The sequence below is a fragment of the Halichoeres trimaculatus genome, unplaced genomic scaffold (genome assembly GCF_033239565.1).
Source record: "Halichoeres trimaculatus isolate MK-OKI-2021-1 unplaced genomic scaffold, fHalTri1.1 fHalTri1_scaffold_5, whole genome shotgun sequence".
In the NCBI taxonomy this organism is placed as follows: domain Eukaryota; kingdom Metazoa; phylum Chordata; class Actinopteri; order Labriformes; family Labridae; genus Halichoeres; species Halichoeres trimaculatus.
Window position 1 is genome coordinate 38,779,560 of NW_027437183.1, and position 72,089 is coordinate 38,851,648.

Consider the following 72,089-nt stretch of genomic DNA (forward strand, 5'->3'; position numbering starts at 1 on the left):
AACTTCTGATCGTTAACCATTATTTCCTCATCAACTACTACAATTTTGTTTGCCTTTGTTCCTCAGTAACTACACATTAGTTCATCATTAGTTCCTCAGTATCTACTATATCTTGTGACTATTAACTAATAGATAGTTTATCATTATTTCCTCACTAACTACTTCTCTGAGCTTCATCTGAGGTTACTGAAGAACTGATCATTAGTTTTTCAATAAGTAATCTTTTTCGTGTACCTTAATTCCTCAGTAACTACGCTAATTTTGTGTCCCTCAGTTCCTCAGTTACTACTCATTAGTTCCTCATTAGTTCTTCATGAGTTCCTCAGTAACTTATCTTTTTTGTGTACCTTTTTGTAAAGTGTTACCCAAGTTATTTCATTGTTCACTCAACATATTTACAATTAGTTGGTTTAACAAATTTAGATCTTGCTAGTTGAAAGTAATTTAGCGAGGTATAAATTCTTTGCATGATTGATTGTTTATTCCCAAGTTATTTTTTGAGCGTACGTTATATAAGCCATGTTACATTTATCTGACAAGTCCAGAAAAATGTCTCATTCAAAATAAAAGACAAAAATGATGGCAGAATCTCTTAAGAGTAAGATAAAAATCTAACAATGTGGTTTGATTGAAAATGTGCTAATTTTGTAATCTTGTACGACAACATAATTTTTTATTTTGGGGAACTTGAGAAATACATTTTTGGGGAATCTTTTAAGCAATAAGCAGGCCTCCCTTTGTCTTTTAATAATATGAAATAAGACATTTGTTGGACTTGTCTGGAATATGGCTCATATCAAGTGTAGTAAGACAATTTTTTACTAAAAGACATCAACGCTTGCTTCTTTTCAGTTTTTGCAGTGTGTAAAAGGATGTGAAAGGATAATAATATGTCATTGTGCCTCTTGGGTAATATGTTCCTCTAGGTTTATTTCAAAGCCAGAACAAAACTCAAGCTCAAAAGCGGAAGTGGTAACATTTATAGCTCCACCACAGACCAGCCATCTGCACGTCAGAGACAGGAAACCATACAGCATGTCAAAATGGAGGACACTGTTCAGCCTGAACATCATCCACACCCAGAAAGTTTATTAAAGTTCATTAATTCATAACACTTCAGAGGAAGATAAGAGCATTATCTTTGTGACCCTTAAACTTAAAAAAGATGTAAAAGAAATGAAATAAAACAAACAAAAAGCCATAAACCAAACTATGCTCTCCTCGCCAACATCTTTGTTCTACTCTCAAAGTGATGTCTGTAGATGAGCGAGAGCAGATCACATCATGCTAAAAATGTATCATTTCAATCTTCAGAAATGATCAGGATCACATCCAAAACGTCAGGGTAGTTTGGTGTGAAACAGCTCCCCTGTGTGTGGTACAGTCTTCGAACGAGGAGGTGACTCTGACTCAGGGGACCTGAGTCTGCCTTGACAACTCAGTGTGGTTTGGTAACTCGAGTGCATCACTCTCCAGATAATTATCATAACTAAAACAAGCTTTTCTACCTCAGGACATCCACATATACACACATCCATCAGGGGTTCCAGCTGTTCACCCTGAGACCCTAAAACAGTAATGCAGGACACCAGTGACTCCCTATTGATCCAATCCTTTTAAAGTCAATCAAAAAACAGACCCAAAAAAAGGACGGAAACCTTTCCATTTTGACTACTGATGTGCACACATTGCTGCTGTGTAAATCAATGTGCCTCCAGTGATGCTGTTAATGTCCTGGTTTGGTCACCTCCAGGGTCCTGTGGCAACAACAAAATGCTGAAACATTTTCTGTCTGCATTGTTTTATACAAAATTAAGCCTCATTTTGTTTATATTTTAAAATAATGAAAAAGAAAGTTATTCACTACAATAAAAAACAGCTCAGGATATTGAGTAAAATAGGTTTAAAGCATAAAAATAAAACTTGATTACACAGGAAACTGAGTAAATAAAAACCGGACGCGTCTTCGCTCAGGGCTTCAGTTCATCACTCACAGCTTTCACTTAAGTTGCATTATCACTTTTTTGCTCACAGCTGAAGAAGGCTTAAGATTACAGTCTTCAACAGTATGATTTCATTTCTGAGAATAATAATAAAAAAAAGCTCCTCTAAGTCATCATTTTCTCATTTTCTGCTGTTTCCCACAATGCCCTGTACAACACAAACACACAAAGAAGAGAAACAGATGAGAGAACATGCTCTATAGTTTGTAGCCCAGTCCAGATCTACTAATATGGCAGAAGAGCGTCATGGCAAAGCACATCCCCAGGACCTGTCAGAGGACAAGAAGAAATGTTCTTTAAGATGAGACAAAGGAGCTGCTTTGAGCTGGTTAGAGAAAGAGAAACCTCTTTACTTATGATACTTCCTGTAAATACATCAAATCATATGTAAAGTGACACTTGGAAATGATACATAAGACCTAAAGCTGCTGGTAATTAGGTTAACACTTGGCCTATGGTCTGAAAACAATGTTTTCTGAAAACTCCAGCTGAAGTGAAGATTTTTGGAAAACTCTGGTTTCATGGTTTCATGTAGACGCCAGAAAATTGAGTTTTTGGTTCTCCCACTGACGGGGACTCATATGGTTGGCTGGCACAGGTTTATGTCTGAAAAGTACTACAAAATATGGGTTTGAAAAGCCTTGAGCTGCACTTATTGGGGGACTTTCCCACTGTGTGTGGGCAAAAGTATTTTTAAAAAAGAACGGGGGGGGGGGGGGGGGGGGGGGGGGTATTCATTTTTGAAAAAAATTGAAGAAAAACCTGCTATGTGTGGAAGAAGGCCTAGGAAACAGTCTGCGGCAGCAGTAACATCAGCAATTTAGAAGTAAAAATGAGTTGGAATAAAGAGCAAAGTCAAATTTAGCTTTCCAGACATTCTTAAAAACAAAAAAAAAATCCTCCATCAGTTTCTGGTGAGACTAAGTTTCTCTGTAAACAGAGAGCTGCACAGAGTCTTAAAAACCACCATGATGTGATATTTCATCATGCCTTTAACATGTTCACAGCCTGGTATAAAAACAGATACTGGTTTGAGTAGTCCATTATTTTCTATTCATACACATTAAACTAAAAGCAAATACAATCTATAACTGAAGATGTTGAGGCTGACTTGGCTGGGGAGGTTAACTGCAGCTGTTAGCAAGGTGGCTAAAAGTCTGTCTCTTTCACTCCTGCAAAATTTCTACCTTAAAATCTGCATCCAGGATTTCCAATATGGTGGTTCCATTTGATAGGCTTCAAAAGTCCACATCAGAAACAATTGGCTTATGTATTTATTTGCAGTTAGAGCTATAGTTTGAAAGGTGACAACAATCAAACTTTATAAACTTAGTTTGTAGTTTGGTGTTCAGAAGGTGAACAGACTACTTGTCTAGTGTTCCTCACCGCCCAGTGAAGACATGTCTGTAATGTGTAACATTAGTGAATCCTGGTTATGTCCTGTCAGTCATCTACCAATCAGAGCTAACGTAACCTCACTCTTCATTTTATTGATAGACTCTCAAGTTTGAACAGACCACTGCAGAATAACTGCTGACTGTAATCAACATTAGTACAAACAGCTTCACCCGTGCTTTAGCCGTTAGCTCGTGTTCTAGCCTTTAGCTTGTGTTCTTGCCTCTGGCTCGTGTTTCAGTCTTTGGCTTGTGTTTTAGTATTTAGCACCTGTTCTAGCCTTTAGCTAATGTTTTAGCCTTTAGCTGGTGCTCTCTCATCAAGCTAGCACTATTTTTTATATAGTTTTGGTAAACTAGGGTTTAAACCATGTTTAACGTATTAAGCAGGAGTTTCCTGTGAGAGAGTAATGTACATTTCTTTGTATGTTCAGTTCTTCAGTTTAAACTTTAAGCTGAAAATCCTGAATCCGAGTTTTCTTGGGAAACGATATCTTACTGCTATGCTAAGATAGCTGCAGCGAACTGGTCAATGTACTTGCAGCTCCAGCATAGTGTAAAGAATTGATTAGGTAAACAATATCAATGGATCATAACATTTCTTATCGATTCTCAACAGGAACCAGTTTTCGAAACCCATTCCTAGTTTGACCACTCCAAGCCAAATAGTCTTTCAAGTAACGTCAGTATCACTTTAAAGAGTCTATGTCAAGCAGATGAAGGATTTAAAATAGCTTGTGTGTGTGTGTGTGTGTGTGTGTGTGTGTTAAAAGCAGCCTGGCCCTCAGTCTTTGGAGTCAAAGAATGTCTGACACTTGACCTCCAAGTAAAGAATGAAGACCACAGAAGGAATACAAAAATAAACAATCTTTAGTGTTAAAATGAAGCTGAAGGCAGTTATTCTAAGCTGAACAGAAACAACAGTGCCACACAAATCTTCAACCCCATCCTGTTTCATTTAGAGACATGACTCTTCAAGGCTCTTTGTACCGGTGCTTGGAGAGATGTCTACAGTAAAAACTGTTAAACACAGGCATAGACAGTGACATCATTCATCTGATGAGGTGTGGAGTTGTCTAAAGATGGCAGTCAACACGCTGGGAACACTGACCCCAGCTCGTGTTGGCTTATCACTCAGGAACTGCAGTTTCAGCCTTTCCCCATAGGCTTCGTTTCAGAGGGTCCTTCTTGGATTGGGGCGCAGATGGCCTAGCAGTTTAGGTATCGCCCCTTCAAGGGGGTGGCCAGGGTTTGAGTCCAGCCTGCGGCCTGTTTCCCACATGTCATTCCTCTCTTTCACCCTGTTTCTGGCTGTATCCACTGTCCAATCCTCTCCGATTAAAGGTATGCAAGCCCAAAAATAACTTAAATAGGTAAAATAAATAGAGGACAGCCACAGTAATAGCTTTTATTAGCTTACCTCAATGACACAAAGCACAATGACAGAAATCCCAGTGGTCAGGAAATTGTCCTCGAATAAGGTCTTCAGTTTGGGCAAGCAGCCCTACAAAAAGAGAGTAACATGTTGACACAACATGCAGCTAGCTTTTTTCTGCAGCAGCTACCTGACCTTTGATTGATTGGTGTGCTGCATGAAGATAAGCTTTGAAACAGAGTGGGTTACAAAGGCTTTACCTTTTCCTTGTATTTAGGCTGAGAGGTGTTACATTGTGCCGCGCAGCAGGAACTTGGCACATCTTGTCCCCAGTCAGACTGATTTTTGACTCCACAGCAATCCAACTGAAATATTTTAAAAGAAAAAGACTTGATCAAATCCATGGTTGTGTGGGTGTGGAGCTCTCAGTTTGTCAACTGTTTTGACAACTTACTTGTTCCTGAAGCAGATCCCAGTCATTCATTGCAGATGTTGAATTTCTGTTGTCTTTTGCTGCTTTCAAGCCATCCTCGAGATCCTTTTCCACCCATTCAGCAATCTAAAAAGAGAAGTTACACTGAGTGATTACAGATTGTGTGTGTACATATGAGCTTGATATTTGAGGTGTTGTGGATATGACCTTACTTTATTGTCATACATGAGGAGCAGGCAGGCTGCAGTAAGCTCCATCAGCATCACCAGGAACAGCAACAGGAAAAACTGCACAAAGAAAATGTGAGGACACAACTTAGACCTGATTGTGTGGTTCTTTTTCATCCATTCAAACATACTAATTACACGCATAAAAGTCGGGGGGTCCCTGTGGTATTATTCTTTGACCCTAAATCCTAAAGGGACCGTGGGGAGGATCTGTGCGAAGTGGACTGCATCAACACCAAGCAGCAACCTCCGGTCTGAGAATATGAGACATTGTGGAAGTGCTAAAATCTGCTGTTTCTGGAGTGTTCGCTTGAGGCTGGCTCTGGAAGTAGCGGAAGTCACATACACACCAAGCCATAAAAGGCTGTTTTCAAAGCAGAAATTAACCTATTTACAGCCTGGTTCAAAAATAGTCTCCTGTCTGAGTCTCTAATTTTACTACCGGCTCCCACTGTACGGGGGTGAATTTTTTTCTAACGCGGCCGTTCAGAGGATATTAAGATAACGCACTCCCCCAATGAGAGGCACAGCTGAGGGTCACGTGATGGCCGGCGCCCTATGGCAGTAGGCGAAGCCCTTGCCACTACTTATATGGCCGCTATAGCTGATATGCTTCATTTTCCATTTCAGAAACAGACGGTTGACGTCGGCGAGACTACGTCCATGTTTTATACAGTCTATGATCAACACCTTTGGCCCAGAGTCGTGTGCACAGTGTTGTGAGGATGTGACTCTGAATAAGGCGTGTGCCCAGGGCTGGCCAATCAGAGTGAAGTGGGTTTGTGGAGCAGGTAGCCTTAAAAGGACAGTTGCCAAAACAACGTGGCTGTTTTCCAAACCACCTAATACACTAGCAGTGCCTACTATTGTGGCTGAAATTCAGTATGTAGTAGGTAGTATGCATACTTGCAAAATCTGCTGTACACGAAAAATCTCCAGATGTCCTACTGATCCAGGAAAATTTCCCAGTTTGCAACGGACCAGTCTACCTGGCATACTTTTTCCCACAATGCACAGCGCTATCGCTGTTTGCCTATGCAGTGGCAGGTTTTGGTGAATTATTGCCATCTACTGTAATTAAACAGCATACTTACATTAGACTGTCCATGAGATAGAAGTGAAGTGATGCGAAGAAACACCTGTCAATCTTGTCACTTCCAGTCGTAAAAGGGGTTTTTACTTCTACAAATTCATTAGCCCATATAAATCACTGATTCACTTTTTAAACCATGTGTAGATTATATAGAAGTGTTTTTTACATCAGCTGTAAAAAATAAAATTCCCTTTCAGATTTATTTTCAGGTAACGATATAACTTTTGGTGTAAGATTAGAAATCAAGAATGATGATTCTGTTTGAAATGATTAACAAAATAACCAAATGTCAAGATCTGCCAATTGCTTGTTTCAAGGCACAAAACTCAACATCATCTGTAGCTCCACCTTCCGAGACTGGAAGCCAGAGTAGCATACTACAAAACAGACCCAAGAGAACAGTCATACTGCATACTGCAAGCAAAAGCAGTAGGTAGTATGCAGTGCCTACTACATACTACATTCACATGTAGTATGTAGTAGGCGGTTTGGAAAACAGCCAGTGTGTCAGACGGAGGCTGAAATAAGGTGGGGGGAGTTGAGCTGCAAATGATGTAATGCTATTTAGTTACACCAGAGGGACAGAAAAAAACTGACTGAAGCACAGTATCCCTTAGTGCAGTACGATATATCCCAGTGCCATAAAACGTTAACCCTACAATATCTCCCTCTGTTGTTTATATTGTTATTTTAACATGTGGGGTTAGCACCCCTAGCTCTATTGCTCAAATACACCATTTTGATGGTGTGTGCAGGTGCAGTGGTGCCTAGGGGTTCAGTGGTGTCTCTTCCATCCATCCTTTCACTATCTTTCCCACTTGTCTGTTTCCTTTCCCACCAGTCAACCTGATGAGTCTGTTTTTTGGGAAGAAGCCGCTCATGTCTTGAGTAATTAAAAATTTGTTGGCAGCAGCCATTAACAGCATTTATTTCGGCAGCTTCCTGAGTGTTTGGGGTTGGTGAATATGTGTGTGTTTTCCTGTGCGTCATACCGTCAACAGCAGACAACGGTTCTCCTTCAGAGCCCCCAGGAATCCCAGGAAGGACACGCAGGTGATGATGATGCCGCAGATCAGTAGAAGGTTTGCTATGCTGAATTTAGCTAAGGTTGGGGTGAGCGGCATCTTGAATTCCATCATCATGTACGCACCAAAGCACAGCACAGCCACACCACACATCTGAGAGGACAGAGAGCAGTCAGGGAGAGGCCACCTGCACCTGGACTTACTCGTGCGTTTTAACTTAAACAAAAATAGCAGAGAAGTTTGCAGGAAAAAGTAGTTTTTGTCACACATACAAAACCTCATGAGTTTATAAACATGTTCTTGAAACCAAAGTGATGTATCCTGCATCAATATGTCCTAATCCTCAGAGGTGTCCACTTCATTCTGATCACTAGCTGAGCTGAGCTATTCCATACCTGCTCTAATCCAGTTGACAGCTGTTGGGTGACCCTGGTTGATCATCTGAGAAGAAAGCATCTTATCTGTGATTTATAAGAGCAAGTTTTGCTGTTTGGATGCTGATTTTGCAGGGGTAGTATGAAGTGTGTGCGCACACCATCTTGTATAACACATGGATGTAGTATCTGTGACATCATCACTTTGTTACTGATACAGACTTTAAAACCTGTTGTTGAATTCCACCTAGATTGATTTAAGTTAGTATGAGGTAAAGAAGTGGGCCTTGAGCCTCTTGGCAGACAGCTACAGGGCACCTGCCTAACAATCAAGTCAGTCTCATCAAAAAAAATGTAATAATAAATAAAAATTCATCCTCTGTACAACCTCTGTTCAGCATCTCTTTTTAACCAGGCTGTACATGTTTACTTTTACAGTGAAAAATAAGTGTTTATGGTCAAGTGAGTAAAGAGTTCCCCCCTTTTTTTTTTCGCAGCTCAAGTGGAAAATTAAAAGAACTGCAGTTTTCGGCATTGACTTCATATTTCTCAACAGGGCACACTTGGTGCACACACAAACTGAACACTGAAAAAAATAAAATCTAATAAAGTGTTTTTGTCTTATTTTCAGTTAAAAAAAAAAAAAAAGAAAAAAAAAAGAAGGTATTTTTAGACTAATCATGAGCCAAACATTGTCTTGACCAGTCCAGAAAAATGTAAAGATATTTCTGTTTTTGTTTAGTTTCTGACATTCTTCTGGACTTGTCAGGTACTCATGGCTCATATTAAGTTCAATATGAGTCTATTATCTAAGAGTGAAACCAAAATACTTGCATGGAGAGAAAATAACACTTACAAAACAAAGGAGGTTGGCGACACACATGGTGTATTTCAGGCATTTGAGGCAGTGTTGAGCCATCGTGTTACTCTTCTGCCAAGGCCTGTAATGAGAAAGATTTATCAAATGTCATTAATAAACACTCTGGATTAAAATTTTAAGACCCGTTGAAAATTTTTAAGAATCAAAATTTTGCACTGTTGGATCTTACAGTTTTTCTCAGTGGCTTTGGTTCATTTCTCAGATCAGAATTAAAATTCTTTAAGCTATTTGTTCAGTCTTCATCATTGTGTCACCTGTGCTCATCAAAAAGCAGTTTCTCATTCTCTTTGAACAAGTTACAGATGCTTTGGGATATCCATGCACAATATTTTGTACAGTTCTCTGCTGTTTCCTACTTTATCAGCTGCTTATGTCATGTTGATCAAAATCGATTATCATGGGTCTCTGTTGTTAAATCTCACAACACATTTCCTGCAAAGACCTATCACACTTGTGGACCATGTTCTCAATCAGAAGCTTACAATAGCCCTGGTTGGTTGAAGGATGCAGCCAAAAGCTGGGAGAACAACTGTGTCCTCAATCATTCAGACTTTTTGTGGAAAGAGAAGATCTTAGTTGTGATGTGGATGAGAATTTGTGGCCCAGCATACAGGAACATAAGGAGGTGTGAGAAGATTTGCACTGCTCTGTAATTCCCACAGCACAGCATGAACAGTTTTCCCTAAAGAGACTGTTCTGTGTTCACATTTCTACTTTTTTTTCTTTGTGCTCTGCAGCACCTTCTTCTCCTTTCTATTTCAATGAGGGGGTCAGTCAACAAATTACAGCACAAACAGCAAAAGAGAAACATGTGAATTTTGTCGAATCTCTTGTAATCAATATCCCCTACACACTAAGATGTCACTTACAATTTAAAGTAACTGTCATCAAAACTTGAGGTATATTTTACATCAGAACATCTTTCCAGAGTTCACTGTTATACTGACAACATGACTCAGCACTTTGACTGTCCCATCCATACAGAAAGACACAAGGACTCGTCATTCTGATGCACTGACATGTTCACTGACACAGAAATTTACTTTGAGAGATGAACTTTTGAGAAAGAGACTGATTTCTGCAGGTGATCCACAGTGTTTTGCTATTTGTGCAAACTGTTTTGAGAAATGCACTTACTGTTTAAAGAGAAAGGATGATTGGAGAAATGTACCAAAGGGACTGAGAAAAACTGTATAAGGTTCCAAGCAGTGTTTCAAAATGCAAAAAGGAGAAATATGAGTGAGCTTTGAAAATGTCTGACTAAAAATGTTTTGAAAACAAAAATTACAGTGAAACATTTTGGTCATAAGCTGAACAGAAGTTTAAGACCACAGCTCAAAAAAACGTAAAACTCCCCAAAATAGCACCCAATGTTAATCAGTGATAAGTCGTGATGATTTCATCCATGAGCGTAGGATGTGTCCTGTTGCTCACCATGAGCACATGATGAGGTCATCATGGCTTCATTCAATGAGCTCACTACACTTGCCTGAACTGAAAGCTGAAACACATTAAGATTTGAAGACCAGGTGGATGGATTTTGTTTTTAATGGATATGTTCCTATCCACAGCAGAAGCTAAATGCTGGATGTGAGTTTTAAAGAGCAGAGCTGAAAGGAGATGATTTTTAGGCATGCCAAAATCTAATTTCTGATTTTTTTATATATATTTTTCTTTATTACTGGACTTAATTTTGTCTCTCAGTATTTCTCACTTATGACTACCCTCTTTTTTTCTTTTGGTCTTTTAGTGTTTTGCCCATTTCTGTCTTTTTCTGTCCCTCTGTTCTTCTGTGAAGCACTTTGGGTTGTGTGCCTCGCCGTGTAAAAGTTGAGTTTGAGTGTGTTATTTTAAAAGCTCATGGGATTAAATCTAAAAGGGCTAACCAAACTCTCCTGTCCTTCAGGGACTAATCACAATGTGCTAAAAAACAAATGACTTAATCACAAAAACTTGTGTGTAAATCAAACCAGATGATAATGAGTTAGGCTGAGGTCAGTGTGAATGATTTTTCAGAGCTGATGAAACAGGTCTGAGTGTGTGGGTCTTTGCATGGAAATAACCGTCATGGTCACATTGCAGGGGGTGAGGCTGCCATGTCTCACTTCCTGTTTCCTCTCAGTTTACGGACACACATTTTGAACATAACAGACAGGCTCAGAATATTTTTAGGTTAGATACTCCAAATAATGACATGCCTGATCCCTCTAATGTGAGACACACAGAAGTGTCAAAAGTATTCACATTCATTATTTAAGTAGAAGTATAGATACTAGGGTTTAAAAAGACTTTAGCAGAAGTTGAAGTACAGATATTTGCCTGAAAATATAAGGTATAAAAGTAAAAAGTCAGCTAAAAAATAATTACTTAATTAAAGTATAGATACCACTTTTTTTTACTTAAGTAAGGCAACAAAGTATCTTTATTTTGTTACTTGACACCTCTGGAGACACACACAAAAAGTTTCCAAGACCAAAGATGTCTCAGTGATATTTTCTCATAACTATCAACAGAACTCCATTTTTCAAACATTATTTTAGCTGAAACCTCAAAATCTGGGTTTAATAACAGGTCTGTTAAGATGAAACATGAAGTAATATCTCCAGACTTCATAATTCTTCATTTTTACTTTGTTTTCAGGTTTTAAACTGAAAAATACCCCTGACATATCCCTTATTTGATGTTCTAACTTTTAGACAGAAGTTACAGACAACTGTATTGATAGCTGAGCATAACGAGTAATTTCAACAAAATTATTTTATATTATTAAAAAATTAGATTATATTATTAAATAATATTATAAAACATCAACACACTTGGAAGTTGGTAGGAAGTTTTGATTTCTTTCATCCTTCCACAACACACTGATGGTGGAGACTTATATTTTAGCAACCATCAGTTTTTATCGAACACATTTACACCCATCCATGCACCACCAATCAACAGTGGCAGCTATTTGGGGTTCAGAGTCTGGCTCAAGGTCACCTCAGGAGCTGAGATCGAACTTTCAATCCTCTGAGTGAAAGACGACTTTACCTCTGAGCCACACTTCTATGTGCTAACAAAAGACAACTACAGACATCAGTAAAAGCTGAGGTGAAAAATAAAATATAGCTCTTACCTCTATCAGGACGACAAACCAAGTCTTGCTTAGTGAACTCTGCTGTTGCCTTCACTTCCTCTTCTCACAGAGCAGCAGAGCAGGCATCACTTTGTGACGCTTTCAGCACTTCACTTCCTCTTTCTTGAGTTTAGCAACATGGAAAATCTATGTGTGAGAAAGTGCAGCAGGCAAGGAGTTTACTGAAACTACAGCAGCAGAGAGACTAATAGTGCATGTCAGTCACACCTTTATTTAAAGGAAGCCCCCTTCAAACTGTCACAACACAGTCACACTGTAAACAGCATATCAGCGGAGAGACACTGACAGAGAAATAAACCCTGTAGAGCAGGGGTGGGCAATTATTTTTTCTAGGGGGCCACATGAGAAACAGAAAATACTGTGGAGGGCCGGACCAAAACACTGAACTCCATTCTGCATAATATTAATTGTGCTTCTCTATAAAAAGCAGCATTGTTTTGACAAGTTGATACGACCGGTAAGAGTATACTGTATGTTTAATTAAGTAATGACAAAGGGAAGTGGCCTTACAGAAAATGCCATTTATTCAGTCACATTTCCCAAAACAATGGTAAACAAAATGTGAAGGCTTTTACCATTTTTAACTTATATTAGTGATCTTATTCAGTTACATTGTTGTACCCTGAATTGTTAAAGACGAGGATTGCCTAAAGCTTGGCTGATTAACCAATAAACATAAATAAAACCATTTAAGATCACCATATTTATTTAAGGGTTTTTCCTTTTATGTTAATAAAGGAGTAAAGGAGGTGATTGATCAACAGAAGATTGATTGAAAAGTTGATCGGACACGACACACATTAACTCCAAAATACATTTTGAGCTTGATGTAGTTGGAAAGAAGTTCTTAGTTTTCTAAAGACACCACAATAATGTCTTTGTACTCCAAATATAAGGCAAGACACATCTTATTATAATAATGATTGTCACTGAACTGTGATTTTGAGAAGAAGTCCTTCAAAGAAAGTGCCCTAGTTTACTGCTGGTTGTGGTCTAACACCTTATTTTGTGTTTTTCAGTGTTTTTCTTGTTTGGGAAGCTCTGCTCCTTGAGAGAAGAGTAAAAATCAAGCAGTAAACCTGACTTAAAGTGCTCTGCCAGTACTACATCAGACTGCAGGTCAATAAGTTCCAGCTGAACATCACTGGGTGCATAATCCACACTGCAGGCAAAGGAAGAGGAAATCAGGTGCATTTCACCCTCGATTTTTCTGAGATCTTCAAACTGCCTTGAAAACTCACCATGAAGTGCTCGTAACATGGATGAGTACCTGCAGAGGCGATCAGCTGATGGTGTGACTTCTTTCAGGGTTTGCATGTGAATGAGACTGTTGCTCTCTAGTTGGCTTGAAAGAAACTGCAACTTTGTCATGAAAGCCTTCACCAGGCTATGCATTTCATGAACAAAAAGGCCCTTGCCTTGCAGTTTGGTGTTCAGTTCATTCATCAGTGCAGTCACATCAACAGCAAATGCAAGATCTGCCACCCAGTGTTCATCTGAGAGCTCTGGGATGTCTTTGCCTTTCCTCTCACAAAACTCTCGAATCTCTGCCTTCAGGCCCAAACTCTATTTAACACTTTGCCCAGGCTGAGCCATCTGACAGCTGTGTGGTACCTGATGTCACTGTGTTCACTCTCGTGCTCCTCCAAAAGTGTAACAAACTGTCTGTGATTCAGTGCTCATGCCCTGATGAAGTTAACTATTTTAGTTACAACATCAATAACATGGTTGATTTTTAGCACTGACTTGCACAACACATGCTGATGGATAATACAATGCAAAAATGCTAATTTCTGATCTGCACTGATTTCAGTCACTTTATCTTGCATATGTTTCAACAGTCAGATTTGGACAACCATCAGTTGTGACACCTGTCAGTTTGTCCCATTTCAGTCCGAGCGTGTCCATGCATGCATTTACTTCAGTGAACAGATCTCTCCCTGTCCCGTGCACTGACTGCGTTGCTGCCAGCTCCTCCGTAATCTTGAAGTCCGTTATCCCTCGGACAAATACGAGTAACTGGGCTGTGTCTCTGACATCGCAGCTCTCGTCCAAAGCCAAGGAGAAAAAGTCAAAACTTGCCACTTCATGTTGCAGCTGAAGCTCCAGGTTCCCCGCAATGTCCTCAATCCTTCTTGTCACGGTTCGCCTGGACAGCCGGACTTGCTCAAATGCTTCTTTTTTTCAGGGCATATTAGTGCTTTAGAGTCCACCAAGCACTCTTTCACAAATTCCCCCTCAGAGAATGGCTTACTGTTTTTAGCGATTTTGTGAGCTATCACAAAGCTTGTCTTGGTTGCTACACCCCTGGATCCGTGACGCTTGGTAAAAATCCTTGCCGTTTTTGAAGCTGAGCTAGCAAAGCATCCGATGTCCGCGCCCTTTTAGCATCACTTAAGGTTTTGTATTTCTCCGCATGTTTACTCAGGTAATGCCGATTCAAATTGTAATCACAGCGATCTGCTCTCCGCAATCTTAACACACGGCTTTACCACTGACTTCAGTAAATAAATACTTGGAGGTCCATATTAAAAACCCTGCATTCAGCATCTATCTTTCTTTTTTTAGCATCACCCGGCATTTTAGAGGGCTTAAGTTTCTGTATTGCGTCATTATGCACGTGAAGATAACAATGACTTCAAACAAAAGCAATGCCAGTTTAGTTCATGCGTGAGGTAATATTACAAATTAGGTTTATTTTGTAATTTCCAATCAACCTTAGGCGGCCGGTCTCAACCAACCATAGGGCCATATGCAGCCCGGGGGCCGTACAATGACCAGGGGGGTATTCCACGAAGCTGGCTAAAGAAGGCTGGGCTATCGCCGGTAAGCGTGGCTGCCACATTAATCTTAGCTGCAAGTCGTTCCACTAACGAGGCTCAGCTGATTTTCAGAGACGCTTATTCAAGCCAGGCTGATCCAAGCTGCGGCTAAGCGCGCGTCCGCGGTAGATAAAAAGCCCTGACGTGTCGATTGTCGAAATGACCAAATCATGTCAAAACCGAGAGCGGAGACGTTTCCCTCAGCGGAGAAAACACCCCTCATGGAGTCGTATGATGACTTCAAGGTGAAAAATCACATAAAAGGGTGACATGGTGGCAATTAATAAAGCCAGAGACGCTGCTGGGTCAAGAATATCATGCTTTTGTGTCAAATCAACACTGACTGTTTCTGCTGAGTTTGATGACCTTTTTTTCTTCCCACTCTGAAGCTCCTCACACTGCTGTGGCCCAGAGGAGATTGATCTTGATTAGATTAAAGCTGTTCATATATATAGGCCTATATACTTCATGGGGTGATGTTTCATCAAACACTGACTAAAACAGCAGAAAAAGACATGTAGATGAGATGTTTGTTTTTTTTTTATTAGAGATGATTCAGCTGTCAGATGAGATGTGTCAGTGGTACAGTGCCCTTTATCTATTTAAGGGGGAGACATTAAGTTATCTCACCATGTGGAATCACCTTTACATTATCATCATGATCAGAACGGACCTCCGGTAAAGGAGTGTATTTCTATGGAAAATTGTGGCTGTTGTCACCTTTTATATCATAAGACAATTTGAGCCTTTATTCTGTTATATGTTCACTGTACTTTGAGGGTGACAGAAGAAAGAAAATCAGATAATCTCATATAGTTACGACTAGTGGGATCGAACCCACGCTGCGAGTAAAGCATAGAGCACTGAGCATCTGTGCCCTACTCTCTAACCTCTCAGCCACCAACTTTATTGTGTTGTTGTCAGACAGTCTAGTACCTCACATGTCTTAATTCATGGTTATTCCAGTCTAGTATAACTGGGGCGGTTCACCTGTCAAAGGATCACGCAGGTGTCCTAATGCGAGCTCAGGGAGAAAAGAAACCTCTTGTGGAGCTGAAGGACAAAAGCTCGCTTGATCTTGATTTTCAGTATGAATACGGGCCTTGAAAGCGGAGCCTCACGATCCTTCTGACTTTTTGGCTTTTAAGCAGGTGTCAGAAAAGTTACCAAAAGGTCTCAGCTTATGTTTCTGAACAAGAACATCAAATATTACAGATATAGATTAATTTAATGTGACACCTGCAGTTCACAAGGCGTCTTTCAGAAGCTTGTCAGACCTTCTCTGAGACGCAGCTAAGGTAAGCCTGACGTTTAGCCTGCCCGGGACCAGGCTTGTCACACTGGCTAATTTACCATGGTTACCAAGCCACGCTAGCCCTAAGCCTCATTTGTGGAACCCAACTCTCGCTAAAGTTAGCCAGGCTAACCGAAATAAGCCAGGCTTTGAGCTAAGCCAGCTTCGTGGAATACCCCCCAGGTCTGCTGTAGAGTCTTCCAGTTAAGACAGTGCATTTGGCTTGGGGTGTGTATGGGAAGAACATGCCCTGACGTATGCTCTGGTGAAGCCGTTAAAAAACAAGTAACCTGACTCACCTGTTCAAACTGGCATATTCCCTTTAACTGGACCCTGTGCATGTCACTTATTTGTATGTCACTGACCTGTTTTAATGATGTTTTATGATTTATCTTTTTTTGTAAGGTGACCTTGGGTGACTTGAAAAGTGCCTCCAAGTAAAATGTTTTATTATTATTATTATAATTATTATCATTGTGGTTGTTGTTATTATTGATGACACACACACACACAAACACACACACACACACACACACACACACACACACACACACACACACACACACACACACACATACACACACACACACACACACACACACACACACACACACACACACACACACACACACACAAACACAATTTAGAGATTCACTGAACTGCCTCTGACCCCAGTACATGAACACACTCACCAGCCTATTAACCCCTGCAGCAAGAGCAATTTAAGGGGCTGTTTACACGACAACGGTTTTAGGGTGAAACGCAAAAGTTTTGTTGCGTTTCAGCCTCACGTTTACATGGAAACAGCATTTCAGCCAACCTAAAACCCAAACTTTTGAAAACGGCCTCCAGAGTGGGATTTTTCTGAAACGCTCCCGACACCGTTGCCGTGTAAACAGTAAGCCAGCGTTTACAGTGGAAACGCTGATGTCACACTCTGCATGCATGCGCACATACAACAGGACAACAGTACCGTTGTTACTATCCTTGTGAACCACCGTGTTGAGCTTGTGCTGCTCAATCTGCTATATCTGCTGACTGTCTTTAACAAAATGTGCATCTTTTGCTTCACTTTTTAACTTAGTATTCCTCAATACACCAGATGATCGGCTCAACTCTACTTCGGTGGAGATCTCCCAAAAGCAGCTTCTGGACAAGACAGTTAAAGCACCACCTACAGGCCTGGCATGCTTACTACAGCGTTTTCAGTCTATCAGCGTTTCAGTGTAAACACAGATTTGTTTCACTGCCTTTTTACAGCGTTATAGCGTTTTCAGATGAAACGTTGTCATGTAAACGGGGCCTAAGAGTGACTTCCTAACCTTGCAGAGCAGACGCACCTGCCTGATTCAGCTCTGAACTCCTGCAGGTCCACCTTGTCAGGCTCCAATGACCAACAACTTCACTCGGCTAAATTCTAACCAGCCCAATCAGGGAAGAGAGGAGGGAGCTGTGGGAGCAGATGTGACATCAGCAGACTTTTGTACTTGTCAGCATTCCTTTGATTCTTAAGATAAATTTTAAAAAACGGAAGCTGTCGTCTAACACCATTTTCCCAACTGTTTCTCGTGATTCAGTAGTTGTTCATCTATTGTTTCTTAGAAGCATCGGCTCACATAAGCTACGTCATACGGTGGCTTGTTGTGGATTGGTCCGTGGTGAGTGTGTTAATCAGAATGGTCGTCCAATCACCAGCTGCAGATTTTTATTAAGTCCCACCTCTGAAAACAAATCGAAAGAGCTGCTACCCAGATGGACTCGTGAAATAATTCCATGGCGGATATATGAAACTGTTCGTCTGGTGTGTCAGGTTATTGACTTCCTGCAGGTGAGTGAAAAGGTACCCAACAAAGCAAATCTTGAATCAGATATGACGTCAAGTGCAAAGCTGGATGATTACCTAAAATGAGCTGTTTGAGGAAGTTATGGATTTTTGAAAATTGTATGATTGGTTCATACATGATCATATGGGGCGCCGTTTGTAAAGCAGCGCATGCTAAAAAAAAACAAAAAAAAACAGCAACATATTGTCACATTTAGCTTCAAACTATGTGCAAAAAAACGGGTAGGATTTTTTCTAGTGACCTTTTATGACATTTAGAGCAATATTTGTCATCTTAGAAATATCTTAAATAGTTAAATGTAAATAATAAATGTCACACGTAAACGCATGTATTGGGCTGTGCGTGCTTGAAACAGAAAAAAACTAGTGGCGAGACAAGGGCACCGATCACAAACATTGTCACCACCCAGCCATTCGAACTTGTGGCAATAGATTGCCTTCACCTTGATAAGTGCAAAGGCGGCTACAAGTATATTCTGGTGATTGTAGACCATTTTACACGTTTTGCACAGGCATACCCTACAACATCAAAGTGAGGAAGTTTGGATTTCCCACACATATTCACCAAGATCAAGGAGGTGAGTTTGAAAAGCAACTCTTCACACAACTGAGGAAACACTGCAGTGTGGCCAGCTCAAGGACAGCTCCTTATCATTCCCAAGGAAACGGTGAGACAGCCAGGAGAAGCCGAACACCTCCACGCACACCAGACAGGAGCAAAAGGCCTGGCCTCAGCTCCAGGGGGCTTTTACAAGCAGCTAATTGTGAAGCAGTGGGGAGGGTGGAACAGAGCATCAGGCTGCATTCAACAGAAGCAGCCTGTCTCCTCAATGCTGCCTTCCACAATAACAAAGTAAGGAGTTCTGTATTGTACCCAGGCGATCATGTGTTGATCCGAAACATGACCCCTCGTGGTGAAACTGCAAAATTGAGGAATCATTAGGAAGACACCATCCATACTGTAGTCTGGCAAGTTGGGGAGAATATCCCTGTGTATGAGCTGAGACCTGAACACGGTAAAGGAAAGTCAAGGATCATGCATCAAAACCTCCTTTTACCATGCGATCACCTGCCACTGGAAGCTGGATGGAGACATGGACTGAACGACCTCAGAGACAGCACAGGCCGTCCAAGATTTTCAGATATGACAAAATTGAAACTTCATCCTGCTACAGACTTGCAACACAGTCCCTTTTTGTCAGCCCTCAAACATGGATACAACCTTTGCAGCCTTCTTATGACCAGCACCTTTATGTGTATGGAATGTGAACTGACAGACTGTTTAAAAAGTGCGATGTGTGGATTTGAGAACTCTTGTGCGCGTTAGTGTTTGATGTTTGCAACACCACACAGGATGAACCTAAAAAATACTGATCTGCAGTTGTTTGGTTTGATAGACTGTGGCCAGCCAGAGCCATGAAATAAGTAAGGACTTACAGACAAGACATACACAGTAATACGGGACTGAGACCAAACTAAATGTATTAAAAGAGTTCCAGTCTGTGAAAAGTATTTTATGGTGATGTTTAAGCACTCAGTAATCAGGGACTATGACCGCAATGAATGTATCAAAAGAGTTCCAGTCTGTAAATGAAAAAAAGTGTTTTATGAATGTTGCCTTGCATTTATGCACTTAAGTTTCAGGTTAAAGGTCATAACGTTAAGGACAACATCTACCTTGGGAGGGGGGTATGTAATAGTTGAAAAACAGAAAGACATTAGTTTTTTATTGCTATGTTCGGTATCTTGTTTTGTGTTTGTTGTCTGATGATTGTGGTGGTGTGAGAGTGGCTTTCAGAGGACACCAGCAGGGGGCGCATTTGCAAAAGAATGATGGGGACTGACACCTTGCATCCTCTGTCACTAAAATACATACAAGCAGAAGAACACATCGAGTGTCTTGTATTCATTCAAATACCCTTTTCCCAGGGCTTTTACACTTCTTCTTCTTCTTTGGTGTGTATCACGGAAGTATACTCTCTCTCTCTCTCTCTCTCTCTCTCTCTCTTACACACACACACACACACACACACACACACACACACACACACACATACTCACAAACACACACATACTCTCTCTCTCTCTCTCACACACACACACACACACACACACACACACACACACACACGGATCGCAATACACATTTGTAAATTGTTTTAGTTACAAATTTGTGGGTCTGGTAACACACACAGATCGAAATACACATTTGTAAATAGTTTTGCTACAATACTGGCCCAATACATTCAATACCTCTGGAGATGGCGTCACAGTCTGATCCTCACAAGTGTGAGATGAGACTGTATGAGAAAGCTCCGCTTCAAGCACATCAATATGAATCATTTAAAAACTTTTGCGTTCGCTACCGCGCTACATGGCCCAAAAATCAGCGAAGCTATTGAGAGGTTCTTTGTTTTCGTAAACAATGACGCTACCACATTGTTACCCAAAAATGTAGTTAAACTACTAACCATGCTATTTGACGTTACTGCCCAACACTGTAAATTACCATACCATCAATTGTCTGAATCCGTTTTATCAAGTCACAATGAATGTTGTCTCTGTCCTGTTTTGCCGGAGCTGCAGGTGACACAGAGATGCAGAGCTGCTCATCTCGTGGCTCTACTGATCCCAGACCTGCATGGTCACTGGAAAAACCTCCGCTGATCAGAAATCAGCTCTCTGCAGCCTCAGTCCAACCATATTGTGGTAGTTAAAAGTGTAAAACTGACTCTAGATCAGTCGGTCAGCCATCACCATTGATTGACAGCGTGTCTCTTGTTTCTTGGGTTGACGAACTTGGCCAACTACCCATCAGATCTGGGGTGGCCAAAGGGGTGGCCAATAAGTTTTCAAGAGTGGCACTGGCCACCCCAGGCCATTCCATAAAATAGCCACTGCATACAACCTACAACCAAACATACCAGAGAGGACTTTCAGGCCATACAGTAGTCTTAGCAAACTCCTTTTCAAACACACCTATATCTTTAGAGATTTCATTTCCTTTCCACTCAAAACTATCTTTTGTCATTCTTTCCTTCTCCCAACATACCTGCAGTACCTCTTTTGCAGGATACTCATAACCCGCCCTTTAATGTTAATCCAGTTGTGTGCCATCAGTTGTTTCCTTCTCAAGCACAGTGGCATTTCCTCTGCTTCTACCTGAAGTGCACATACAGGGGAAGACACAACTGCTCCTAAACACAAGCTTAACGCTTGTGCTTGCATTGCATCTAACCCTGCCAGCACTGTTCTTGTCGCTGAATCATATACATGCTATGACCTATGCTCCCATGGTCCATCCTGGATCTGATTAGGGCTGCATAAATCTGCTTAAGTGATGCAAAATCTGCACCCCACCGCAGTCACATCAGGGACCTCATTACATTTAAGACTTGTTTACACTTCCTGATCATTTGAATCACATGTTCACTCCAGGTTAATCTTTGATCAAAATGTACTCATAGGAAGCAAAAAACTTTAGCTTTCTCTATTTCTTCACCATACATTTTAAACTGCAATTTGTTAGCTTCTTTCTTGTAAAAGTCAAAACATTTGTCTTTTCCACTGAAAATGTAAATACCCATTTTGTTCCCCATCTCTCAACTTAATAATAATAATAATAATAATAATAATAATAATAATAATAATAATAACTTAATATTATATAGTGCCTTTCAAGGAACCCAAGGTCGCTTTCCACAATAGAGGGGACAAACTAAAAGATTTAACAAGAAGGTGGGGGCAGCCACACTAAAGGCTCTGTCGTCCAATGTTTTAAGTTTGGTCCATGGGATGGAGAGGGGACCAGCATCAGATGACAGCAGGTGCCTGGATGTGGTGTGTGGGTGGAGGAGATCAGCCAGGTACTGGGGGGCAAGTGCATGAAGGGACTGAATGGAAGAAGCAAATTTGGAGGATTTGAGGCATGCAGTCATGACATATTAGAGTTTCAGGAGGAAGCCGTATTTGATGACAATATCACAGTTGGGGAACTGTATACAGCAGTGGCGAACCGTGGCCCCAGCCACTGGGCCTTAAGTAGGACCATGGGACCACACGTGGCAATAAACAATCAAACAAAGAAATAAAAACAACAGCAAAAATCATGTGACATGGAAGCTTAGTATATTGATAGTTTTGTAGGATTACAAATGTATCATGTGCCTGAACACTGCAACACCTAACACAACTTCAAACAATTAAAAAATTAAGATATAAAATTGAAAAACAAAAAACGGAGTTTCAAGTAATCCAGCAGCCACACAGTCCTCTCCATTACTTTCCGCCATTTCTCTTCACGTTCTGCCAACTAGATCTTCTCTTTTCTCCTCTCTCACTCACAGCTACAGTTAGGCGCCTATCCATTAAAGTGATACTCCGGGATGGAACAAGTTGGGTCCTCTCACAAGGTTTAGGGCAGAAATTACCCCTACAGCAGTGTTTTTGTGCAGCAGAAGCCCAGGGCGCATGCACCAAACACCCCCTCCCTGCTCCTCTGTTGGTTTCCTCTGCACTCAGATGGGCCATATTTTACTTGACCAAAAACACAAATAGAAGGACTCCCACCGAAAAAATCTGATATCGGTCTGCATTCACGCTTTATTTAGAGAACAGCAATACGCTTCCATACAAATGAAGACATGATCACGTTACACCAGTCTCCCTCCTGAAGTGTCGGCTGACATGTAAGTCCAGGGCCAGCTATGACCAAAATAACATGGAAACATCTGAGTCTGCTCCCATTCATGATGCAACAGGAGTTGCTATTATGAACCCCAAACTGAAAACCGATGCACATCTTCCAAATGTGGACACAAGAGGACAGCTTCTGTTTTGCGGAAAAGAACAGCCAATCAACACGTTGTATTGAGGAAAGGATGGCCTTGCCGATTATCTGGAACTCCCTACACCAGTATATAACACAAGCTGCATCACCCTTGCAGGAGGTTTTTTCTAGGGGTTGTTGGAGAGGGATAGTGGGAGAGAGAGAGAGAGAGAGAGAGAGGTTGATTTCCTGCAGACCTGCCAACTCACTTTGTTCAAGATGGCATGTTTGAATAAATTTTTGGATTCAGGTTGACTGAACTCCTTGGTTAAATAGACTCTGCGTCTTCTCCCTCGATAGTCTAAGATCATGGAAATAGAAAATTCAGTTATAAAGTATTTAAGCAGAGGAATTAGGGGCCCATCCTGACGGGGCCAGCAGGAGCCCCAAAGCACCAGGAAAAGTTACAACAATAGTAATTATGAATTATGAAAATATTCTTGTGTTATAGGCAATATATTGTTGGGCAGAGAAATGCCAGACAGAGCAGAAGGAAGCTACAGAATGAAATTACTAAGGGCTCTGTTGAAGAGGGAAAAGAGAAAAAAAGAAAGATACAAGAAAAGGTGCCAGTGCTTGGTAGGGGAAAAGAAATCACCACGCTCCACGGTGAATGCATTGCTCAGCAGTCAAACAGTTAACAACACCACCAGGAGAAAGCTGTTGTTGCAAGAAACGATAATTGAAGATGACAATCAGAAACAAATACAAAAACACTAAGGGTTCTAATTACGTGGCGAAGCCCAGGGGGCGCAAGCCTGGCGCACCCCGGGCAGTGTTAATTTCATGCTGCGCACCGCCGTGAGCTGCCAATTTGACAATTTGGTAGACCGTCTGTGCAGAGATGGGTGTGACTGCGCGCCAGGGGGAGTTGACGGCGCACCAGGGGGAGGTGTTAGCAGATTCATGTTGGCGCAGTGACAATTTTGTGCCAAAAACAGTGCAGAAAATGCGCTGAAAGCTCGCCAACTCCAACCTGGTCTATTCTCGGCGCAAAGCGGAGCGCACCCTCCGCAGCTGTAATTTGGTGACAGGCGCACATGTGCGCACATGTCATCAAAGCCTCAGAGGCAGGTTTCCAGAGTGTCAGGCACATTTTAATGTAATAAACAATCACAGCAATCACTATTTAATGTAACTGTCTGAACCAGCATATACATTTGTATCTATATTAACTGTCCCGTCACATCTGATGTCAGATTAAAGCCGTTTGTCATAATGGAAAGTTAACCTGACGGCAGCTGGAAGTTTGATGCACATCTTACAATTAAACAATAAACAGCCTTAACATCTGATACTGAGTAAATATCTGGCTTCTGTCATTTCATTTAATTCAAAGAAAAGAGGGAGAGAAAAGACGAAGTAAAAAGAGACAAAATAAATGTATGTCACTCAGGATTTACCCGTGATTTCCCATATTTCTCTGTTTTAGTCTTTATTTTTAACCTGATCTAAAAAGATGGAGTACATTATTGTAAGGAGGATGAGGTGGAGACACCAGGAGAGTATACAGTGTATCACCAAAGGTTCTGCTATTTGGTGATGACAAACCAGGAGTGCAGGTGGATCAAAAGTATTCTGAATGGATAAGCCAGCTGTCTCTTCATTTTGTACTCCTATTAATGACAAAGGAACAGATTAAATCTGTTCTGAGAGCTGGCCCACGCGGTGACGCGCTTCGTGTCCTCCGATGTGCCCCGCTGTCTATTCTCCTGCTGCAGGGACAGCGACTCTGACCGTCTCCACTACCAGGTCTTTCCGGCACACTTTCCGTGATGGCGGGGATCAGTCAGACCAATCAGACGCTGCGCCTGGGCCACAGTGCATTTAAAGGTTAGGAGAGGCGCTCATTTGATTGGTGAAAACAGCGCTCGGCTGTGTTAAACCCACTCACGGCTTTTCTCCTCCCTCTCTGCCATTTGTGACATCCTCGGCGCTCCTCGGCGCTCCTCTGCGCTCCTCTGCGCTCCTCTGCGCCTTGAGTGCCCCTCTCTTGGCACTGCAGGAAACTTGCAAAGTGCGCCAGTCACACCATGTCCACGCAGCGAAGGCCGGCGCAGGGCAGGTGCACCTGCGCTTGCGCCTGGTCTATTAAATAAGAGCCCTATATGTCAATGGCAGCTCCAAAACCGGCCTACAGGTATGTGCTTACTGGTTGTCGTGCCAATCCAACTGTTGGTGGGGACAGGACCTGGACCTTGTTAACACAGATAACATCTGACCCTGTGAGAAACCTTAGGGTCATTACTACAATTTGGTGCCATTTCAGCAATGTGACTTTCTTTTAACAAATGTAAAACTTTGCAAGGATTTTTGATATACTTTGAAAGAGGGCTTATTAAACTTTAAGAAAATGATATCTGTTAAGCTCAGGAACTCTAATCATTTCAACCAAATTCTTGACATGCAACACGGTCCAAATGTCCACCCCGTTATGGGACATTTTCATCTTTATTGATAAGTGTTCTGAATGTATTATCATTGTGCTTTTTACATTTTCAGAAGACCTCAATGTCTCCTATTTTATAAACAAAAGTTGTTGTTTTTTTAAATATCCATAACTATCCATTATCTTGAAAAAAAAAAACATGTTGTATTATTATACATTCAACACATTTCATTTGCAATAAAAAAGAAGTTTATGGGACATGTGCCCTGTTTTGAACTATTTTCAGTTTCTCAATTCATTTACCATGTTAATAACTGCAAAGACAATCAAGATATTATTGAACATTCTTGAATTAATGTAAAAAATAAAAAGATAACAGGGTGGACACAGCAGTAACAGGGTGGACAACATGTAACAGGGTGGACATATAACACTGTATAACTATACATTTCATTTGTAGAAAGAAAGAAAGAAAGAAAGAAAGAAAGAAAATGTCAAGTCATTTTCATTGTCACACCCTCAAAATAATGCACACCCCACATCCACAACAGTTCCCAGTTTTATATTTGAACGGTTAACCCATTTGTTTTTCTACTAACTTCCACACATTTTGTCTAACTGGACAGATCTTTTGTTTACAGGTTGTGGTGCTCTCATGAGGCACACAACCTGGTCATCCTTGTACCAGCCAATGTCCTCTCTTGGACTTGGCCAGTAGAACTTATTGACTCCATTCTTATGCATACATTTCACTTTGACATCAACGTCAACATCTAAGATGATTCCAGGGTAAGCTTCATCATCATAGTTGCACCATTGCACCATTGCCCAATATTTTCTCACTTAATAACCTCAGGCCGTGAGGGTTCATCTTCACAGTGTGGGTTCGTCTCTTCTCCTCGACTCACCTCCTTCAGCTCGAAACACCTACAGTCAAGGACACCTTTGTCTGCCTGGCAAAGACAGGTTATGTCTCTATATTTAATTGTCCCTGGAGGGAGACAGATGACCTGGTGGATTTTCATTGTTCCTTTGACTGGCACAAGTGGGGGGACATTTCTCATTTCTTGGACTTTCCTCTCCACATCTTCTTCCTTCACAAAAAAAAGTTCCACTGAAGTCCCTGATTTTTTCAGCTGTTTGTACATGGCCTCTACGTTAGGGATATCCTCTCCATGGCGAACAGTGTTGACAGCTGATCTTTTAAATGTACCCCCAACACCATCTGGGGCCCCCTTCCCATGACTGGCCTCAAAGAAGTTCCAGCTGATATCTTTGAAGCCTTTCTTAAATGGTTCTTTTGACAGAAGGTAAAAGTTGCCTTTCTGTCTGTACTGTGTTGCTGGGCCATAGCTGAATACATGGAGAGGATCGATCACTGGATATATCTCTCTCACCATATTCAACACAGGATCCAGATAAGCCCAAATAGCTGGAGGTTCGTGCCGCCTTGTGGGTGAAATGGGGCAGAAAGTCACTGGTAACTCTTCAGCTGCAGTGTACAGCACTCCAGTATGTACAGTTGCTTATTTGTGTCACCCTACAAAATTGACTGATTAAATTTCTTGGGAATATTTACAGGAGTAGTTCTCACTGAAATCTACATGTAGCAGACATTCATATGTCTTTACGTTTTCCCTCAGCTGTCAGTAGGCCCCATACTGCCATTCAATATTGAAGATGTGCTGCCTGAATCTAAACAGCCTATCATGGAATTCACTTGCAAGTACATCTTCTGTCATATTCACAGTTTTCTTCACAATGATTGATGACCTTTTCCCAGACTCATCTCCATCTTTAACTTTGCCACTGTCTTCCACAGACCACTACGTTAAGGATATCTCTCTGTTTATAGGAGGCCTCAGCATTGTATGTGTTGTGGTGGCACACTCTTTGCAGTCACCATATGCACGGAGTTTTGAATTTGGATTGCACATAGTTGCATTGGCCATGTCCTCAATGTTTTTTGTTCCTGTCATGCCTTGGCTGTATAGGGTGCTGGCCATGAACTAATTCAAATACAGCCAGCAGTTTCCTTGTGACATCACACATCTGTCTTTGTTCCAGGGGTTTCCATGGTGATGACAAATCTCCATTCATTTAAATGGGAGTGAAATAAAGGTATCTATTCATTTCGATTGGTCTGACACTGCAAAAGAATTTAATAAAGCCAAAATTATTGTGACATAGACCTGAAAAGTCATTACTGTATAATAATAATAATAATAATAATAATAATAATAATAATGAATTTCATTTATATTGCACTTTACATTTACACAATCTCAAAGTGCTACAGAGTAAGACACAAATTAAAAACAATTAAGACACCTTAAAAGTCCTTTCTAAAAATAGATTCTAGGAGTCAAAATGGAGAACCCAGTACTGCCAACTAGCTAAAAGCTTTTTTAAAAAGATGAGTTTTAAGATTTCTTTTGAAATCTTCTGTAGACTGTGGGGCCCTCAGGTGGTCAGGGAGGGCATTCCACAGCCTCGGGGCTGAAGAGGAAAAGGCCCGATCGCCCATGGTGTGGAGAAGGGTACGTGAGGAGGTCTGAGGGGAGAGGAGTTCCTGCAAGTAAAGGGGGGCATGTCCATAAATGCACTGGTGGGTGAGAAGGGAGACCTTGAACTGAATTCTGTATGTAACTGGGAGCCAGTGAAGGGATTTCAGGATAGGGGGGATGTGCTCGTGCTTGCGCACCCTCATCAGGATCCTGGCAGCGCTGTTCTGGATGTACTGAAGCTTCTGGATGCTCCTGCCAGAGATCCCGATGAGGAGTGTGTTGCAGTAGTCCAGCCTGGAGGAGACAAAGGCGTGAACAAGCTTCTCTGAATCTGCCAGGGTGAGTGTTGGACGAAGTTTTGCAATGTTCCTGATGTGATAGAATGATGTCTTACAGAGGTGTTTGATGTGGGTGTCAAAGGTGAGTTGAGGGTCCATTTTGACACCCAGGTGGGTGACAGATGCAGAGAGGGGGATGTTTTGGCCGGAAAAGGTGATGCTGGTGATGGTGGAGGAGTGGAGCTGATGAGGTGTGCCAACTAGGATGGCTTCTGTTTTTGAACTGTTTAACTGTAGGAAGTTGAGTGTCATTCACGCCTCTATCTCCTCCAGGCAGGCTGACAGTGTGGGTGTTGGCTGAGAAGTAGGTGAAGTGGTGGTAGTCCTGATGTCAGCTGTGTGTCATCAGCATAACAATGGAATGATATCCCATATTTGCTGATGACATTTCCAAGGGGGAGTAGATAAATGGAGAAGAGGGTGGGGCCCAATACTGAGCCCTGTGGGACACCGCAGGTGACGCTGTGGGTGTGGGATCTGGCTTTGCCCAGGGCGACATGCTCAGTTCTGCCAGTCAGGTAGGAAGTGAACCAGTGGTGAACAGTATCTGATAGTTCAATGGTGTGGTTCAGGCGGTGGAGAAGGACATTGTGGTCAACGGTGTCAAAAGCAGCTGTTAGGTCCAGGAGGATGAGTAGGGAGGGGGAGCCGGTGTCTGCTGCCATCAGGAGATCATTGGTGACCCTGACCAAGGCAGTCTCTGTGCTGTGGCCAGGGCGGAAACCAGACTGGAATTTTCATAGTCCTTTTTAATGAGAAATGGGCAATCAACAAGGGTTGTTCACACATAAACATCTACTTTATAACCTTTACTGAAGGTTAAAATAAGGTCAAATCATTATGTAACCCTGAAATATGTATTTCTCAACACAAATAAGGTCTGAAAACATGCATTGTTCATCATTGTAGGTCGAGCCTTCAAAAAGATCATTTCCACGACAGCCATTTTGGATTTTGGCCTCTAAAAATTTTCCCCACCATTTTGAAAAATACACCCCGGCTAAATTTGTTTTTGAGCCCTCCTAGATGACAAATCCATTGAGAAACGGACCTTTGCTCACCACGGCCACGTTTCGCTCCAAAACGACCCAACTAATAAATGTTGTGCCTTTTCAGGAATCAGAATCGCTCTGCTATCTTTACCACAACTGCAAATAATGAGAAAGTATGTATTTGATTTGTATGTCATTTATTCTCACATAACAACTACAATAACAGGAAACCAATCATTTTTGTATTTCACCAGTTCACATTAATCTGTCAGTTAGCAAGCTGGAAGAAGAATTCAGATCCTTCACCTAAATAAAATTACTCATACCAGTCTGAAAATAACTACTCAACTACAAATTGCATTTAGAACCTTAACTGCTAAAGTAAAAGTGTGAAACTTTAATCAAAAGTAGTCATTCTAAACAAAAGTAGTATGGGTTGAAGTTTAGAACAAGAAGGACAATATTTGTCTCTATATGCAAAGTTGTATATTGTATAAATTTGAAATTTAAGTGCAAGTATCTACAAATTATACTTACATACACTGTAAATCTTTGTAGCTACATTCCACCACTGTCAGTAAGCCTCAGACTAAACCATACCTCAAAGTACACATTCAATTTTGAGTGACAAAGAGCAAACAAGTTTGCTGATCCTTACTTTTCTAAAATTAAACCTGGAACCCCTTTGATCAGTTATTCTATTGCCGTTATAATGATTAACAAAAATCGGGGCTGGACAATGTAAACTTTTTTTGTGTGGCAGGAAATGTTTGGAAACAACTGTCATAGGTGAATAAGACACAAATGGCAGGGTGTCAGTCTTTATGCTTCATCTCTTCTATGTGGATCCATAACAGGCTAAGCTTTTTTGGTAAAAAAAAGAGGTCTTCTCCTGATGAGCACGGCACAATATTAACTCAACTGCCATGTGAGGCTAAGCATTTACTTCCAAGACATGGCCCAACTCAGATAGTTTTAAGTGAGCAGAGTACAGGGATGGCAAAATATTTTTGGAAACTAGTTTAGTGTAAAAAAGTTACAGTGTAGTGTAAAAAACAATGTTCAAAAGTAACCAGAGCACCAGTTGACACAAAGCACCCCTGCCTCAATGCTCCAGACCTATTGGAATGATTTATGTTTGTTGAAGTATGTATTCTCTCAGGAAGAGATACAGCTCAACAGCTTCATCTACAGTGGTGGATGGGGGTAAGAAGTTCTCTGCCATTATAACGCAACACAAGCTGAAAACGGTTTAAATCACAAGGGTAAGGTCCTCTCTGTTTGCAATTTTCTCTCCACGTGTCCACTGTTTCCTGGGAGACCTCTTTCAGGTGATTTTGCCCTCCAAATAGATGAGGGACATTGTACATGACAATTGGACATCCACTTGGAGCTACTGCATTTTTGCTGTTGCAGATTATGTGTGTATTCCACAAATGCACAACCTGCTGCAGCTCTTCCTGTAGAGAACAAATACCAGATAAAACAAATATTAATGTAATACTTGACCTTTTCAGTCAGTCTACATGCAGACATATGCTTTCTAATGGACAAAATAGTTGAGTGGTCAGTGGAATGAAGTCTTTTTTTGTCCTAAGGTAAATGTGAGTTGTATCATAGTAAAAAGTAATATGACTAACATACCCAGAATTAACCAGGAATACCCCAGATAAGCATGTTTTTAATTTATCTAATGTGGCCTCAAAACTATTTATCTATCTATCTTATTTAAATGTATATGAATAAATAGCAGTGCACGCAGAATATGAATGGTTGATTTTGAGGTGAACTGTCCTTTTTATTGTTTTTTTTTCCTTTTTATTAGGTAGGGAACGTAAATATATGGCAGGAAATGGGGAGAGGCCGTAAAGCAAAGGGCGAGGCAAGAGTTGAAACCACTGGCACAGGAGAGGACTCACAGCCTCAACATGCGGGGCAAGGTGCCCAAGAGCGATCTGTCCCTTTTTTGAAAAAGACAATTTTACTATCGTCCAATATAAAAATAAAATTTTAAAGGAAATACTGTGTTTTTAAGTAAAAATCCACAAATAATTATGTAACTATGGTACCTGCTCCTGCTTCTTGGGAGCTGCTCCATGTCATGGATGATAATATTTACAAATATGCTCAGGGACTCTCTATGGTTTGGCCATATCTATGTTGGTTGTTACTAGTTGTTACTAACTTAAATAAGGACAGAGAGATGGAGAAAAATGAAAATAAAAGAATAGTTGGAGCAATGGAGATCACAAGTAACTCAGCCCACTTAGGCGTTGATGCTTTTTTTTCTTTTGGACTGTCGTGTTTTCAAACTAAAGAACAGAAATAAGTAAACAAGAACAGAAACAAAGAGGATGCTCATGGTGTTGAGTCGAAGTGAAAGAAAGCATGCCTCAGAAAACTGCTAAAGGCACTTTAACTTCAAGTTCCTGTTTCATATTGGGAATTTCCCTGTCTGTCAGTCTTCAGTATCATGATAATGTAACACTCTCTTCATCTGGAAAACAAACTGTTAACATGTCATGTCCTGACATGACTTGGCACAGAGATGAGGAAAACAAACACTTCTTTAGAGCTTAACAACATCAAAGCAGAGGTGCAGGGTGCAGCAGCCCATGAAAGGATCTCTATCTGCAGCTGTTGAACGCTCGGTCCTGCAGGGAGTGAACCATGAGAGGTCTCGTGTTCCTGCTGTTAGTGACGGTGGCAAGCACAAGGGTCTATAAGCGCTGTGAGTGGGCCCAAATTCTGGAGTACCATGGAATAGGCCTCTACAAGGTTGCCAGCCTGGCTGACTGTGAGTGTTGCCTACCAAGGAAAGTTAAGGCTGATTAGGTGACTATTTAGTGAAAAGTGAAGACACACTGTTGTATGAGGGGAGATTAGGGCCACGCTAAAAAAAAAAAATTCAAAAAGGAAAATAAGTTTATTATAAGAAGTATAATTATACATATAATGATGTTATTCTGATGTTGGGTGCCATCTTGGAAGCTTGAAAACTGGGGGCTTTGTTGAGAACTCTGGTAGTTAGAAAGGTATTAACAAGTTCAGCTTTCCCCATGAGTAACTCATCAGTTTAACATTGTTTTTACGAGTCAACACCTCTCTGCAATCACAGCAGTCTGCAGGCTACGAACATATTTTCTTTAAAACGAACCGTCCTCAGCACTGGTAAATTTATATTGTCCTCTATACAGAGCCACTCTTGTTCAAATGAATTTTCCGCAAATCACAACACTACTAAAATATTAAATAACTTCACCCAGGAGAGGTGCAGCATCATCAGAATCATTTAACACGATGGGCTCTAATTTCGTAGACCAGGCACAGGCGGACCTGCCCTGCGCCGGCTTTCACCGTGCGCACAGGGCGTGACCGGCGCACTTTGCAAGTTTCCTGCTGTGCCAAGAGAGGCGCAGTCCAGGCGCAGAGCTGCGTGTCCACACCTCCCTCCGCGCAAATGGCAGAGAGGGAGGAGAAAAGCCGTGAGTGGGTTTAACACAGCCGAGCGCTGTTTTCACCAATCAAATGAGCGCTTCTCCTCGCCTTTAAATGCCCTGCGACTGAGGCGCAGCGTCTGATTGGTCTGACTGATACACAGCACCGCGGAGAGAGTGCTGGTAGCGGAGATGGTCAGAGCCGCTGTCCCTGCAGCAGGTCAATGGACAGCGGGGCGCATCGGAGGACACGACGCACGTCACCATGTGGGCCAGCTCCCGGGACAGATTTAATCTGTTCCTTAGTCTTTATCCGGAGTAAAAAATGAAGAGACAGTTACACAGCTGGCTTATCCATTCAGAATACTTTTGATCCACCTGCACTCCTGGTTTGTCATCTCCAAATAGCAGAACCTTTGGTGATATACTGTATACTCTCCAGGTGTCTCCACCTCATCCTCCTTACAATAATGTACTCCATCTTTTTAGATCACTTTAAAAATAAAGACTAGGACGAGGATAGACCAGGTTGGAGCTGGCGAGCTTTCAGCGCACTTTTTTGGCACGAAATTGTCACTGCGCCAACATGAATCTGCTGACACCTCCCCCTGGTGCGCTGTCAACTCCCCCTGGTGCGCAGTCACACCCATCTCTGCGCAGATGGTCTACCAAATTGACAAATTGGCAGTGGCGGCGCACGGCGGTGCACAGCACGAAATTAGCACTGCGCAGGCTGCGCCAGGCTTTGCGCCCCCTGCGCTGCGCCATGAAATTAGAGCCCACTATCTTACATTTTGCAAAATACATTTCTTAAATCTTCTGATAGCCCATAGCTAAAGACTAAGGTAACATTTATGACTTAATTCTCATAAATTTATGTTGTAAATTAACTTTTCTTTTTTTAAATTATGGTCCTTATCCACGGTTGTACTATTGTGTAGAGCAGGCATGTCCAAAGTCCGGCCCGGGGGCCAATCACGGCCCGCGGAAAGATATGAAACGGCCCCCAACTTTGCTTTTATAATGCATTATGTATGGCCCGCTGGCACTGTGAATAAATCATAAAACTTTAGAATGTAATTCCTCATTTCACCACATGGTTGCAGCACCACTTTAATGCCATCTGGCTTTCCATCCTTGCCGCAAACCTTTCTCCGCTCATAACTGACATGGCGACTGCAAAGAAGAGGAAAGTTGATAGTGAGGGCCACCGCTTTCAGGAAAGATAGGAATTACAGTACTTCTTCACTGAAAATCGAGGCAATTGTGTTTGTCTTATTTGTCAAGAGACCGTTGCCTTGTTTAAAGATTTTAATTTAAAGAGCCACTACCAAACTAAACATGCGAACACATACAACAAGCTAACAGGGAGCGACCGCGCTGAAAAAGTGAAGCAACTCCAAGTTGCTCTGGCATCACAACAGGTATTCTTCACGGGCCTGTGAGTCAAAGGAAAGTATCACCAAAGCAAGCTACAAAGTGGCCATGTTAATAGCTAAACATGGCAAACCTTTCACTGAAGGCACATTTATCAAAGACTGTGTCTTAAAAGTGGTGGAGAACGTTTGCCCCGAGAAGAAGCAAGAATTTATGAATGTTTGCCTGGCACGTAACACTGTGGCACAGAGAGTCGAGGACATATCATCAGATATTCAGAGACAACTGGGGGACAGGGGAGCGGCTTTTGATTACTTCTCATTAGCCTGCGATGAAAGCACCGATGCATCGGACACTGCACAGTTCTTGATTTTATTAAGAGGAGTTGATGACAACATGAACGTAACAGGGGAGCTGCTTGGCCTTCAAAGCCTTAAAGGCCAAACCAGAGGAACAGATCTTTTCGTTTCTGTTTGTAAAGCTTTTGATGATCTCAAACTGCCATGGAGCAAAGTTTCTCAGATCATTACCGATGGTGCGCCTGCCATGGCTGGTGAGCAAAGTGGATTGTCCACACTGATCTGCAATTGAGTCCGTGAAGACGGAGGTAACGCTATTAAACTTCACTGTATAATTCATCAGCAGGCTCTCTGCCCCAAGCATCTCAAATTTGATCATGTTATGAAACCAGTGGTAAAGGCTATCAATTCTATTTGTTTCAAAGCACTACACCACCAACAGTTTCAGCAGTTTTTGCTTGACATTCAGGCTAAATACGGAGACGTAATATATCACAAAGATGTGAGGTGGCTATGTGGGGGGTCTGCAGTGCAGCGATTTTTCTCTCTCAGAGAGGAAATTGGACACTTTTTGGGTGAAAAGGGGCAACCGATGGAAGAACTGTCCGATCCTGTATGGCTGGCAGATTTGGCTTTTTTGGTTGACATAATGAAGCATCTGAATGCACTGAATGTTAAGCTGCAAGGACAAGATGCAGTGGTGAGCCAGCTGTACGCTCACATCAAGGCCTTTGGAACCAAGCTGCAACTTTTCCAGAGACACTTGTCCCAAACAGAGCCCTGCACCGCGCACTTCCCAGCTTTGAAAGAGGTCATTGATAGTTTCCCACAGGACAACATCGTTGTGCAAATGAAGAGTTATGCAACAGCTATCGCATCTCTTTGTACGTAATTTAACAAACGCTTTCAGGATTTTGCAGTTATTGAAAAGGACATGTTGCTTTTCTCTTCTCCCTTCTCCGTGGACCCTGATGATGCTCCTCCACAGCTGCAGCTGGAGCTCATTGAGCTGCAGTGTGATGATGAGCGACGAGGTAAGCACCAGCAGCTTTCTCTTGTTGACTTTTATGGGCAGCTGGATAAAGGCAGGTTTCCAGAAATGCGAACTCTTGCTAAGAAAATGCTGAGCTTATTCGGCTCCACATATTTGTGTGAGCAGACATTCTCTGTCATGAACTTAAACAAGAACCAACTGAGGTCAAGACTAAGTGACTCCCACTTACTTGACATTTTACGCATCTCAACCACTTCCCTCAAACCAGACCTGACCTCTTTACTGAAATCCAGATCTCAGTATCACCCTTCTCATTAGTGTCAGCAAGTTATTGGTTTTTATGCAGAGTATGAAATTAAATGTTTTGAATATTCCACTGTTAACAGTGAAGAGCCAAAAGCATACTTATGCACTTGGACTGATGGCACTTTTTTTATTTTATATAACATCTTGAATAAGATTTGGTTTTAACTGTTGATGTTGTGTACCTGTAGATATGACACAAACTATTACTCTGTGAAAGATCTTGTAAAAGAAAAGTGCAAAATTCACTTGTTTAAAACTTAAATGATAACAGACAACTTTGCATTACATATAACTCCTGTTTAAAATGTTCACAGGGCAAAGATATTTACCAAACTCATGGAAATTTAAGGTATTTCATACAGTTCAATGGTCAATGTTATCTGACTCTCCAGATATGAATTAAACAAGGCGGAATTGTGTTTTTAGAGTTGTTTGCATCTGCCTGAGTAGCTTATATCTGTTTACACTGCCATTTGAAAAATAAAGAGAACTGTGACAATGAAAATTGTTTAATAATAGTGTAAATTTGCATGTAACTTTTGTGGTTAAAAAAACATCAGAAGGAACTACTGGCCCCCGGGCATCTGCACTTTATCAAATCTGGCCCTCTTTGCAAAAAGTTTGGACACCCCTGGTGTAGAGGAACGGGTTCATGCCTGTTAAACTGTTGGATTGAATACCTTGTGCTGTTTGTATTGCTGCTCATCTGAAAAGTGGTCTGTATCAACAGTGCCAACCCCAGGCCTCAAGTTTACCTCTAATGTGAAGTAGTGGGTGACTCATTTAAAAATGTCATGAGTTTGATTTAGAAGGATTTTTTTGCAAAGCAACTAAAAAGAGGCCAATGACAGCTTATTTCTTATTTTCTCATCCAAAACTCCTGGGAGGAGATTTCAGCTGGTTATAAAATTGACTGATATATTTAAGACCTATATAACGTAACAAGCTCATGAGTAATGGGATTGATTTTTCTGTATAATATAACAATGTTATATAATTTTATTCAGGCAACATAGTGGGCAGATCAGGCTCCTTAGGATTTTGCATATTTGCGTTCATGCACTTAAGCGGGCAGCTTGGGGTCCTAAAAGTTGTATAGCCCGAACGGAGATTCCGTGACTGTTTAAAAGCATCTTCAAAGTAGTGTTGTCACGATACCAAAATTATGGTTCGATACAATACCTGCCTGAAAAATTTCGATATCTATTCTTGATCGATACCATGGCAAACCTTAAACATCAGAAAATGAATAGAACAAGCACCTTGAAGAGAAGGCTACCTCAAGTGAGTTTTCTGACATCTGTTTGTGTGTCTGTGGGGCTAAGGGGGATTTGTAAATTGTGCTAATATTTCTCACACACACACACACACACACACACACACACACACACACACACACACACACACACACACAAAGTTTTATAGATTACATGCAGAATCAATTCCTGGAGGGAACCTGAACTCGGGATCTTTATTATTCTCAAGTATTATTTAACCGAAAAGAAAAACAGAAAATAGTAATTGTTGTACAGAAATGAGCAGGTAAAATAACCCTGCCAGACTTCAACAGCCATCTATTGTTTTCATTCTCTGCACACTGTAGTTTAGCTCACACTGGCCCTCATTTATCAACCTTGCGTGGGAATTGGCGCAGATCTGGGTGTAAAAATCAGTTTACGGCAACGTGCGCGTGTGATTTATGAAACGTGCGTACCAGAGCCAATCACGGCGTACACCTGATCAGCTGTTGATAAATGTGGCGGCTGAAAACAATCATAGTTTACATAACACGCCCCCAAATATTCAAGGTTCAGCTGACCAAACCCACAGAATTTACGACATGGAGGGACACATTACGGGAAAAAGGAAACTTCCCCGTGCAGCGGATCGGCAACGCCATAGCGACAGAGGTAGAGAGAAATAATGCCGTGTTGTTTGATAGCCAGAAAAGTTGTGTCAGAGCCAGTTAGAAAAACTGGTCTGTAAGGAAATCACAAAGTTTTAAACATTTGATTTATACATCTTTGTACCTTGATTTATTTATCCGCAATATTTATCCGCAATATTTGACTAAACGACGCCACAGTATTTTTAAACGTTTCTGTTCAGGTTCAGAAACGTGGAAAGTTGTCTTTAAAAGATGTGTTTGAGCTCTGAAAGAAGCTGAGACTCCAGCCTGAACCTGTCACAGACTGAGGAGGGAGTGGAGCTGAAGTTTGTCAATCGTGCGCAATTACGCACGGGTAGACCAGAGTTTTATTTTAATATTGCGAGGAATGAAATAATCTTCTCCACTATAAATCCTGTAATTGATACTTCCAAAAATCCAGGCTAAAAGTCTGATCCAGCGCCATCTGAATGTTCTCTGTGGAGACTTTATCATTGACATGGGAGTGTATTAAAGCCTGTTGACAGCATCTCTATTTTTTTTTTCTTTAAAGTAAACCGATGAAAGAAACACTTTTTTTATGGTGAGAAATCAGCTGACAGCTGGCGCTGCTCTTTCATAGCGATGTATTTTATAGATTTGCGGAAGAAGGAAGAAGAGTAAAATGTTAGAAACATTCTTAGCGTCATATCTAATTCAACGATGTAAATATTAATCTAAGAACATCAGTGTTTCTGTCAGAAAATATCTTGCGCTCACATGATCTAATGATTCTCCTCCACAGACAGATTTCCCTCAATGCACCATGCTGCCCACTGACATGGAACTTGCGTACACAAACTCAGACCTGGCGTGGGATTTGAGCGTACACGATGCCCACGTTCAGATTGAGAAATGCTGATCTGTGCATGGAAAGGAGCGTACACCGGTTTTTCAGGCGTACGCACGTTTGATAAATGAGGGCCACTGTGTTTGTGGAGACGCTGAAAGCACACTTTCAACATGAAAACTCTAAAAAAAAAGGGGGAACCCATGTTATTTAAGCTCTTACATGGATACAACACTTTAGTGTCTCCTATAGGTTTCTATTATCATTAACATTTTAAAACTATTTGTCACTTATTTGAACTGTGTCAACACCACGCAGCTCTGTGACTCAGGGCTCTGCAGCTCATGTTTATGGCGCTGATTATTTGTCGCATCAACTACAAGTCGTGGTGAACTAGTTTGCTGTCACAAAGTAACTGACGGTGGTTTGACTTTTGTGTTTGGGTACGTCGTTTGAATCTGTCACTCTTGCTCTTTAAGGGGTGAGGGTGCTGAACGGTGAGGTGCTTCATCATGTTTGTAGTGTTTCCTCCGTGTGTGTTGGTAGTAAGCTTTATAGACAGGCTTTGGAACGTGAATTAGCGTATACAGCTGCCCTGACTGTCGGCTTCGTGTAGCCAAGTGAATATTTATTTTATTTTGAAATATTTCTTAATTTTATTTTGTGAACTTCTTCAAAACTTTAATTTAAACAGACAGAAATATGTTTTTGTATTGTTATATTGTTGTAAAGATGCACTGTTATACCAAAGAAAAAAAGTTGTGCAGCTACTGATCTGCAGGAGAGGGAGGGAGACTGTGCTACTGTGTGTGTGTGTGTGTGTGTGTGTGTGTGTGTGTGTGTGTGTGTGTGACTTTTCCCTGTGCCCCGTATAGGAATAAATATAAAAGAAATCTTGCCAACTGTGTGAGTGACTTCTGTGCTGCCAAACAATCATCTTAAGCCTGCTACATAAAACTGGTGCCGTGACCTGGATTCCCCCGGTCAGCCGCCACCCATCTTCGGAGTTCAGCCGTGTGCATGTGACTTCAGGGATGTCAAGTTGGTAGACCGGTGGATTTCACTAGCTGCTTAAGTTTTTGTTTGTGCACTGCAAAAGAAAAAAAGAAAAAAAAAGTGTACTTTGTGGAAGTAATCGTTTTCAAAAGAGTTATAATTCTGTTAAATACTTGATTTTCTTGTTATAAGTTTAACAAACCCCTCCATGAGTGAGCTACCACCTTATCGTGGTGGAGGGGTTTGCGTGTTCCAATGATCCTAGGAGCTAAGTTGTTGGGGGCTTTATGCCCCTGGTAGGGTCTCCCATGGCAAACAGGTTCTAGGGGAGGGATCAGACAAAGAGTAGCTCACAAAGACCCCTAATGATGAAAGACATAAATGGTTTTGCATTTCCCTTGCCCGGATGTGGGTCACCGGGGCCCCCTCCTGGAGCCAGGCCTGGGGGTGGGGCTCGATGGTGAGCGCCTGGTGGCCGGGCCTGTTCCCATGGGGCCCGGCCGGGCACAGCCCGAAGAGGCAACGTGGGACCCCCTTCCCATGGACTCACCACCTGCAGGAAGGGCCATAGGGGTCGGGTGCAGTGTGAGTTGGGCAGCAGTCGAAGGCAGGGACCTTGGCGGTCTGATCCTTGGCTGCAGAAGCTAACTCTAGGGACGTGGAATGTCGCCTCTCTGGCGGGGAAGGAGCCTGAGCTGGTGTGCAAGGTTGAGAAGTTCCGGCTAGACATAGTCGGCCTCACCTCGGCGCATAGCAAGGGCTCTGGAACCAGCCTTCTCGAGAGGAGTTGGACTCTCTTCCACTCTGGAGTTGCCGATGGTGAGAGGCGGCGGGCAGGGGTGGCGATACTCGTTGCCCCCTGGCTCGGTGCCTGTACATTGGAGTTCACCCTGGTGGACGAGAGGGTAGCCTCCCTCCGCCTTCGGGTGGGGGGACGGATCCTGACTGTTGTTTGTGGCTATGGTACAAATAACAGTTCAGAGAATCCACCCTTTTTGGAGTCCTTGGAGGGAGTGCTTGAGAGTGCTCCGTCTGGGGATCCCTCGTCCTACTGGGGGACTTCAACGCTCACGTCGGCAATGACAGTGAGACCTGGAGGGGCGTGATTGGAAGGAACGGCCCCCCCGATCTGAACCCGAGTGGTGTTTTGTCGTTGGATTTCTGTGCTCGTCACAGGTTGTCCATAATGAACACCATGTTCGAGCATAAGGGTGTCCATATGTGCACCTGGCACCAGGACACCCTAGGTCGCAGTTCGATGATCGACTTTGTAGTCGTGTCATCAGACTTGCGGCCGCATGTCTTGGACACTCGGGTAAAGAGAGGGGCGGAGCTGTCAATCGATCACCACCTGGTGGTGAGTTGGCTCCGATGGTGGGGGAAGATGCCGGTCAGACCTGGTAGACCCAAACGTATCGTGAGGGTCTGCTGGGAACGTCTGGCAGAATCTCCCATTGTCTGCTATTTGGCGATGACAAACCAGGAGTGCAGGTGGACCAAAAGTATTCTGAACGGATAAGCCAGCTGTGTAACTGTCTCTTCATTTTTTTCTCCTATTAATGACAAAGGAACAGATTAAATCTGTTCTGGGAGCTGGCCCACAAGGTGTCTTGTGCCCCGCTGTCCGTTCTCCTGTTGCAGGGACATCGGCTCTGACCGTCTCCGCTATCGAGTCTTTCCAGCACGGTGCTGGGGATCACTCAGACCAAATAGACACTGCGCCTTGGCCGCAGGGCATTTAAAGGCGAGGAGCTCATTTGATTGGTGAAAACAGCACTCGGCTGTGTTAAACCCACTCGCAGCTTTTCTCCTCCCTCTCTGCCATTTACACAGAGGGAGGCATGGGCGCGCAGCTCTGCGCTCCTCTGCGCCTTGACTGCGCCTCTCTTGGCACTGCAGGAAATTTGCAAAGTGTGCCGGTCACGCCCTGTCCGCACGGCGAAGGCTGGCGCAGGGCAGGTGCACCTGCGCTTGCGCCTGGTCTACGAAATTAGAGCCCTTAGTGTTTTCACTCCAACTATAGGAAGAGGTAGGGGTTTATCTAACACTGACCAGATGATGTAGAGTAAAAGTGGTGAGTTAACTTCTGCACAGTTATTCCAATCAGATGATGTGGACGACATGCCTCCTCTTGAACATCAGTTTTCCGCTCCTGTTGTTAACAATGTAGACACAAGTAGGACTCAAAAGCAGCTTCACATCAGGTACAGTTGTTATTCCTGAGACAATCTATGGCATTCTGAGACGCTATTTCAGTGAGTCCCCAGGATCCTGTTTACCGCTAGCAGATTTCTATGCTACCCAACCTGCAGCCAAAGAGAGTCCTGTAGACTACTGGGTTAGATTGAATACTGCTGCAAAAACAGCTGATAGACACCGGAAGCTCCAGAACAGCAGAATGGATAACACGGATGCAGAAATAGCCATGATGTTTATCAGAAACTGCCCTGACCCCAGTCTAGCTTGTGTTTTTAAATGCATACCCATAAGTAAGTGGTCCCTCACAGAGGTGCAAGAAGCCATTGATGAACATCAGCGAGAGCACCAAGTGAACAAATTAAAGACAAACACAGAGAAGAAACATGTCCTCCAGTTAGCCACAGCGGTAACGTCAGTTAACCTGCCCCGACACGAAACAGATCACGCCCATGTAAACACAGCCCAGTACTCGTCTGCCAATCCAACTAAGCCAAGTGGAGCAGTTGCTTCAGACCCAAGTGCTCTGGAACGTGTGTTAAGCATGTTAGAGAGGGTGTTAGTAGCACAAGCCAACCTGTCCAGACTGCACAAGCACAGGCACCACAAGGTTCTCCCTCTGCCTGTTTCACCCACTGTCAGGTTTGTGGTCATGACTCTCACTTGACCTGTGAAGTTAGTTATAAGAAAATGGCATAAAACTATTCTACTGGAAATGGACCATTAGTTAAAGTGTGACATATGCAATACATTCTGGTCTTTATAAATAAAAAGGTCAGTGAAATCTCACCTCTGGCAGAAGTACATCCATTACAAATGCCACTTGATCTGCAGGTTTTTTGGCTTTCGGAGTGTTTTCAAAAACACTGGATAAGAAGGACATAGCTTTATCCACTTGGATGTCTGCAGGACGAGAATAGTGCAATTATTTGAAAAATATTTTACTCCTCAAACAAACAACAATAAACCAAATCGTCAACCTACAAACTCAAGATGGACATATTTCAAAAATGCATAAAAGATAAGTATTTAAACAAATAGGATACCTGAACATTCAAAGGAACGTAAAAGTTTTCACGTTTGAAGGCAAATCAAAATTATAAACTGCCATCCTAATCTCAAATACGGTGAGCTCCACAGACCTGTCTTTATCACTGACTGCAGTCCCTAAATCAACCTGTGCTTCATTTAACCACAGCTATATGTAGTTTTCACTTTGTCACTAATGGCAGGTCTGCTGTGTTTACAATATGGGCAGGCTACGGCAATATGGGCAGGCTAACGTTGCTAAAGTTGCTGCTATCGGGTCTAACATTTCTCCGCTTTATGCTCGGGGACTTGATGCATCTGTAAAGCAAATCCTGCCTCTAAAATCTACTCAGAGAGAGCTTTTAAATGCACCCCATCATCAGCAACTGTGACAAGTTAGCGCTGTTGGCGATACTTGCAATGATGATGCCAGGGCACATTCTACACATCATTGAAAAAATGACAGAATTTGCTTTTTTATTTCACCTAAATTTCAGAACGTGCAATATATCAAACAACGGAAATGACAATAACCATAAGCTGTTTACTGACCATATTATTTTCAGAGTTTGCATAAGCTGAGCTAAGTTTAATGCACTCACCATAGGTACTCACCCAAAGGCTGCAGTACTACTTGCTTCGACTATTGTCGCTCCAGGCCACTGTAACGTCTCATGCGCGTGGTTTGGATGGGGCGTGGTTTGGAGGGGCGAGGTTTGGAGGGTCTGCGGTCTGCAGCTAGACCCTACTCGAGAATCTGCTTGAGGCTGGCTGCAGAAAGACCGGTAGTCACGTAGACCCCCAGCCAAAAAAGGACTTTTACGGCATTAAAGGGGACATATCATGCTTGTTTCTCCTTTTCACTATGCAAGACTAGGATGCCTGTAAAGCATTTCTGCCCTCAGTACAAGTCATTTAGTTCCTTCATTTCCCCACAATAGCGTTCTCAATATCCTCATGTGGCAGGGTAGGTGGTTACTCCCTACCACTGGGGGGCAGCATGGCCACTAATTATTGGCCGGTTGCCTATAAATAGACGTGGTTGGCCTCTTCCTCTCCCTCTCTCCTCCTTTCCTCCTTCACGGAGCCGTTCAGTGAGTGGTGTGTGAGTGGCGTGCCGGTGAAGCACGAGGAGCGGTGTTGGGGTCTCATTGAAGGTACGCATGCTCATTCGATTCTTTCCATTCAGTTTCCGGGGCACTGTGTTTACACCGGTTTCGCTCCGTTACAGTAGCGGGTTGTGGCAGGGATCTGGGCTGCCTTGTGGGGTCGGTTTGGCCGCCGTATGTTTCCTGCAGGTAAGGCTTCGGGTTGTCTGCTTTTCACCATTCAGCTGGCGGTCTGGTGAGGGAATTAATCAATGTTCTCTCCTGGCCGTCACTAGTGGGTCTGGGTTTGTGCGTCTTCCTCCTCCGCTGCCCAACGCGTCTACGTCCCCTCCCTCCAGTAGGAAAAGTCCCTTATTTACCACTTCGCTCATGGTCATGAGGATCTTTGATTGTGTTGAGTTTATAACTTCATTTTATTATTTTTCAGTGTGTGGCCTTATCTGCCGGGCTTCCTGAGCCCACACTGCTGTTTTGGTTCTCTCTCCCTATTGTTATCCCTCCACCACTCTTCGGCTGCAGTAATCTGGCTCTCGCTCGGCACGGCCTGTAGGCTCCAGACGCTGCTTTCGCTGGGGTCGGCTCTTTGCTGTTTCTGGGCTTGGCCTTCTGCTGTCCCTGGGCTGCAGCAACCGATTTGTTTCTAGAGCCGGCAGTAAGCTTTATTATAGCCTACTAGACCCTGCCGGCGTGGGCCACGAATTAGCGGCCTGTTTTAATACGCAGGCGCTTTTCTTTTTTTCTCTTCCGTTCATTGCATTAGTATTCAGTTTGCCTTTTGTGATCATTGCTTTATTGTCTCTAAATTGTTTTGTACTTTTCCTTGACTTGGTTGAAGTTTCTTTTGACTACAATTTGCCTTAATTGTTGCCAAATATTTTTCATTTTGGTTGATTTCTGTTTAGTTACAGTTAGTTTGATTTGGATGAGTGGTTTTGTTTATTAATTGTATTGTTTCTATTTTAATAATTTATACCATTTGGGTTCTTTTGGTGTGTGTGTGTGTTTAATATTTTGTTATTGTGGTATGAGGGTTGCCTTTGTTGCTTGTTTTAATCATGTTTTCCTTTTCTGTTGACAGGTGCTGAGGGCCCTGGAGCGGCAGCGGTTCCCTGGTGGTGGTCCTTTTGTTCACTTTTGGTTTGCTGTGTCACGGGTGCTGTGTAGTTGGATCCTTCCCCTTTTTTTGTTACCGCTGTCGTGGTAAGCCCCCAGCCCTGTGCTAATCGTTGTTCTTGAGCAGGCCCCTCATACCACTCCTTTTCCTTATTTAGTCTGCAAGTTTTAGTAAAATGTTTAATAAAGTATTTTTATAATTTGAAACTCGTGTCTCTTCGTCCTGTGGATTTAATTTGAACTGTGTGCCTCTTTGTATTGGGTTATTCTTAAGTTTGATATCCTGGGGTGTAAGTCCCTAGGTGGCGTTGCCCTCTGGGTTTCTTTTAGACACTAGACACCTTGCCACACTCAGTTTAGGCCATTCTGAAGATCTCGTTGAAACGCTCCGTTTGGAGAATGACCTCCAGTAACCTTGTAAGGTAACATCCCTTTGTGTTGTGATTGGTCAGTTCTATCAGAGGTGCGGAGGGGGTAGAGCCAGGGGGCGGTTTTTGCAGCATGGCAGTATTTACAAAATCGCCAAATTGGATGGGGCAGACCGAGCGAGTTTGCTGTTTGCCAAAACTTCAGCGTAAGGCATTGATAGCACTAATAAAATGGCAGAGTGTAGGATACGTCCTTTTGTATTGGACCCCGAGTCAGACCCGGACGGTTCTGCAGCTCAGGAGGAAGAAAATCCACCTGGACACAGATCATCTCAGGACGCTTCAGTGTGGTGAGTCAAACCGGTACTGTAACATGTATAGTTTATACATTTATACTCAGCTCTTGGTGGGTGTATCCCTCGGTGGTGGTTGTGTGACTAACTGACATCACAGAGGAGGAGCTGCTTTATCAGGTTACTCCAATTAAAAGAAAGGATCCTCGTGTCGTCACGACGTTTGAAATCTCGCGGCCATCTGGCAATGACCTATTTATCAGAGGCATCAAATCTCGTTCTAGGATATCAGAAAAAATACAATATCTAATTTTTTGAAAATTCAGGGGGTGAAAGGTCTTGTTTTCAAATTTATTATATCTAAGTATTAAATCAGGCATCAGCATGATATGTCCCCTTTAAAAAGCATATTTACAGCCTGGTTCAACAAACGGCTTGGGTCTGAAATGTTGACTTCACCATCGGCACACACAGTGAGGGGGGTGAATTTTTGTCTAATATTTCTCTTTTGATTATTCCACATTTATCGATTTTTACCATATTTGGATAGATAAGGGCGTGGTTGACTTGACTGACAAGGGTGTATTAGCTTTTTCGCTTGGAGGCTAGGTTACATATCGTGTAGTTGAACTTGAACTGTTTTTATCATAAAAGAATCCAAAAGTATCCTGCTGTGCCTTGGAATGTACTGACAGACTGTCCAAGAAGTCGGTGCTACAGCTTTTACGGTGAGTAATTCGTTTTCTTTTTTTTTTGTGTTTCATTATTAGCAGGTGTTAGCACGTATACCCGACCCGAATCGGCCGGCGAGCAGCTCTACGCCTATGCCGTAGACTGCTCACGGCCCACGGCTTATGACTTGAGCCTGTTAGCCAGCTAACCCTGTGGCTTTGGATCACTTTCAATTGCCGATCAAGTCACACATGCAGGCAATGCTAATGGAAACCTATGATAGAAAAGCATACTGGCATGTGTTCGGATTTAAATGTAGAATAATTAATTTTTCGCAGTTGTTAAAATGTGAAGTGCAAAGCTACCGAGTGAGATAATTTGAAGTCCACCCCATGATCATTAATCTGGTGTTGTAAACATTGATTTGTCTAACAAAAAAAAAAGAGATCAACGAAGAAAACAGTCCGACTGATCGATCTGTATATTTTAAATTCCTAAAAAGTATAATGCCATAATTCAATAGCTTTCATTATGAGAATCTGGTGATTGATTGGTACGTGATTTACAGTCTATGATGCTACGTTTTGTTTTAATTACACTACAAAAGCCTTTGAAATACTTCGAGCTGCATTTGTTAAAACTAGGGAGAGGCCATAAGAGAGGCTCTTAAAAACACACTAAACAATATGTACAAATAGTGTGTGCTGTGTTCTTCGGCTGTTTTCCATGCCTGTAGGGAAATCATAAGTTTTGTTCGATAGATAGAGAGCAAAATAGATGACTGCATTGAACTCCAAGTGTGATACATTGTTAAAGGGGACATATCATGCTGATGCCTGATTTAATACTGACATATAATATAATAAATTTGAAAACAAGACCTTAAACCCCCTGAATTTTCAAAAAATGAAATATTGTATTTTTTCTGATATCCTAGAACGAAATTTGATGCCTCTGATAAATAGGTCATTGCCAGATGGCCGCGAGATTTCAAACGTTGTGACGACACGAGGATCCTTTGTTTTTATTGGAGTAATCTGATAAAGCGGCTCCTCCTCTGTGATGTCAGTTAGTCACACAACCACCGCCGAGGGATACACCCACCAAGAGCTGAGTATAAATACGGCTCCCTACCAGCTCTGGCTGACTTGACTGAGTGCTGGATGCAGGGACTCTGCTCTGCTGAGCAGCTCGGCTTTACATGGTGAATTAGCAGTTAAGACACTGTAGTTTTAACAGACGTCATAATACTTGTGAGACTGATATTTGCATGCTTGTTATGAGATGCACTGTGAACCTGGACCACAATAATGCTGCGGTGATAATATAGTGAGGAACTGACAGTAGAGGCGATCTTTAGACTACACTTTCAGCATGATGGATAAAACAGACAGAGAAAAGTGAAGGAGCAGGATGGAGCCCCGTGATAGAAATAGTTTATTGGTGAAGTCTGCCTATATTTCCACATATAAACTATACATGTTACAGTACCGGTTTGACTCACCACACTGAAGCGTCCTGAGATGATCTGTGTCCAGGTGGATTTTCTTCCTCCTGCGCTGCAGAACCGTCCGGGTCTGACTCGGGGTCCAATACAAAAGGTCGTATCCTACACTCTGCCTGAAGTTTTGGCAAACAGCAAACTCGCTCGGTCTGCCCCATCCAATTTGGCGATTTTGTAAATACTGCCATGCTGCAAAAACCGCCCCCTGGCTCTACCCCCTCCGCCCTTCTGATAGAACTGACCAATCAGAGCACAAAGGGCTGTGACGTTGCGAGGTTACTGGAGGTCATTCTCCAAATGGAGCGTTTCATCGAGATCTTCAGAATGGCCTAAAATGAGGATATTGAGAACGCTATTGTGGGGCAATGAAGGAACTAAATGACTTGTACTGAGGGCAGAAATGCTTTACAGGCATCCTACTCTGGCATAGTGTAAAAGGAGAAACAAGCATGATATGTCCACTTTACTACAATGAAAGGGACAATATCTATTCTCTGAGTACAGCTTAACCCTTAGATGTGCAAAATATGAAAGCCAGTGCCCAGACTTTTTTCATCATCTTTTTATTTTCCTTAGGGCTTAAAAAAAAAGTGTTTTTATTGTATTTTTTCAAATATTTGATCTTTTCAAAAAAGTTCCAGACATGTCTACGCCAGTGAAGTACATGTATCTGAGTATTTAGTATAAGAGGGTATGAACTGAATGTATAAATGTTTTGGTAAATCCATGAATAATTATTTCTTTCTATGATGCTATTCAAAGCATTTTAACATATATGCACACATTTTCTTTAACTTTGTGCAACATATATTTCATCAAAATAAAATTCCATGCGCTAAGAAGAATGGCATGATATAGACAGGCTGATATGCAGTCCCACCATAAAAACCATTTCATTTTGAGGAAAATGACTTTAAATTGCTGCTGACTGCAGTGACTATTGTGCGCCAGTAGCAAGGTGCAACGGCATTACAAGATTCAGGTCTAACACTGCATGTTGGAATCTCATCTCTCAACTCTTGTGTGGTTACAGTAGAATTTACAACACTATTTTGATTGCAGGAGAGATATCTTGAAATTAAATGAAGTCATTGTGAAACATCCAAAATACAAAATCCCAGCTGTAATTGTCAAATGACATGTGGTTAAGGTCAGCTTGCCTGTATTTTGATGCACTTGTCAATTTTCCTCTAGATGATTCAGACAGGCTAAACCAGCGGGTGTTCAACATGAGAAGAGACAACTGGACTCCCAACGAGGCCTCTTGCTTGTGCAGTGAACACATCAAAATGTCACGGAGCAAATCAGAGACTCAAATGCAGGACAACAAGGAGACACAGCAGACCAGAAAATCCACAGCAAAAAGTTTATTTACCAAACTGAGGGGCACAAAACAAGCACTGGTCACGAGAAGGTAATAACTTAGGAGTCAGGGTAACTAAGAAACTACACAGAAATCTAACCGGCTAACTGAGGCTATGCTGAGATTCAAAAGAAGATAAATAGAGAACCCAATCTCAGACAAGAATAAGGCTAAAGAAAGAAGTGCGCCACCTGCGTGATAAAGGCTAAAACTAGGCAAAAACTAACTGACACTACCTCACTACTGAGCTCTCCCTAGAGCAGTGTTTCTCAATTCCGGTCCTGGGGACCCCCTGCCCTGCATGTTTTAGATGTTACCCCACTCTAGCACACCTGATTCAAATGAATGGCTCGTTATCAGGCTCGAGCAGAGCTTGATGATCATTTGAATCAGGTGTGTTGGATTCAAGGTAACATCTAAAACATGCAGGGCAGGGGGTCCCCAGGACCGGAATTGAGAAACACTGCCCTAGAGCACAGGTGTCAAACTCGTGCCATGGAGGGCCAAGAGGCTGCAGGTTTTCTATCCAACCAAGAACTTCACCAGCTGGTTTCACTGATTAGTCCCTGCTCTCTGCTTGAAGGTGAGGTAGTCAGTGGAATCAGCTGGTGTAGTGTTTGGTTGGAAGGAAAACCTGCAGCCTCTTGGCCCTCCATGGCACGAGTTTGACATCCCTGCCCTAGAGAGTAGCTGACCCAGGAAGAGAGGGGCAGCCTTGGTGGACAGCCTGAACGAGAGGAGAGCTTGAGGTGAAGCAGGCTGAGGAGGTGTGCGGCGAGGCAGGAGAGGCTTCAGGTTTGAGAAATCCAAAAACAGAGGCGAGTCAGGCAGAGTGGGTACAGAAGCTGTGATATCAGAGACAAGTGTTAGCATCCCAAAGCATAACGCAGGAAACTGACGACAAGCTTTAACTGACCGGGGTATGCAACGGTCTGGCTCCGAGTGGTGGCTGCAGATTGATCTGCACTCCACACACCTCACTCACGCCCACCTGGGAAAAGGAAAAGAGAGAAGGGGGGGGGCTGCCACTAAGCAGAGCTGGAGGCCCTGACACAAAAGTTTTCACTCCAGCACTGACTCCAGGGTACAGAGACCTTATTGGTATGAACTGATTAAGTGAGACCCAAAACTAAATTCCAACTTATACACACTATATCAAAACTATTACAAAGGCATAAATGAAGATGAGCATGTTTTATAGTGTAATTGTCACTGTATAAACACTTATCAAACCAGCCATTTGTGGGGAGTTTTGTCATAGAGAGGTAATGGAAGAGTAATTACTTTTATACATAAAATCTCCGACAGTTATTTTAGAAATATCTTTTTTTTTCAGATGACAGTGATAAATGAAGCATGATTCATAGTTGGAACTAAGCCTCTAAGAGACTTAAATGCTCTGTTAGTAGTTGCAGCATTTTAAGTGTTGATATTATTGATATTAATGACTGCAAAACTTTCTGAGTATCGTTGAGATTTTATAAATTAATTTCCGTGATTTTACCTGTGACCTACCCTGTTTGTCTTTGTTTAACCTCTAGTGCCTCCTTCGAGCTCCTGCCCTGCCGCCCTTCATCCACACTGCCTAGCTCTCTCTGTTACATCCTCTATGGATCTGGATCTCTGGACTTTGGATCAACATACATCTTGTGCAATAAAACCCTTAAACTGCTCTTCTTGATCCAATTGAAAGTGTTTAAGAAGGTAGTATTAGTATTTCCTTTTGGCTTGTTAAACTAAACATACTTTTAAGGTAAACTTGTGGGGGTTCAAGACTAGATGCTGACTGTTAGTAGATGTATTGACTTAATGAATAACTAATTAAAATTTTGTCGTAATCAGACATATTTGCTAACTAAAGACTTTTTCAAAACCCAATGGGCCTGCTTCATTTTTCTTAAAATCATCTCATGCATTGCTGTCACTGTATGAGAAATGTATAGTTAGTGTTGTGATGTGATAGTAAGAAGTGTTGTTTGGACCCAAGCCCAGCTCAAAAAAGGCCAGAAATGTCTTTGGATGAAAGAAACTTAAACAGTTAAAATTTCAAAACAAGGCAACAGTACTGTAAGGGAAAAGGGAAAGTTTTTAAGGAAGACAGCAGGATCAAAAACAGGAAGCAGTCCAAAAAAGCAATAATTTCCCAAAAGGCCATGGCTGAGGACAGGCAGAGGATCAGAACAGGAAACCAAAACAGAATTAAATGCTGGAAAGTACTGTGGGGATGCTGAGTACAGTCTGGTTTAAAAACAGGTCTGACGGCAGATGAGCTGCAACTGGGTGCTCAGGTGCACTGTGTTACCTGATGTACAGGTGAGTATGTCCAAAACGGAGTGGGGAAAATACTGCACCCAAGTGGCAGAACTGTGAAAGTGTCCACAAAAACAAATCAGGGTGATCCGGTAGCCTACAGTCGGATCCAATACCTGATTGTCACTAAATTCCTATTATCACAGCCAGACAATGCCTGTGAGTGGGTGGAAGGACATTATTATTGAAGCTTAAAAACTATGTGCAGCAGGCAGGTATCTTATTCTTGATCTGAGACAGTTAATCCAGCACCTGACCCGCTGTTTTACTTGTGCTGTATGTGCACATATTTTTCCAGTGCATTATTCCTTTTGAATCTTGACTTTGATCAGAATGTTGTAAAAAAAAAAAAAAAAAAGGAATGCCTCTATACCTAACTTACAATTTGGCGGCAATAGTCATTAGTTATCCTGTGTAAAAAAAGTACCTCACTCCTAACAGAAATATAATGCTTTTTTTGGTTAATGCTCCATCACAGCAAAGCTTTGTGTTTATAAAGCTCTTTCATAAGTGAATGAGTTGATAGTTCATGCTTTTGAGGGTATCTGAAGCCCAAAACGTGCTGTCAGTAGTAAACACAAAGTGATTCAAACATAACAATAATTTATTCAGTGCAAACATATTTTTAATTGTCGTAACAGGAAACAAAATTGTACAGACTAACACAAACTTTAAAAAAATTACTTCAACACACTGGCTTGGAAACAAAAAGTCTTAAAAAATGAAGTCTATGTAGATGCACTAAAAGTGTCACTTCTTTAAAAGTCTGGTTAAGACTGACTGCAGACTGGCACCCAGCACACTAGCTGTCAGTGAGAGTCTCACAAAGCCAGCCTGTTGGGTTAGCAATCCATACTATGTCAGGAACGAATGGGTGAAGTTGCAAGCAATGCCCGTCATGGGCTGGGAGAGCTGCAGAGTCAGGGAAGCAGTCTTGGGAAAGAGGCACACGCACATGAAAATAGTTTTGGAAAGATGAAAAAGCACAGAAAAAACAGTGTTATGGCTTTGGACTCTTTTAAAAATTAACCTGAAACTCAACATTTGAAATGACAGTGATGTACTATCAAATAAAAAGATCCCAAAGACCAGCTCCAAAGGCAGAGACAGTTCACTGTGTCAATGTTTTTAAAAAATATATCATTTCCCCTAGGTGAGAAATAAACTCCATCCCTCAAAAATAGTCCAGGGCTGTCATGTCTAATGTGAGGGTGCTCAATAAGCACGCCACTGTTTATAAATTTTCTGCTTTTTTTTCCATCTTTGCTGAAATTTTAACTTTCCTCTGGCATCTCTGGGTGATGCCAGACCAAATTATTATTTTTATGTCCGGGTGCTGGACACGGAGCTGCTGGAGGTCATCTTTCATCCCAGGTTGCTGCAGGTGCCACAGGTGGTTCAAAATCCACAGGGATGGTGTTTGGAGGGCAGGCAGCCATGGCTTGTTCCTTAGGTGTATAAGAGAAAGTAAAAATACATATGTTAAGAAAGAGATTTTCTTAACTGTCATGTCCAAGTGATTTAAGTAACTTTCATCTTTTTATATATTATGCTCCCCCAATTCACTTTAAAAAAGAGCACGCACAAGCACCGCATAATTACAAAACCAGTATCTTAAACTTTATGTAATTATCATCCAGTGGCACTCAAATCAAACACATATCAATGTGATTATGAAAATTTGATTTTTTTTTTTTCATATTAACCATTTGATAAGTAATGTAGACACTGAAAAATACTTTAAAATAGTAATGTAGTCATTTCCCAAGGTAGGAGTATAGTCAGGATACGTATATGGTTAGGATAACATCTAATAACTGTCACCATTTACTATACTTGTACATTAAGAAATAACTTGCAGGTTTAATTATTAAAATTGTATATTGACATACATGATGACAGTTTCTCACAACTTTTTCCTAAGTTTTGGCTCAACTTGCCTCAAAAAGTGCGATCGAAGGGTGCGGAGGTTCGGAGACGAAGGGGATTGCCGGTCAGTAGCCAGTTAGCTTACGTTAGCTCCGCTAAGTAGCATTTAGCGTAGCTCAGCTGTAGCGTCGGACTAAATGGGCGCGGTTTCATCGCCCAACCACAGTTCAGCCCGCCCAGACTCCGCCTCTGAACCAGAGCCTGGCTCCACCGGAAAGGCTGCATTTCCATGATGCCCGCAACCATGGATTGGCTTCAAAATCGCGTCTCAGAACGGACGGGTGACGTCAGCGACCCTTCGTCCATGTTTTATTCAGTCTATGGTTGTCTTTCTCTTCTCTGATTATTTGATGTGAGGAGATGTCCGGATTTCAGGATCTCAAAGATTTATTCGAGCGACAGCTGCTCACTGCGGCCATCAGAGACACGGGAGAACGGAGAACAGTATCTGAATACGAAGAGGAACTCCAGCGCCAAAGAGAACTGCTAGGTATGATTTTAATCCCTGAGATAAAGCTGCACAGAGCAGGTTAGTTTCTGAAAAGTTGTGTGATTATGTTTCGGGCAATCAAACCCGTAGCTAAGGTTGAATGGCGTGAGCTCTGAGCTCATACGATTTGATCCATGCAGAAACCACATCCGTCTCTTTGCGTCGGCCACGAACTTAAGCTACAAACCTTTGGTAAAATGTTTAGGACAGTATTAGGGGCTCGGGGCTGCAACACGTGGCGAAGCCACGTGCTCCTATTGTTCTTCCGTTTCTTTTTCAACTTTAAAACAATTTGTGTGATTAATTCTGTAGTGATGGTAGACACATGAGCCGAACTGTCAGACAGAAAAAGGATAGAAGAGTAGAAAAAAAATAAACAGGAGATAGAGCACAGGCTAAATGCTAACACACGAGTAAAAGGCTAAAACATGAGCTAAAGGCTAACACAGGAGCTAAACTGTGATCATGTTGATTCCAACCCAGATGCAGCAGTTATTCTGCAGTGGTCTGTTCAAACTTGAGAGTCTATCAATAAAATGAAGAGTGAGGTTACGTTAGCTCTGATTGGTAGATGACTGGCAGGACATAACCAGATCTCACTAATGTTACACATTGCAGATATGTTTTAGAGCTCCGGGCTGCTCGCTGCGCTAATTATAGACAGCTACTAAACTACATACAAACCAACAGTGTTTACTTGATGTCACGTATCAGACCCTAATGCTAACTGTACTGATGAAAAACTTACCTTGCCGCGTTGTATACTATACAAAGTTGTGTTGAACAAACAAAAATCTCCATTTCTCCAAACCTCTCCAAAAATAATTTACGCCAGTGAGCGTTGAGACTACGGGCCAGAAAGTGGCGAGGCAGTCCAATAATAAAAACAGATCCTCCTAATAGCCTCTTTAAATAGTTTCTTAATTCAACTTTCTCACATGGTTTTGCCAAGTGTTGGTGGTTTCTGTGGTTCAACACTACTGGTGCAACAGATCATCATTGATCCGTGATTGCTGGTCTTGATTTGGTTGCAGTGTATTTAGGCTTTGGTGCGTGTGTGTGATCACATGAAGCCATTTTCTGGCATCTTATAACCACTTTGAGGTATAATATTAGTTAACTGTAAAACACACAGTGGAACACTGAATAAACAGTTTAATCAAACTGAGCCCTCAGCACAAAGATATTATAAATATTAAAACAATCTGTGATGGATCTTCTGACAAAACCTTCAAATAGTGACTGACAGAGATTGCACACATGGAATATTCTGTTTCGAGCAGTGTTTGTGAGGACAATACCAAATAATTATCTGTTATATGCAGATTTCAGAGCAGAGTTGGCTGTGTGTAAGCGCGAAGGGAACACCAGACAGAGTGCCGCTGTGCACGCGTTCTAAATAGATCAAAAGAGGACACTCAGCACCCCCCACGCGCGTGTGTGTGTGTTTTGGGGGGGGGGCAGAGAGAGAGGGTTTTATATATATATATTTATATACAGACACAGACATTGTCCGAAGGTTGGCGCTGTGGCGACAGTTAAGGTGAAAGCAGCAGGCCATTCCCAGCAATATTCCAAAGTTGTAGCAACTGGAGTCTGACAGGAACACAGCAGCAGGCCATCTACTTCACCGATCCCCAGGAACCTACAAGACAAACTCAGATCCTCCCAGAGAGGTGTATGGTCAGTAACTATAACAGGACAGTAAGACTAGAGGTTAGACTGACAGAAAAAGAGGGAAACAGGAGCCCTGTGTGTCAGTTCCCCCCAGCAGTCTAAACCTATAGCAGCATAACTAAGAGCTGGTTCAGATCTGATCCAGCTCTAACTGTAAGCTTTATCAAAAAGGAAAGTTTTAAGTCTACTCTAAAAGGTTGAGACCATGTCTGCCCACGGACCTCAACCGGTAAGTTATTCCAAAGAAGAGGAGCCTGATAACTAAAGGCTCGGCCTCCCATACTACTTTTAAAGACCCTAGGTACAACGAGCAGACCTGCATGTTGAGAACGCAAAGACCTAGACGGATTATACTGAACAATTAGCTCTTTAAGATACGATGGCCCGATGCCATTAAGCGCTTTGTAAGTCAAAAGAAGAATTTTAAACTCTATCCTAAATTTTATAGGTAACCAGTGTAGAGACGCTAACACTGGAGAGATGTGCTCTCTCCTCCTAGTCCAAGTCAGTACCCGAGCTGCAGCGTTCTGAACCAGCTGAAGAGTCCTAATAGACTTATTAGGCCATATAAATACAGCCATATAAAAGAGAGTTGCAAGCTTACTGCCGACACACACACAGAGGAAACACTACAAACATGATGAAGCGCCTCACCGCTCAGCATCCTCACCTGCATAAAGAGCAGAGGCCTGTACTACGAAGCTGGATTAGCTCATAGAGAGATAACTTCCTTGATAAGTTTCGGGTTTTCCGTACTACGAATGTGGATCTCTTTTTATCCAGACACGTTGCCACGGTAACTGGTGCTGAACGCCAAACCTGGTCCGGAACAGGTTGAGTTCCAGGATAAGAGCTCACGGGGTGTGACAGACCGCCCGCTGACCAATCGGTTCTCTTGGGCGGGCATGAAAGACCGCACAGTCACCAATTTGCTCAGCCAGAGTGAAGTCCTCCGGCGTGGGACCGCCCCCCGTCTTTTTGGCCCAACATTTTTTCTTATGGGCTGTGAACAAACAATATCTTACTGATCATCATAACTGAGACATTGTCAGGGAAAAGTAGAAATAAGTGCTAATGGAATCTTTCATACTGACCACTTTGAAGGATGTTTTTATATTATTTTTTATTTGCTCCCACGTCATTTTTTTCCCACTGCTATTGCATCTGCAATACAAACTGCCTATGATGAGCGTTTTCCTTGGGATTTGTAGGAAAGTGGACTCTTTGTAATTATGTAGTCAAATTTGATGCTGCTCACACACACACTGACTGACAACATGAATGAATAAGGACCTAACTGCCCGTGATGTCACATGATGAGATAGGTCTAATATCAGTATTTTGGAAATTCGCATTCACAGAGTCGGCGATTTTTTTTCAGAAATCCCTCCAGCTTCTCGCGGCCGCAGTCGTACTCCTCATACTTTTGCAGTATTATTTGCTGCTTCTCTGCCGTAAAATAGGCTGCTCTCTTCTCCATTGTGGAAAATGCTCTGGGGCCACTAACCACGCCCATTTTATGTGTGCTGGTTCTATTCTTTGGCGCAACTGCTGCTGGAATCTGAATTTCCTGGGGTAACCTTCCTAAGGGATTCATTTAGTTCCTGTCTGTCTATCTATTAGTGGTGCAACGGATCACAAAACTCACGGATCGGATTGTTCCTCGGATCAAGAGTCACGGATCGGATCATTTTTCGGATCAGCAAAAAGCAAAAAAATGAAAATAAATAAACAAGTTTTGTCCGTTTATTAAACACTTTAATTATTAAATCAAATATATAAAAGTAGTGCACAATGCATATCTTCTTAATAACATAGTTATTAGGGATGCACGATATTATCGGTACCGGCTGATAAAAGCTTAAAAACACGTTTATGGGTATCGGCAGATATGAACATTTCTGCCAATATGCACAGTCGATAAGGTGCTATTCAGTTAGGATTATTATTATTTTCCATCTGAAAAATAAGCTCCTTAAATAAAATGTAGCACTTCATTTATTTTCACTGCAGAGCTCTGTGTCTGTCACCAGGTTGTTACAGTAGCTCTAAAATAATCAAATGCAACTTGGTTATGTTTAAAATGCATTGTACATTTAAAGTTCATGTGATCTAAAGAAATTATTTTTCTGTATTTCAATACTGAAAGTCTTGAGTTTGAAAAAATAATACATTTCTTATTTATGGTAAAATCAAATGTTTTTTGATTTGTTTTATGTGTGTTTCTTAAACAAATAAGACCGTCACAATTAGAGTAACATATAAATTCCAGTACAGGAAAGACTTAGCTTTCTTTACAGTGAAAAAAACAAACAAACTTGTGATTATCGGTATCGGTATCGGTATCGGCCAAAAGGGGTTTCGATATATTAGCATATCGGATATCGGCAAAAATCTAATATCGTGCATCCCTAATAGTTATTAATGAAAAACAATTTAAAGTGCAATATATAAGCATATCTCCTTCCTTTGAAATTTAACAATGAACCAAAAATCAACTTAAAGTGCAACAGCAACATTAAAGGGCATATCTCCTTTTAATATTGGTTGAAAGACCATTAATAAAATAAAACTCAAAGGTAAACATTAGAAGACATCTTCCTTGAAACAATTAGGAGAGTGAAAGAACCTGAGCTTATAATTTCAGATTTTTTTTCAAAAAGACACGCCAGAAATAAACAAACAGATATAAACAATATGGGAATGGAATGCAAAGTGAAGGTCGTCCTCGCTCTCATAATCACTCATCTTCACGTTGTTATTGCATGATTCGTCCTGGCAGACCACCTGTGTTTGTTTATATCTGGCATGTGTGGACTGATACACTAAGCGGCGAGCGCCTCGTAGCCAGCTGTGGCTCTGCAGCGGAGGTAGCGCCGTTTTACGACACGATGAGAACTAGAGCCTTATTTAGCGGTGTTTTTGTGTGAAAGCAATGCGCTGAAAATTCTCTAAATAAAGCGTGAATGCAGACCGATATCAAATTTTTTCGGTGGGAGTTCGTTTATTTGTGTTTTTGGTCAAGTAATATATGGCCCCGTCTGAGTGCAGAGGAAACTGGCAGAGGAGCAGGGAGGGGGTGTTTGGTGTGTGCGCTCTGGGCTTCTGCTGCACAAAAACACTGCTGTAGGGGTAATTTCTGCCCTAAACTTGTGATAGGACCCACTTTAGGCACGGCACGGTGTTTATGGCCAGTGTGTCGCGGGGCGTTCGATGCCGAAACAATTACGTCGATCCGAAAGGATCACGGATCAATGATGATCCGTTGCACCTCTATCTATCTATCTATCTATCTATCTATCTATCTATCTATCTATCTAGCTATCTAGCTATCTATCTATCTATCTATCTATCTAGCTATCTAGCTATCTAGCTATCTATCTACCTTAAAGGACTCTGGCTTCTGGTTTGATTCAAATGAATATCTTTTCACTACAGTAAATAAGGCTCACTTATTTTTTTCTGCAACTTAAATGTCGTAAGAAATTAATAATAGAGACACCGAAATTTCGCAAAACCTCTCAAATTTGGATAAAAAGTTTTTATGCTCATGAGGTGATTTTTCAGAGAAGTTTATCACGAAATATGCAATGGAAACACCTTTATACCATAAACTATACTATACTATATTATACTATACTATACTATATTATACTATACTATACTATACTATACTATACTATACTATACTATACTATACTATACTATAGTATTCTACCTTTAAAAAACATGTCATTTTATCATAACAAGGCACCTCCCTCACCTACACATACGGACTCTGGCGTTCATACTGTAACAGCTCTGCTGTTAATTCTGTGTTCAGTGCAGATGTTTGTGGTTTTGACCATCAGTATGAAGGCATCATGACGGCCATGAGCGGGTCAGAGAGCAGCAGGAGGGAGGGGCAGAGGTGTGTGTAAGATCTCACTCTGTGAGAGTGTGTAAGCTGGAGATGATGATTTTCATTCAGTGTTTTGTTCGTGCCTATAAAGATGGCACATGTTCTGACCTGACACTGTATTCAAAACAAATTAAAAATTAAATTACCTTAGCCTGTGGGTCATGTCCGGCTAATTTCTTGGATTGTTCAAAAGTGTGTAAGTCCCAGTGGTTTCGTCGCGGTCGGCTTTATGTTATTAGCGTCTTTAGCATCCTGGGTGTCCTTGTGCTTTCAAAACTGTTGAAGTGATGGTTTCGTTTCAGGTGACTGATTAGGTTTAAAGTATTGAAGCTGCTCCCTTTTCCTCCTCATGGAACTTTCCTGGAATAACTGTCTTCTTCAGAAACTTTAAAGAAGTCCGACACAGTCGACTCCATGTTTTCTGTTTTGAAGCGTCAACATGCTGTGCTGTGTTGTGATGCATTTAGGGTGTGACGGAAAATCACGGTTCCCACGTTTGCTAGTCCTTCTTTCGGCCTTTTAAATTTATATTTGCATTTTTTATGTGTAACCTGTGAAAAAATACTGGATAACAATTCAAATCTGCAACTACAACAATATGACCAAGTTAATGAGTCTTTTCCGACATAAGGGGACTCTTAAATTTGTAATTTTTTTTCACCAACGCCTCTTGAACGTATCACCCACTGCAGGCCGTTTATCACCCACTGCAGGCCGTTCATGTCTTACAGTGGGAGCGGGGCACCGCCGCACTGACAAAGATACACGTTATTGGGGCTAGCCGCCATAATATCGTACCGATAGGAATGACGTAATTATTTCCCGTTATCGGCTCGATAACTATCAGTCGGATAGTTATCGTGCACCCCTAGTTAAAAGGGTGCTTTTCAGTGTCTAAACACACACAGTATGCGGAACATGAAAACAATAGATGGCCGGTTAAGTCTGGCAGGGTTATTTTGCCTGCTCATTACTTTACAACAATTACTATTTTCTGGTTCTCTATTTAGTTGAATTATTTTTGAGAATTATAAAGAGTTCAGGTTCCCTCCAGGAATTGATTCTGCATGTAATCTATTAAACTTTGTGTGTGTGTGTGTGTGTGTGTGTGTAATATTAGCACAATTTAAAAATCTCCCTTAGCCCCACAGACGCACAAACAGATGTCAGAAAACTCACTTGGGGCAGCCTTCCCTTCAAGCTGCTTGTTTATTTTCTGATGTTTTAGGTTTCTCCATGGTATCGATTAAGTATCGGTATCAACATTTTTTAGGCAGGTATCGTATCGAACCATAATTTTGGTATCGTGACAACACTAGACGTGACACTGAAAAAGAGGCATGGACAGATGCTGTTACCTTTGTTCTGGATGAACATTGCAACTTGATTTCTTGTCCTGAATATCACATGACTGGGATACAATTCTGAAAAGCAAGCAGGCTAACCCATATAGTAAAAATGCAAGTATTTTCAGAGTGGAAGCCTAACAAAGCTATGATGCATTTGTCAAATATGTTAGGCCTGTAAGCTGGTAGAAAAGATGTAAGATGATGCAGAAACATGATTAAAGAACCCTTTTTTTATCCTGTCAATTAATTCACGGATGACATATTTTGGATTAGGTCACCATGGCTTGTTTCCCCAAAAATGTGGGTCACCTGAAAAAAAGTTTGGGAAACACTACTCTAGAGCACACGCAGCCAGAGAGTCAGAGAGCTGTGTGGTGTGTTGACAGAGTTCAAATAAGTGACAAGTAGTTTTTTAACGTTAACAATGATAGAAACCTAAAGGAGACGCTAAAGTGTTGCATCCATGAAAGAGCTTAAATAACACAGCTGGAATTTTTAGAGTACTCATGTTAAAAGTGTGCTAATTAGTGTCTCAACACACACAGTTTAGGCTAAACTACAGTGTACTGAAGTTGAAAACAATAGATGGATATAGGAGTCTGACAGGAAGATGATCTAATATCTCATCAGTATCTGTTCACTGTGTCCTGCAGATGTTCAGCTACTAATGGTGAAGAAAGAGGAACTTCCCCCTGAGCAGCAGGAGAGGAGCCCCTGTCCAGACCGGGAGGATAATGAGTCCCCACTCATTAAAGAGGAACAGGAGGAAGTGTGGATCTGTCAAGGGAGAGCGCTGCTTAAAGGACTGGAGGAGGCTGATACTAAGGTCCTGTTTCCTTCAGTCCATATGAAGAGTGAAAATGATGAAGAGGAACCTGAGTCTTCACTGCTTCATCAGAGACTCACTGACCACATGGAAACAGAAGCTGGTGGAAAGGACTGTGGAAGACCAGAACCAGCAAGGAGCTCAGATCCAGAAAAAAAAATAAAGAATGAAGTTAAGACTGAAGTCTCATCAGATACTGGACCAGGGTGTGAAAATGAAGTAGATGACTGGAAGGAGACCAGAGACTGGCTTAAAACATTAAAATCTGCCACAGACAAAGGAGCAGAGACTGTAAAGTCATACAACAGTCCTACGCCTGGTAAAACCAATCATGTGGTTTCTCTGACAGAAAAGAGACCTTTCAGCTGCTCTGAATGTGGAAAAAGATTCACTTATAGGAAGGATTTAGGCAGACATATGTTTGTCCACACTCAGGAAAAACCATTCTGCTGCTCTACCTGTGGAAAAGGATTTAGCAGAAAAGAAAGTCTGACTGCACATATGCTTATCCACACTCAAGAAAAACCTTTCAGGTGCTCTGAGTGTGGAGAAAGATTTAACCACAGAGTAAGTCTGACTGCACATAAGTTTAGCCACACTAAAGATAAACCCTTCAGCTGCTCTGAATGTGAAAGAGGATTTCACAGAAAAGATAAGCTGATCAGACATATGGCTGTTCACTCAAAAGAAAAACCTTTTAGCTGCTCTACCTGTGGAAAAGGATTCAGCCTTAAAGAAAATCTGACAAGACACATGCTTGTCCACTCGAAAGAAAAACCTTTCAGCTGCTCTGAATGTGGGAAAGGATTTAACTTCAAAGGAAATCTGACTTCACATATGGTTGTTCACTCAAAGGAAAAACCTTTTAGCTGCTCTGAGTGTGGAAAAGGATTTAATCACAAAGTAAGTCTGACTTCACACATGTTTGGTCACACTAAAGAAAAACCTTTTACCTGCTCTGAATGTGGAAAGGGATTTAGACGTAAAAACATTCTGACTGTGCACATGCTTGTCCACACTCAAGTAAAACCTTTAAGCTGCTCTGAATGTGGGAAAAGATTTAGCCTCAAAGAAAATCTGACAAGACATATGCTTGTCCACACTGAAGAAAAACCTTTCAGCTGCCCTGAATGTGGAAAAGGATTCAAAAGTAAAGGACGTCTGACCTCACATTTGTTTGTCCACAGCAAAAGAGAAACTTACAGTTGCTTTAAATGTGGGAATGCATTTAGCGACAAAGGAACTCTGACTTCACATCTGCTTATCCCCGCTGGAGAAAAACCTTCCAGCTGCTGTGAGTGTGACAAAGGATTTAACCACAAACAAAGTCTTACTGCACAAATGTTTGTTAACACTCTGGAAAAACCTTTGAGCTGCTCTCACTGTGGAAAAGAGTTTAACAAAAAAATAAATCTGACAAAACATATGGTAGTTCACTCAAAAGAAAAACCTTTTAGCTGCTCTGAGTGTGGAAAAGGATTTAACCACAAAGAAAGTTTGACTGCACATATGTTTATCCACACCAAAGAAAACCCTTTTAGCTGCTCTGAATGTGGAAAAGGATTTAGACGTAAATACAGTCTGACTACACATATGCTTGTCCACACTCAAGAAAAACCTTTTAGTTGCTCTGCATGTTGGAAAACTTTTAATCAAAAAGGAAAGCTGTCAAGACATATGTTGGTACACACCAAAGAAAAACCTTTCAGCTGTTCTGAGTGTGGGAAAGGATTTAACTACAAAGATAGATTGGCAGCACATGATTGTTCAAAACCAAAGGGCACTAAGCCAGTGAGCAGAAACAAATAAAGGCAACACAACAAACACGCATGCCCACCTATAACACAACAATCCAACCCAGTTTTCCCAGCTGGGAAAGAAACTGTGCGTGCAGATGCAGAGCCTTCGTCCTTACAGTCAACACTCACTGAGGCATTAGATCAACAAAGTAAATACAAATGGAACAGCAAAAAATGGTGTGTGCTCACAGAAAGAGTATTCTGAATGCTTAAAATTGAGACAACTGGACTGTTTATAGTTTGGGATGATAAAGCCTCATGGATGAGAGGAGTAACATCTTCATTAACTCTGAACTGTCGAGAATAACTGAGCTAGGTAATGAGAATTTACATGGATGCAGAAAGTGTTGTTTGCTAAATCACAAAAGAAATGCTGCCTTATAACAGGTTTTTATTCAAGGGCATTTTTGACTGATAGCCCATTTTATTTGTATTGTTTTTTTTTGTAGTTTTCTAGGATATTTGAAAGTTATTGATATTCCAATTACAATAGAAAAAATACTCATAGGAAATGAAATTTTGTTGCATTTGAAAGGGTATATTGCATTATTGTGATATATCATTTTTATATTCGTGGTTCATATCGTCTCAAAATAATATTTTCTATATTGTCGTTAATCCTCAATTATCATGGGACAATATATTGTCCGGCAGAATTTGTTATCCCCTTAAGCTGAAGTTTCACAAGTCAAGCCACAGTTTGGGGGGAGACCTCCTCAGCTGTTTAAAATGAAGCAGACTCTCATTGGGTTCAGAGTTACAAAGTATGCGTTATTGAAAGAATGTGAAAAGTATATTGAAATAAATTTGTGTCTGTAAACGTGAAACATATGAATGTCTTCATTTATAAAGCAGTTTGGTGTTCTTTTGCAGATGTGGTTAGGTTTTTAGAGTCCTATCTTACATTAGAGAAGAGTCCTTCATTTCACATTACAATGTAAAAATAGCTGTTGAGAGAGACAGCGAAAGGAGGACAACAAAAAAAGCTGCAAAGGTTTCAGGGGGTTGGTTTTCATCAGAAAAACTTTTTTTTTTTCATTGAAGTTTGGCCTGTTATTGAAATAACTGTAGAGGGAGGGGGACAGAAGGCAGGGCAAAGAACTTTAGAAAAATAAAATAAAAACAGGCCACCCTGAGGCTTTTATGCCCTGAATCCAACGTGCCCAGGTGCTCCAGATTGCCCTGTACAACTTCTTCAGAACTAGGGGTCCCTTCTCCTCCAACTCACAAAGCTGGCAAAATGTTTTACTTGGAGCTGATTCGTAACTGCTGGTCCCAAAAGCTAATAAATCAAGCACAGCAGCATTGTTTCCAGGCTTTTATGGCCCCTCTGTTCAGAACGGTCTGATTTGGTGGGCGTGAACTTCATATGTAAATGAGCCACCGCTGATACCGCCCCTTCCATGTCACTGAGAGCGGCGCCACAAGCTCCGAGTGCACAATGTTTAGAAAACAGCAAAGCTTGTTTAGTATAACATTACAGGCTAAGACAACAGGCTAACCGCAGCTAGAGCGTATCCTGAAGCTAACACAGAGACGGGGGGACACTGAGGAAAAGCGCTTACATCTGCTCCACAGCACACAGCATTTAAAATACTCACATTCCCAGGGTCCAAGGTTTGTTGGTGGATGGTTGGTAATGCGCCTGGATTCAGGACCAGTCTATTCGCTAGCCCTTTGTTGTACTGTCCAAAGTTATAAAAGCAGTCGGCCGTGAAGTGACTAGCACACACATGCACAGTTTTACTGAGTGTAGCTGGCACATTTCCTTGATAAATGATATCTTGGATATTCTAGAACAATTTATGAAATTATCTGGCTGTAAAATTAACCTACATTAAAGCGAGTACCTTCCAATTAACTCCACTGCAGAGAACCTCCCTCTCACCCTCTGTCCTTTTGGGAAAGCAACCCAAGGGTTAAAATATCTTGGTGTTCTTGTAACAAAACCATTCTCCGAATTTTTGCAAAAAACTTTCAACCTTTTACTTAAGCGCTGCAGATCAGATCCGACAAGGTGGTCCACTATCCCTTTATCTTTACCAGGTCGTATCAACCTGATCCAAATGATGGTACTTCCCTGCTTTCTTTATATCTTTCAACATGTTCCAGTGCTCATCCGCAAATCTTTTTGTCTTCACTTGGCCAGCTGATTAATTCCTTTTTTTAAGGTGCAATAAATAAGCTAGAATAAAGACCAACTCTCCAACTTCCTAAACCTCTCTGGGGTCTGGCCTCACCTGATTTTTGCCGATACTCCTGGGCTAGCAATATCAGCAAATCCTTTATTGGAATGTTAAGATGGCTCCTAATAATCACCCTCTATGGGCCTGCATGGAACTAGCCTCCTCACCCGTTGCGTTATGGTCAGTGATTTGTTCACAGTTACCTTCACCAATCGAGCAAATAGCACAGAATGTCATTGTTTCTGAGACCTTGAAAATTTGGAGTCAATTAAGGAAACAATTTGGCCTACATTCCTCATTGAAACTTGCTCCAGTTTATCAAAACCTTTTATTTCTCCCATCCTGCTCCAACTTAGCTTTTGAATCCTGGTCATATAAAGGTCTGCAAATTCTTGATGACTTTTATATCGTGGGTGTTTTCCCTTCATTTGCAGAACTATCAGAAAAAGATCTCACTTATCCCGTTTTTTTCAGATCCGTCATTTGTGAAAAATCAATTCCCCCCAGAGACCTTGATGGATTCCCTTCTTTTGACCAAAATAAACAATAAATCCCAGACCTCAGTCTTGTAAAACTCAATATTCAGAATAAACCCCACCTCCCTCCACTCCCTCCGGGCTATTTGGGACCAGGACCCCAGTATCACAATCTCAGACGAACAGGGGAACCGCATACTTAACCTTGCTCATACTTCTTCTATATGCGCCAGACACCAACTTCTACAATGTAAGATTTTACCCAGGAGACACTTCACTAATGTGAGACTAGCCATGATCTATCCAGATAAAGACGACTCCTGTAACAGGTGTAAACTGTCTCCAGCTGACCACATGCATATGTTTTGGTCATGCACTAAACTGACTGATTTTTGGGGCACCATTTTTAATACGTTAGGGAAAGTCCTTGGCTGCACTGTGAACGCCGACCCTCTTATTGCTCTTTTTGGACTGCTTCCATCCTCTGGCTGGTCAAAATTTTCATATCGTATTTTTGACTTTTCTACCTTGCTAGCAAGTAGGCTCATTCTTCTTAAATGGACTCATTTATACCCACCTACACATAAAAGATGTATTCAAGAAATTTTACATTGCATGAGGCTTGAGAAAATCAGATTCTCCCTGAAAGGTTCTGTTAAGACCTCCCATGAAATCTGGCAACCCTTTTTACTTCATATAGATACCCTGTCATTGAGGCTGAAAACCTATGAACTACTGACTTGCTGATTTTGTTTACTTATTTATTTCTTATTTATTTATTTTCATTATTTGAATATTACTACATACTTAAATGCATATTTCTCCTTTCCTCTTTTTCTTTCTTTTACTCTTGTCTTTCCCTTCCCCTTCATTTCTGCGATACCACTTGTCCACTTGTAGATACCCCATGTCGATTGAGTGTGTTGTCTTGTCTCTTAGTTCTTGTAGTGTGAATAAGTGTGAATGAATATAATGTTTTTGTTCCAAAATTGTTCTGCTTTGTGTTCCTAAAATGTCTTTTTCTTTCCTGTACACACATCAATAACAGAAAATCTAATGAAAACATTTGACAAAAAACACAAACACTATGGCTCTGTGATAGGTTGCAGGTCTAGAAAGAAGTGTAAGAAGAAGTGAGTAAAATCCTAAAAACTAACCAGCATAAAAGAATAGCTCCCTAAAGGACCTTAAGACCCCTTAAAACACTTAAAACCCACAGAGAGAAAAGAATAAAACTGGTGTTTAGTGTTTAAAAAGTTCCTTCACCCAATTAAAACCATGTCCAAGGTTCAGTATAAAAAGGTCCAGTGAGGGTACTTAACTCAGAGAGGGGTGCATCCAACGTTGCTTCCCCTCAAAGCCAATGCCAGTGCCTCACAGCAAAGGTCCCCTTGGCAACTCCACGGTGACTCCCCAACATCAGCCTCCTTCTCTTCACAGGAAACCGTAAAGGCCCACAGGGGGGTTACTTCAGGGCCAGTCAGAAAAGTCATTACCTACCCACACACTCCATCACTCCATAAAACACCACATGCAATAAAAATGTAAAAAACCGACCCTGTCACACATACACAGATTCTGAAGATTGTCATTTAGGCTCCTGTATGGCAGCTGTTACTACTGTCAGTCGTGTCTGTGACTGTTGAGGACCTGACTAGAGCCCGACCTATATGGGATCTTTGGGGCCAATGCCGATACCGATACTGGGGGCAAAAAAAAGCAGATATCGGATATATCGGCCGATGTCTGATATATCGACCAATATCCGATATATGGGCTGATATATATAATAAATTAATTGATATACACAGGATATATACTGTTTATAAACACAAATTATAATACTCATATGATTCAAGACATAACACGATTAAATTAAAACAAGGAACTTTAATTATCAAACCGTCAACATAAGAACTGTAGTTTAAACCAATGATAAATTAAAACAAGCTGGAAACCCAATAATAAATAAAGAAGTCAAACTGTAAACACAGTAGGTATAAAAAAAAGTCAATTTGTAAATACGCAATGATAAATAAAGAAGTCCAACTTTAAACACAATGATGAATTAAAAAACAGTGAAACTGTAAACACACAATGATAAATAGGAAAAATTAAACTGTAAACACACAATGATTAATAAGGCAATAAGGCAAATTTGTGCAAACAAACCAGTGCAAACTGTATTTCAAGAATGCAATGAAAATAAACATTTAAATATAAAGTTTTCAAACTGTAAACATGTAAACAGTTGCATAATGCATATATTGTTTCACAAAGATGAAGCTTACATGACGTTAAATGCCTTTTAGTACTCTTATATTAGATAATGGTTGACGTGTGAATTAACAGATCCTTTAATCTCTAAAAAAGAACTTACACAACGTTACAACGCCGTATTGTACTCTCACATTAGTTAATGGTGGATGTGTGAATTAACATTTTAACATTAACCTTAAGTAAGGATTAAACAACTCGGAAGCGCATTAGACCGTTCTAAGGCACGACGCGGAGTGGGAACACCACGACGCGCAGCTATCGACGCGCAGTTATGTTACTCCGCGGAGTAACATAACTCCGCGGAGTAACACCACTCCGCTGCGCGTCGTGGTGTTCCCACTCCGCGTCGTGCCGGTCTAATGCACGCTTCCTCGTTGTTTAATCCGCTTATACCATGGTCCCACAAACTGTAAACTTTAAAAGAAATAATGAATAAATAATGCGTGATGGACCACATGTGCTCAGTTGTTTGATCTGAGGTTTTTAGCGCACTGGTGGGACAGGAGGAGAGAGAAGCGGAGCTGTCTGCAGCGGTGCCTTTCATCCATTACGCGCACGCAGAAGGACAGAGGTGAAACTGTTGCTGTATCAGCCAATAATGGCATAATCTCACACCGATCACTGATAAAACAGTTTGCTACTGTATGAAAATGGTGTGATCATGTGTTATTTTTAAAGGCATTATTGAACTGGCTGGAGGGAGCCAGTGGAGCGCGCAGTCAGCTGACCCGGAGCCTTTCAGTTTCACTTGTTTGGTCTCTGTGGCTCTTTCTAATTGTCTGTTGTCATCCTCAGTGAGAATGAATGTTGTAATCATCCAGATTAATATCAAACATGTTTGAAAATCATCGGGGCGGCTCCGACGAGTCTTTGAGACGATCGTGGGGCTAAAGATTCATCCCTCAACCGCTCACACTAGAAGATAATGGCTGAACGTCGGGCCCGATTCTAATCCCTGACCAGATTTCTCCCCCGATTGTCGGGAGGACCGAATCTGGGTTAAATCGGGGCGAGAATCCTGTAGTATGAGCCAGGCTTTATAGAGACGGGGCCCAGTAGGAGCGCAGGCTGCCCTCACATGCGTTGAAATGTGTGTGACGCGTTGCACAATGATGATTTAACTTGCCGAGCTAACTGTCAACTGGCGTGCATTAGACCAATTTAAGGCACGCCAGTTGACATTGAATTCTCACTGACCATGGTATATATACCATGGTCTTACTGGGCCCCGTCTCTATAAAGCCTGGCTCACACCAGGGCCGGTCCATCCTACAGGCGAAGCAGTTTCCTGCCTGGGGCGCCAGGTGTGCTTAGGGCGCCGCCAGTGGCCCTCATAAAAAAAAAAAAAAAAAAAAATGTGGGCGCCCAGGTGCCCCCCTCCTTTTCTACACAATGAACAAATAAGCAAGAATAAGTGCACTTTTCATTTACAATATTTCATCTGGCCTGGCTGATGCACTTGAACAGAGACACGATGCTGCTGCTTGCTTTAGTGGGGGGGATATGTCTCTGCACAACTGGCAACCGCAGCCCGATCAGGACGTGTGCGTCGATGTCATGTAAACACAACCACATGGTTGGCGCCGCCGCTGCGCATACCATATCAGGCAGACAGGTAGAGTTTAAAAATGAAAAGGCACAAACCCTCAGGTGCGCAGGGCAGAAAACGGAGAAAAGAGGAGGAGGAAGCCCAATTAAGAGGTAAGCTGTGTCAACAAAGCGCTGTTTTGCGTTTCTGTGTTATTTTAGGCTGATTGGCGCTAACGCTAAGTAATAAAGCTAAAGGTAAAGCTAGCTGGATAATGGAATGTTATGATGAGCTATTGATAGATTCATACAGATTGAGATGAATGCTCAACCCTCACGTTTGGGCTTAGTAGTTTTATTACCAAAAACTAGGTTACTACTATACACCTGCATTGCAGAGTTACAAACCCAAACCCTTGTCATCATGCTTGCCTAATTTGCCTTGAGTCTCAAAATTAGTTGCAGGCTGCACCATTATATCAGTGATAATGTGGCTACAGCTATCAATTAAAAAATCTATTTAAATTGTTTGTCCTGTGCAGCTATATGCTTTTGCTAGGCTAATAACTGTACCTGTGTCTGTACAGACACACTCAGCAAATTCTTTAAGCCCCCAACTCCTGGAAGAGAAGGGACTTCTACACCACTCCCTGAAGCATGCAAGTAACTCAAGCCAATTATTTGAGGTCTCGGTGTAATTGATAAGTTGTTGTAGTTTACAGTTACACCTTGCTATTACATGTAGGATTTAGTCAAATTTAATCAACTGTATTTGTTTTGTTTATGTGCAGTAACATTACTGTACACATAAGACAATGCAGTGGTGTAAGAGTATGAATGTGCTGTGTTTACAGCTGCACCTCCAGCTCCAACATCCCCAACATCCAGCACCTCCTCCACTTATTATTATTATGCTGTTGTTGAATGTTAGTTACACCCTGCTGCTAATAAAGTTAGGTCTTATTTTAAGTTAGGTCAATTCAAGTTTATTTGTTCAATGTTTATATGCAATAAAAATGACAAAGGACTGAATGCAGTGGTGTAAGAGTATGGATGTGCTTTGTTTACAGCTGCACCTCCAGCTCCAACATCCCCAACATCCAGCACCTCCTCCACTGACACACACAGTGTAGCTCCTTCAGCCCAAACATCTGGTGAGCTCCCATCTACACAAGTCTATGGAACACAGCACATTTTCAGTGCATGTTGTTAAAGCAAATGTTTGTTTTATTATTTTATCGTTATACATTTTATTTTATCATCCTTGTTTAAAGGAGTAAAACTGACTTTCATGTGATACAAAGAGTATTGAATAGCACCTTTTCTGTGCATGCAAAAATGTTTACTGCCACTAGGACTGGCTGACTTTGTTAGTAATTTTGTCAAAACTGCACTATATGACCTTTATAAATGTGAATGAGACATCCAATGCACAATTATCTTGTTTAAAGATTGTTTTGTCGTTTTATTTTTTTTCCTCTTACCTCCTTAAAGGAGTAAAACTGACTTTGTTATGTGAGCCAGAAAATAAAAAAACATGTTTGTGTTCTTTAACTTGTGGTGATGTCTGAGTGATGTTTGTTGGGGGGGGGCATCCAAATGCCAATCTCGCTGGGGCACCAAAATGTGTAGGACCGGCCCTGCCGTCCATCCAGGACTTATACCAGTCCAGGACCAGGAAGCAGGCTGGTAACATCTCTGTGGACCCTTCACACCCCGGACACAAACTGTTTAAACTGCTTCCCTCTGGCCGGCATTACATAGCTCTGTGTGTTAAGACGTCCAGACACAGGAAAAGTTTCTTCCCCCAGGCGGTCACACTGATGAACACTTAACCTGCCATAAAACAACATATATACCTCATGTACAGCTACAGCCTCTGTCTCTATTGCACATTCATGTTCATTTGTCATGTTCATGTTTTGTCTTGCAAATTGCACATTCTATGTCAGTGCACTACTTTCTTAAATCTTTTAACTTTCTAACTTAAATCGTGTATATATCTTTATTCTACTCCTTTCAAAGTTGTTTATTATAATATTGTAATTATTATACTACTGTACAAAGAGAGTGCAGCTTTAACCGAAGTCAAATTCCTTGTATTCTGGAAATACATGGCGAACAAAGCTCATTCTGATTCTGATTCTGATTCTAATAATTTGCTCATACTACACATATCTTTATGTAATGTCTATATTTGCAATGTCTGTTGCATAAGCTTCTGCATTATTTAAATGTGTGTGTGTGTGTGTGTGTGTGTGTGTGTGTGTGTGTGTGTGTGTGTGTGTGTGTGTGTGTGTGTGTGTTTGTCTGTCTGTCTGTCTTAGAAAGGAGCCAGTCTACACTGTCAGCTACAAGATCTTCTGTGAGCAGATAATCAGGCAAAGGATCATTGTGAACTAAGAGGTGCTGAAGATGAATCAGCTAAGAAGAAAGTTCATCAATATAGTTAAAGAGCATGAGGGCATTGGTGCTTCAAGCTACAGGTAATTTAATTGAAATACTAACAATGTCTTTTTCAGCTTTGGAGATAAAACATTGCCGCTGTTGTAACTGACAGATAATTCATTCTGGAAAATTTTGAATCACTCTCCAAGCACATAGAGG

General features: G+C 41.6%; 2 protein-coding genes and 1 pseudogene across 2 annotated transcripts; 1 reads left to right on the forward strand and 2 right to left on the reverse strand.

Moving 5' to 3' along the window:
* Nucleotides 1-881: 881 nt before the first annotated feature.
* LOC141789837 (leukocyte surface antigen CD53) lies at nt 882-11,991 on the reverse strand. Its single transcript, XM_074669315.1, has 8 exons — nt 11,926-11,991; nt 8,781-8,865; nt 7,518-7,703; nt 5,418-5,492; nt 5,227-5,331; nt 5,033-5,137; nt 4,818-4,901; nt 882-2,272 (listed from the first exon to the last, which is right to left on the reverse strand). Exons 2-8 carry the CDS (start codon nt 8,841-8,843, stop codon nt 2,201-2,203), a joined length of 690 nt encoding a protein of 229 aa, XP_074525416.1. The 5' UTR covers nt 8,844-8,865; nt 11,926-11,991; the 3' UTR covers nt 882-2,200.
* Nucleotides 11,992-12,939: 948 nt separating this feature from the next.
* Nucleotides 12,940-13,778, reverse strand: LOC141790371 (general transcription factor II-I repeat domain-containing protein 2-like; annotated as a pseudogene).
* A 39,512-nt stretch (nt 13,779-53,290) lies between these two features.
* LOC141789888 (uncharacterized) lies at nt 53,291-63,441 on the forward strand. The gene is made up of 2 exons (XM_074669403.1): nt 53,291-53,461; nt 61,042-63,441. The coding sequence occupies exons 1-2, from the start codon at nt 53,332-53,334 to the stop codon at nt 63,021-63,023; spliced, it is 2,112 nt and encodes a 703-aa protein (XP_074525504.1). The 5' UTR covers nt 53,291-53,331; the 3' UTR covers nt 63,024-63,441.
* The last annotated feature ends 8,648 nt before the right edge of the window (nt 63,442-72,089 follow it).

What these genes read in the sequence shown, in the direction of transcription:
- LOC141789837 (XM_074669315.1), bottom strand. Translation starts at nt 8,843, where the DNA reads ATGGCTCAACACTGCCTCAAATGCCTGAAATACACCATGTGTGTCGCC. An exon ending in GGGATCTGCTTCAGGAACAA is followed by an intron (nt 5,138 to 5,226) that starts GTAAGTTGTCAA and finishes AAAATATTTCAG; the next exon opens with TTGGATTGCTGTGGAGTCAA. An exon ending in AGCCTAAATACAAGGAAAAG is followed by an intron (nt 4,902 to 5,032) that starts GTAAAGCCTTTG and finishes CTCTTTTTGTAG; the next exon opens with GGCTGCTTGCCCAAACTGAA.
- LOC141789888 (XM_074669403.1), top strand. Translation starts at nt 53,332, where the DNA reads ATGTCCGGATTTCAGGATCTCAAAGATTTATTCGAGCGACAGCTGCTC. An exon ending in GCGCCAAAGAGAACTGCTAG is followed by an intron (nt 53,462 to 61,041) that starts GTATGATTTTAA and finishes TGTGTCCTGCAG; the next exon opens with ATGTTCAGCTACTAATGGTG.